Source organism: Tinamus guttatus, unplaced genomic scaffold (assembly GCF_059628265.1).
Source record: "Tinamus guttatus ecotype Peru unplaced genomic scaffold, ASM5962826v1 Tinamus_guttatus_pri_ptg000117l, whole genome shotgun sequence".
NCBI lineage: Eukaryota > Metazoa > Chordata > Aves > Tinamiformes > Tinamidae > Tinamus > Tinamus guttatus.
This window is the reverse complement of record NW_028288651.1, coordinates 1023037-1095125: the sequence shown is the minus strand read 5'-3', so window position 1 is coordinate 1095125 and position 72089 is coordinate 1023037. Positions and strand designations below refer to the sequence as shown.

The 72089-nt window shown below is 40.5% G+C and overlaps 1 protein-coding gene across 1 annotated transcript; it reads left to right on the top strand.

Moving 5' to 3' along the window:
- Positions 1–26922: 26922 nt before the first annotated feature.
- CDH20 (cadherin 20) lies at positions 26923–63838 on the top strand. The gene is made up of 11 exons (XM_010214653.2): positions 26923–27277; positions 34022–34316; positions 36002–36121; positions 39650–39817; positions 41643–41830; positions 45420–45673; positions 49370–49506; positions 52096–52217; positions 54093–54210; positions 61257–61508; positions 63278–63838. The coding sequence occupies exons 1-11, from the start codon at positions 27035–27037 to the stop codon at positions 63775–63777; spliced, it is 2397 nt and encodes a 798-aa protein (XP_010212955.1). The 5' UTR covers positions 26923–27034; the 3' UTR covers positions 63778–63838.
- Positions 63839–72089: the final 8251 nt, after the last annotated feature.

The window sequence follows — 72089 nt, the reverse complement described above, 5'->3', positions numbered from 1 at the left end:
AAACTATCTTGTAAATGCACATTAAAAAGATGGCATCCATTAGACAGTCACACAACCAACATATATTTTCAGCACATTGAAAAAGCAGATATACTTGTAGAGCACCTTGATTTTAATCCAAACACATGCATAGTCAAAGTTTCCATGAAAAATAAATCCTTCAAGTATATCACATCTTCTTCCTTTCTTTTCCACTAAAATATTTTCTCTGTTAAACAGGGTTCAAATTGGATAAATGGGTTCCAGATTTATTAGGTGAGGACTAACAGACAGAAAAGAAACTACTATACACCCATTTCTTGAGGAAATCCAGAATAAATTAAAAAAATATATATTTTCAATACTCTTGATATAAATGGTAACACTTAAAGCAATGTGACTTGCAGGTATATTTTGAGACTGCAAAGAACAAAAACTGGCAGGCTACAAATCAGTTGTCTATTGGAGCCTGCTTTCCTTCTGGCTGAGCAGGTCCTGGGCATCCCGGTGCCCCCTGAACATCTGCAGACCCTCCTAGGCAGTTTTGATAGGATGTATGTCAACAAACCTTGTATGCTCTCCTGTTGTTGAACATCAGTGGCCTGATAACACACAATCGAGTGAGTCCTGAGGCTCACAAAAGGCAACAGGAAGGACCAGTCATGGCTGTGTTGAAGAGCTCTGACGGTTTGTGAATCCAGAGGAACGTGCAAGAAAGCTAGGCTAGGAGTGATCCCTGTGCACTAAAAAATACTCCTGCTTGGAATGAGAATTCAGTGGAGGTTTGGAGAACATCAAGGACAAGATGCAGGAATGACCTGTAGTAAGATGATGGTGAGGGCCTGAGGTGATCTCAGAGGGTAACAGGTTAATATAGAGTCTACTTGGTCACAGACATTTTCCACAGGGTTAGCTCTTCAGAACAGTGACTACTTGCACAGATCAGAGTAGTCTGTGTCTAGTGTTTGCTGCATAACTTGAGAAATCTATTGTTGTTTAACCTTTCCCTACCCTTGCCATCTACTACTCCAATCCCCCACAAAAATGAAGAAGGAAAAAAAGAAGCATCTTGAAATCTTCAAATCAAATCAAGAATTATTCCCTACTAGGAATGATGTTTGTTGAATGGATTTTGCTCCTGCACCAGTTGTAGTCACAGGTGTATGATTGGTGCTGATTTAACGATGCACATCATCTTATCTTCTGACAAGACTGGAGGTCACAAGAACTGCCGGAAATGTGGCTTTTGAGAAGCTGACAGTGGCTGCATATTTCATGTACTGCTAGAGAGCATAGTCCGACTGCGTAGTGATCAAACCCCAGCAGATATACACATCTCCAATTTTCCAGTGTAACAAAACCCTGTCATCTCTTGACATAAAAGACATGAGATAACAGCTTTGTGACCCTACATAGTTCTTCCGTTTGGACAGATGAGACAAATCTAAATAATTGAACATAATCTCCTCTGATTTTCTTCATATTAATGCAATGTCTCATACAAAACATAAAATGGTTTTAAACTTATTGTACTCATCTTCTTACTGGCAACAGTCATTTTATTTTCCCTTCACTGTTGAGGAAAAGGCAGCAAAGTAAATATCTGGGTTTGCAGAGGGGCAATCTATGTAAGACTTCCAGGTTGGCTTGTAGCAGCTTCCTGCTGTGCCTTTTCTGCTGAGTCTTTTTGGGAAACTGCCACTTTATGCTTGCTAGAAACTGAGTATTTGGGAGGTTTGTGAGTTTGTTTTCTGAAGGAGACTTTGTAGCATTGAATTTGGGTTTCAGATATACCCTCTGACTTCAACTGGGGCTTGCATGTGGCTGTTTACTTCCAAAGATATAACTTAGTCCTAACATTGATTTCCTTGCTTTCCTTCCAAAATCTGTGGGTGCTTATTGTGTGTATTTCTTTTATATAATTGGGTTATGTTATACAACAGAAATATTTTTTTCTATCGATATTAGGATAGCTAATTGATGTATACATATCAATCTAGATATAAAAATGTGTGTGTATATAAGCATACACTTTTACATCCGGCAATAGGATCACAATCTATGTCCTTTCTCATCTCAACACCTTTCTCACCTGCTCAACAGCTTATAATCCATCATTTTATTTGAACCTTTGACTTTGTCAGACTTGCAAGGAAAAAATCCAGCATTAACAACCCCTTATTAACTCAAAAGTCCCTAGCTATGTCATATTTAAATCTGGGAATACTTAATCATTTCATCTGTTGTGATTACCACTGCCAAAGATTCCTTTGTACAACTTCTTTTTTTTTTTTCCTTTTAGTGGCATCTGATGGTAGAATATAGCAAAAGTGAAACAACAACAGAACTCACATCAACTCTTTCGTAAACCATATAATACCAATACTTTTTTATTGCTATTCTTATCTAGAATGACTGCAGTTTGTGTTGAGTTTACCTGGGGTTCACAACCTCATTTCTAACTTACTATCTGATTTTGAGTGCTTTTTTCTTTAAAGCTTTGTTAATGCATTTTTCTATAATTATACCATGATCACTCCTAAGTGCACAGTTTACATCGAAGAGAGCCATTAAACATTACTGCTGTATTTGATAGCTTCACACAGGCGTGCAGAAATCTTTGTATTTAGACTCAGTGCAGCTTTATAGGACAAAAATATGTTTTGCTGCAGGAATTTCCAGTCACTATTTTTGTTGACATCAGTAGTTAATCAAATTGGACAGTCTATAGGGTAATTGTGAGACGCTGCTAAGCAGTTCTATGCTCAGTAGACATTTTAGCATCCTCGTCGTCCGTGCTGTGATGTGCTTTGGTGGATGCCTTTGAACTGTGCACTGTCTATCTGATGCAAAGACTTTGTGGTGCACTATCAGCTATCAGCAAGGCCTGTTATGTGAATTCTTGTTCCTTCCTTCTCTAAACTCATCCCTAAGTGAGGAAGGGATTCTCTATCCACAAAATCCAATCTTGATCCAATCTCCTTGGTGAAATTCGTTTGAGCTTTGTGCCAAATGTAAATGAAAAATATCAGCCCTTTATCAGGTTTACTGCTTAGTGGGGTACATTAGAGTTTGAGGAAAACATTAATATGTGTAATACAACCAGTGATGAATAATTAACATATATTTATAACCCCTTTCATCTTTATGGTTTTTATATATGCAAGAATCATTTCGTTTGTCCCCGGATCACATCTGGAATAAAATAGAGCAGCAATTAAACAGGATGTGCACTTTAAAATGGTCCAGGACAGGAAGAGAACTGCTACAGACAGATGAAACAACAGAGGGAATTTAGGTAGGCAAAAGTATTAAGAGTAATCAAGCATCTAGCGATGGAGCTTTACACAGTGCTTTACATAGGTGATTAAGCAAACTGCAGCTGAAAGGACACAAAAAACTTCACCAATACTCTTGTAAAAAGGACTATTGCATCTTTTAATAGCCCCACATAACCAAGAGCTCTTTTTAATTTCTTGTTTGGAAGGCAGAATATATCACTGCAGAAGTAGTCAGACGTGCCTGTGGCAAGTGGGTCTTCCTTAGAGATTTCCCACTCACAGCATTTTCCAGCCTTTCTCTAGCTTTTAAAAGCCCTGGGAATCACAACGCAGAGTGACAGGGTGCTCAAATTCTGCCACAGTGCATAGGAAAACACCTCAAAAGAGGTCTGTTTCTATGTGAGCACCTCAGGTGCGCTGAATCAGGAGAAAAAAAATAATTGTTAAGAATGTATGAAGAGAAAACTCTAAGAGCCAAAGTGGCATTTGGAGAGCTCTGTGCTCTGAGCACAAGGTTAGCAGAGAGCAGAGCCTGTCATTTCTGCCTCGGTACCATTAACATCAAAACAGGACAACTTCGACAGGCAGGAGAGGGGAATATGTTGTCCAATTAAGAGTGAGTCAAGCCTCTTTGGCCCGCTGTTCAAAATAATTAATTTAGAACTGCAGAGGGTAGGAGGATTTTGGATTTGTGTGCAACTGAGACTGGTGCAAAGTGCTGCTAAATTAGGTAGTTGCCAGGAGGGGGTACTGGAGAGAAGCAGCAAAGCCAGAGGAGCAGGGGAGCTCCCACCCTTAGGCAACAGCCTGTGTCTCACCCAAAACTGGGGGCACTCAAACCAGTCAGCACTTGCTCTCCACTACAGCATAAATGTGCCTCCCTGTGCATTTGCCATGGCTCCCAATTTCTGAGGGGAAAGCTGTCAGAAGTCGCCTACTCCATGTTGGGGAAGAGGTAGGACTGGATGCAGCTTCCTGTGCCCCTTGTCTCCTCCTGCACAGCTGGAGGTGCTGCGCCATGCTGGGGACCCCCAAGCAGCTTCTGGCTGCCAGGGACCTCCTGTGTTCAAGGATGGGGGGCAACCATTGCCCACAGCTGCTGCTCTAACTCTGCAAGGAGACACTTGGAGCCAAAGGGACTTCAATTCTGCCAGGCAAACCTGTCACTTAAATGCTCGGGGAAGGGTTTGGCCTCTTCCCAGCCCAGAGGTCTGTTGACAAGGCATTTTGTGCCTTTTGAAGCAGTTGTTTTTGTTCCTGTATAGAGTAATCTGGCAGGCAGATTCAATGACTCAATGAGCAAAGTCAGTCCTCCACCCTGACGCCCTCAGGACAGATCTTTAGTGGTGAGATGGCGCAGTGCCAGCTCCTCCAGGTTGTGCCTGGTCATTGCTCTATATTGGCAACTGCTTTAAATGTCATTCCCAATCTCATCCTGATATGCAACTGCAAAGACACTTGTTTTTGCTGTCAAAGTTTGTTTTCTGCATGTGAATTTGTCTATTTTAAAAGAGAAAGAATTTCTTCCATAATCATATTTCTTCAGCACCATGCTAAAGCCAGTGACAATCTAGCCTATTTCATAAATATAAAGGAGTCCCCCCACTTCCTGACTCCTGCTAAGTAGGGGAGGTTTCTTGAATATATCTAATGTCAGAAATTGGTTCAAGAGCCTCATTTCTTCTAACATTTGTAGGAATATAGGTTTTATTGACTTCATTGAGTTTTCGGTATGACTGAAAAGCTGAGTTCTACTGGACTCTTAAAATACCCATCTCCAATATGAGCATTTGCCCATTGGACAGTGACTGGCCCATATCTGCCCTGATCAAAAAGAACAGCTAGAAACAAGAGTGTAGGGAGATAAAATAGCAGACAGTCTCTGAAGTGTACGCTTTTGAAAAAAAGCTGAATTCACAGGCTTATGACTGTAAAAAAGTCTTTTCAGAATGGATTTGCCATTGTGGTTTTGCTGACTGTTCACAATTTTTAGAAGAACTGAAGATCATGCTGTAAAGCTTGCACTTTGCTAATTTTTTTTCTTGAGTACTTAATGGAAAATCAACCTATTATGAATTTTGCCTAGCTTCCTCCAGAGACATTTAAAAATGATCTAAATTTATAGCATGTCTTTAGGTAATTAGTTTAGTTATGGGCTGTTTAAGAAACACAATTGCTTATTTGAAATTCAGAAGTCATGGAAGTTATTAAGGTCAGAGGACAGTTCTCAGGAGTTTGGCGTTACATTAAAAAGATGTGACTTTGCATTTCACTTTTCCAAGTCCTCTGCCTTTTTCCCAATGTTTTCATTTCCTTTACTGTATTTTTGCCTCTTTGTGGGACATTAAACACACCTATGTAAAAGATAAAAGCAAAAGTTCTAGCACTTTAGTGTTTTTGAGTAGCACTTGTCCCAAATTGTGCTTCAATATGACATGGAAATCTTTTGTAAAGAGTATAGATGGATTTGGCCTCAAGCCATTGTTGTGACTCATTCTGTACTGTAATTAGCTATAGTTATAAATGGTCTCTGAAGCCTGCAAATCCACAATAATATGGATACTTCACTTCTCTGCTCCCTTAAAAGAAAAAAAAAAGATTCACAGTAAATCTGATTTGTCTTAATAATCCCAATAAATGTGGTATGGCTCCTGAACTGACCTGCTTAGTCTCTTCTGTATATTCTACCATCTTATCCAGTTATATGTAACAGTAGGTAATTGTTTTCAAATTCTTCTGCCACTCCCTACCTTCACAAAAGAACAAACAAAACTGACTGGTGATTTTGGTACCACCATATTAGGCATACCTTTTTTTTCCCCGGAATAGATGAGGAATTCTTACCACACTATTCCTGCATTGCAAATAAGGAGTTTAGGCACAGAGGTCATTGATTTTGGATTCCCTATTCAAGGGGCTTCAGAGTTTTTGTTGGTTAATAACACTGTGTATGTCAGAATACATCTTCCATAAGCAGCAAATGCTCATCTGTTTGGAAAATGGGACAGGGAGTCATGAGCCTTAAACACAGAAAATGATGAACAATTAGAAGCTACCTGTGAAAAGGCAGGGCTAACGGGCAGTGGTATCAGAGGAACATTGCGGCCAAAATTGGATAAAAACAAATTCTGAAGGGCAGTATGCAGCTGGGTTAGGTAGTCATAAAGCTGTTCCTGCACTTCCTGTCAGCTCATCCTCCCCATCTGCAGTGGTCCCTTACAGAGCAGCATCCTCTATTCTCAGAGAAGAGCATTGCTCTGACCTGTTGCAGTCTCCCACGACAGCCCTTTCTACATTCATCCTTCAGTTCCTTTTTCTGCACCATGCCAGTCTCCAATTTGCTCCTTATTTCCTTCTTGCTTGTAGGTGTACTGTTTGCCCTTGTCCTTTCAGTTGAGGTAACTTCCTCCCTCAGATTGCTTAGGCATTAGAGGTGCAGTGATTGAGAGCCCAAAGAGAGTGTTCTCAGGATGGTAGTTTTGTAGTTCATTGTGGGACCAGTGTCCACATCCAAGTCTGAATCCCAACCAACAGCGGCCTGGAGATGCATTTTTGAGCTTATTACGTTTAGTCAGAGGTTGGAGAAGGTCTTGTGCAGGTGAATCTGTTGAGGAATTTATCTCCATCAAATATGTGCAAACACTGCTTCCTTAAAAGGCATATTGCTTGACCATATAGCTTTTGTTCATAGCACATATCCCAGACAGATGTATCATTTCTTCCCCAATATGAAGTCCTTGCTCAAAAGCAAGGAGATTTTACAAATACATGGGGAAAAAAAAAAATGCCGTGCTTCTTTAAAATGGACAAGCAGCATATTATACATAGATTTTCAAAGTGAAATTTACAGATGTACTCAACTAACAGTTTGACAAAAATGGAAACTTTTTATTTCAGATGATTCTATTTTGACATTGCCTTAAATGCATTAACCCATGTCTTATATTAGAAAAAGTGATGTTACTCATAAGGTGTTGCGTCTGTTTCCAGTTACCTGATGTTATATCCTCTGGTCTTTATCAGTGACTATCACAACCACATTCTGGATTTTCTCGTTTGTAGCAGGAACACAAGAGCTTGAGAGAAAGAGAAAAAATGCTGACAAGACTAATTACTATTGTGATATTTTTCACTATTAGTTTCTCATTGACCTGTGGCTAAGAAGAGCCTGAGTGGTTGTTGAGAAGACTGTTTACAGTGACTGATGGTTTTTTTGTCAAAGCTTGACTGACAACAGTGTGTTGAAAGGTGTTTGACATATTTTCATGTTTGATAGCATTAATGATGTTGGTCAAAGAAAATACTGATGTTTCTCATTGAGATTCAGAAGCCCCAAGAATTAAGGGTCCATTTCAAAACTAATAGTTCACGTTTCTGTCTGTCAGACACTGTCAAAGAATTAATTTCCTTTTCATTGCTTTGAGTCTATCTTTCCCTGGAGAAAGCACTTTGAACTCGCTTTATCTCATCTGCAAAATAAGTTGACAGCTCTTTCCTGTTGAAGATATATACCTGATAACTATATAATCTCTTAATTTTTCTTTTTTTCTTTCCTTTTTTATTTTTTTTAAGATCCAGACCTCCAAATACTCACCAGAGAGGCAGGGCAGAACTCATCACTGCTCTACCAAAGGTTAAAACTGTATTTCATGCTTGTCAAAGACTAGGGCACAAAATTTGCCTGTGGGGGGTGGGGAAGGTGTTTGTGGGAAAATATCAGAATCTTTTTGTACATCTTTTTCAAAATATGCCAAATCTGTTCTTTCCACACACTTCAGTCCACTCTCGTTTCTGCACCATCCAGTCCACTCAAGTGTGATCAGAAATATTCCTTTATTCATCTGTCTATCACAATCACCATTGTGACGACTGCTTATAGAACCTCCAAAGGTTCTTATAACCTCCAAAGTCACTTTTTATTCTTTGTCAGAACAGAGGATGAGCTGAGTCCATGTAGCACAACATCACTTCCCCCCTCAAAGTAATGTCCTGCCATTGCTGTCTAAAACATGACTTCCCTCAAGCTGTATCCAATCTATTTCTACACTGCATTGTCACCAGTTAAAATTGGTCTTGTTCCTCAGTTCCTTCCATTTTCAAGCTGAAAAAAGAAAGGAACAGATAAGCCCGAGTTTAATTTGTTCTGGCAATTATTGGAAATCTCCCACAGAGAGAGAAGCCATTGCCTATCGGTGTGGAATGACATACAGCCATACGGGCCCAGACAAAAGGAGACCCTGCTTTTCTACAAGTGTATTCAGGCATGTATAGACATATTGGCTGAGGTACCAGCCCATTCGCATCTTAATGGGGGAAAAAGAGAGACAAGAGCCTGGAAAAAGAAAAGAATAAAAACTATCAACTGAGAACCGACACTGAGGGCATGAAAACAAGTTGTGAACTGGTGAAGAGAGGAGGAAACTGTTTTGACTATCTAATGCAGCAGATAACTACAGTGCTGCTCTATGTGTTTTAGAACTATCAGGATAATTCTGTTGTTGCAGATAGAGGTTACTGTATGCTTGATTTGGGAATGTGAATTAGAGATAAGTGTGTTTTGGACCTAGGGTACAAGCTAAGCTTCTTTCTTTTCCCTTTCTCTCCTTCCCTTTCACTCTCTTTCTGCAAATCAGGATTCCACATTAATTCAACTCAAATAAAACTGTTAGGATAAAATATCTCTGAGAAGCATTTTAAAATATAATTTCCTGCAAAATGAGTATGTAAGTTTATTAAAAAACCAAAGTGCTAGTCAAAAGGTGAAAGAAATATATTACATGATTATGGAGGAAGAAAAAGGTTATTTAAGAAATAGCTGAAATGGCAGTTCTTTTTAAATTGTCATGTGGATGCTTTTAAAATGAAATGACAATGGCAGCTTTTCTTTAAGGCTTTTCACTTGTACTCTGGTTCTGAGCAAGTGGAAACTGTTTATGAATCAAATCACTTTAAATTCCAGGTGGAATTTTCCCTTCCTCTGGATTAATTTTCTCAATTTATCCCTTTTTACAGTACTTAATGATAATTCTTATGGCCACCTGACTTGTCTACTCTCAAAACAGCTGACAGGAAAAAAAAATCACAGTTCAGTCACTGACATCCCAGAAATGATTTCTCATTACTTTAATAACGCATGTTGCAGAAGAAAAGCTATAATGTGAACTTGGAAAATAACAACAAGAAGTTGCATTTAAAGGAAATATTGAGACTGATCCAAAGCTCATTGCATTGATTAAAAATGCTTTTGCTGGCTTTGCTGGGTTTAGAGCTGACGCATTGTTTATAGGGATTATAATCTCCCTTGTTGTCTGTAACAAAAAATTAATAATGTACAAAGCTAACAAAAATCTGCTTCCTTTGTGCTAATGATGATTTCTGTGAGGGAACATTAGGGAGAATAGTTTTTCTAAATGATCAGCGGTCTAGATATACAAGTTAAAAAGCAAAGTTTAAAAACAAAAAGAAATATGCAGACAGGTACTTAGAAAACGTACGTGGAATTCTAGTAAAATTAGTTCTTATTGCAATTAGTGGCCATTGTGTTTGAGCATTAATAGCCTGGGGCAAACATAATAAACCAGTTCCCAACTGTTGGTAATGACAGATTTCTCAGGGATTATTACTTAATTAACAATAATTTGAAAGGGTGGTTCAGCTGTGAAGAAGCATTCATTTATGGCATATCTAAACAATATCAGATCAAAAGAACATGTAGCCTGCTAACATTTTCCTTGGTCCTTCGGTTTCATTTATGTATGTGTCTGCTTGCCAACACAAAAAAATATTTTTGTATCATCTCAGCTGCTTTCTTTATCAGGCCATATAATGGAAATTGGTTACCCTTAGGGTATTTGCACTTAGTTTTAGCATCAGACAGTGTCTTCTGGATATATGATGATTTTAATTGGAAATGCTAACTTGATCAGCAAGAAAACTCCAACACCCACCCTTTCCAACCTCTCCATGCCAGAATGGGGCAACTGTTTCCCAAACACATACATTATTCATTTCTAGCCACCTCAACATGAAATGTTGGCTATTGTTCCCACCATCCACCCATATAGCATATGCTCCCTCAGCATCCTTTCTCATGAATGGCCTCTGTATACCTCACCTCATGGATTACTGGACTCATTCACAGACCAGTGCATCAGTGAGAGGGGGGGCTAGATCTTCAGACAAAGACTATTCTGATTGGTTTGAGACAATGTCATTTTCCCTAAAAGTTGCCGCATACTATGACAGAAATGAAACTTTTTCTTTAGAGCTGATTGTGTTGAAAAGAGGACAGAGCTGCTGAGGTGTCTGTTGTACATACGGCCTAGAAGGCACAAGGGAGAGGCAGTACATGCAACAAGCCACTGTAGCAAATGACAGAAGCACAGAAAAATGCAAAAATAGTAACATCTTTACAAGAAAAGAAGGGTAAGTTGTAACTCTGCTGTGTGTTTGCTTGATTTTTTCCTGTGGCATGAATGATATTTTCTATATTGCTTCTTGTTGAATACAGTGGATTGCTCAAAAACAGAGAAGATTTAGAAAGCATTGTATTTTTGTGTTTGTAAGAAGCAAATGAATCCTCTTTGTTCTCTAAGATCTGGACAAGCTGTCTGAAACAGTTCTTTAGAAATATTAAGTAGCTGTCCATTGCAGTCATCAATGTCCATATAAAAGCCTGAAGAATTATTCCACTATTTGTTCTTGAAAGCCTGTTCAATGTAGCTCTAATTTTAAACCCTTGCATTACTTAGGAGTGACAATGACATGGACATGTAATTCTTAAACAAGTTGTAAACTCTTCAAATTGAAAAGTTGATTTGTAAAATAGGCATTAAGTGCATGCGTTTCTATTTGCTTTCAAAAAAATCCTGTTCAAAGAACTAATCCGGGTGTCCTGCCTGTCTGATTGGTTGCTTATATCTGGAAGTAGATTAGAAAGTCATTTGTACAGAGCAATGACTTTTACAGCAGATCAAGATTGATTGCAATGACAGAATTTCTCTTTCATTTCTGTAGAATTTAAAGATTTCTTTAGTTCATGTAACATCAAAGGTGTCCTTCTAAACAAATATCCGTGTAGTGCTTTATCTTAGGGCATATCTTATTATGTACAGTATAATCAAATTGATATGGTATTGCATCAGGAACAGCACATGTTGTTTTGAAATGTGCCTTGTGGGAAAACGAAACAGGAGATATACAACAAAATGTGTGTTTCTTTGAAGAGAAAGAAGAGTTCCAGTAAACGAAGCTCAGTTATGCAAATTAATAGCATCGGACACACACTACAGCTATTCTTAAAATACTGAATGAATGTTGAACCAGAAATCAAAAGTTTTATTGTCCTTGACATATTTCTTTCCAGTTCACTTTTCACATATTTCTAGCATATTCAGTTCTTCATAGAAAAATGCATTAGGAACTCCTGCTACAGTGTCCACCTGCTGACATTAATGGTGTATGTAGATTATCATTAGAGGAAAACTCCCACATATTTTAGCAAAAGCTCCAGAGAGAGGTCTATTAAAAGCCTCCTGAGGTGGCTCCTGGTGAGGAAGATGCTCCACCGTGTTAATGTCAGAATGCCAACTTTTGCCAAGGGTCTCTCAGCAGGCGGTCTCAAGGGTCTCTCATCTCCATGTCAAAACGTTGGGCGAACAAGGTGACCTGAGCACCCACTGATTGCTCATGGCCTCTTGTAGGCCCTCTCAGAAACCTGTGCTCCCACGTCTTTGCGCGTTGGATAAAATAGGATAAGCTAAAGGCCATCTGCCAGCTTTGGCCCTTCGATGCTTGAGGCACTCTTGTGCAGTCTGGGACAGCCCAGCTCATCACATTTCTGTGTCACTTCTTATGTCTACAAGACTTCCTATACTGGTTTAGCAAGATGTAACCACTTCCCTTATTTCAGTCCTCCCAAAAATGCAATGTTTTGCTGGGGCTTCCTAAGTCAATCACATTCAGTGGTTTATTGTTCTGCCTTCAGTATATATCTACAAATTAGCAACAACTGTCTTTAATAAAATCTGATCATTTCCTCACTGTATCTCATACTCTTGGTGGCTTATATTCACCCTGCCTCAGAGCTACCCAAGTTTTTATGGATATGAGCTATATCTTTGGGATTTTTCCCTTATTATCAAATGATATATATTCATACATTTTATATTTCTAGACAAAATGGACTCCTTACTTTCCATATGTATCATATTATTGTATCACATGATATTGTATTATTGCATTATATTATACTGCTGTATTTCAAGTGAGTGAAATACTGATTAAGAAGCCTAAAGCTCTTATATTATGGATGTGGAGATCATTTCAACATTTAAAGAAAAGTATTTAAGCTGTATTTTGCTTATTATCCTGTGATTGGCAAGAAAAATATTTCTAGAAGGGAAGATATTTTGATGAATGGAGAAAAGCAGGTAAAAGCTTTTGACAGATAGTACCATGAGTTTATATTGCACTTCCATTCCAAAGAATGTCAAAGTAATATAAATAGTATTTGAATACGTTTTTAGCTTCTCCAGATCTATTCTTTGCCTTTAGTTATTCTTTGTTACTAATGAGTCAATTAATAGGTTAATAGGCACAAATGATATGAGATAGGCATGAATTTCTGTTATCTGAATGCCAAAGCTATATTGTACCTACAAAATGCATGGCTGGGTATCGTAATTCTTTTATGTGCCTCTATAAAATTGCAGGTCATACCTGGTTGGGTCTATTCACCTTAATCTTACTGAAGTTGGTTTGAATGAGCAAGTAAGAATTTGCTCTGTGCAAAATCTATACAAACCTAGAGAGTAGGCCAGAGGCTTTTTGAGAAATTTAGTTTTAAACTCAGAGGAACTTATTTGGCATTGAAAGATGGCACACCCAAGATTAAATGCAATAATGTAAAATATTGTTATAAAACAGCATAGGTCAAAAAAGTAAAGAGAATCAGTGTAAGCTGCAAAATGGATTTAGATGAATAGAAAAGTGACTTAATGGCAATGATAATGAGCACTTTTACTATTACAGTAAGTTGCAACACATTTTTAAACAGCGGAAATAGCATGGATCTCTTATGACTTGGCTTGTAAAGAAAAATAAGGTTAAGTCACCTGGGCTCAGTTTGTTTAACTGAAAAGGTTATGCTTATTGGAAAGGGTTATGTAATTGTTTTTACTTGGATAAATAGAGTGTGCATGTGTATCAAAGACAGGAATCAATGTGAAAGTTGGGGGAATAAACTTTACGTGCTCATATAGGAATTTGAAAGATAATAACAGATTGCTTGGGTTGGAAAGGACTTCTGGAGATCACCTAGTCCAATAACCCTGCTCAGGTAGGGCTGACTGGAGCAGGTTGCCCGGGACCATGTCCATTTGGATTTTGAGTATCTCAAAGGAGGGAGAATCCACAACCTCCCTGGGCAGCCTGGTTTTCAGCCACCATCACAGGAAGGAAGGATTTTCTTCACTTAGATTTTAGTAAAGTATCAATTAACAAATACAGAAGTAAAAGCCCCTTGTGAATCAGCACAACATTCTTTCAGAAAAGATGATCATTTTATGAAGTAAGGTGACATTTTAGTGTGGTTAGATGGATTACTGCATAATCAGCACTGCAAAAACTGTTGCACTAGGATCAAGGTAGCACCTCCTAGATGAATGGATAACCTTAAAGAAAGTATTTAAGCACAGAAGGCTCCAGACCTGATTTACCTCTTGTGAAATTTCAGCTATTATAAAAACGGGGATTGGTGGAGGTAATCAGAACCAGCTGTAGTGAGTGCACCATTCCCAGTTAGCCCCAATGTACAGCAATCAGTCAGGCACTTTTTGTTCCTTTCCCCTACCTAGAAAGACCAATCTGTTATGAAAGTTAAGCAAAGCATGAGGCTTTTTTTTTCTTTTTCTTTTTTTCCTTTTTCCTAGTTATAAGAAGCAGTGATCATCCTAGGGCTCATCTGGTATCTGCACTCATGCTAATGAATATTAACCATATCAGATGAAATTTCTCTTATCCTTCTGCTAATATCAATTGTTTATTTGAGTACTTACATAGTAGAGGCAATTCACACCACCCGTGGATTCAACGTAAAAGAAGAAGACAGCAATGGGTTGAAAGACCCAAGGAAAATATAGAGAAGACTAAACAAAGTGTGCACTCAATCTTTTTGTTTTATATTGTTATGTATGATTTTATAATTATTTGAGAGCCATAGAAATGTAGAACTTCTCTAAATTCCTTCCGTCATTTGTTCCTACTGAGACAAGATCAAAGGTCACCTAAACAATTCCTGATAGATTACTCTCTAGCTTTTTCTACAAAGCTATAAAAATGGAGATTCCACACTTTCTATCACCCATCTGTTCCAATACTTAACCACCTTATACTTAGAGGTTTGATTTCCTAGTAAAATAAATTCTTCTTGCTTCAGATTAGGCTTATTGCTTCTTCACCAGTCCCTGAGAACTAAGGGAAAAAGGAGATCATAATTGTTCTTATTATATCTGTTAGTGTATATTGCACTTTTTAAAAGTCTGCTTTTATGTCTTCCTCCAAATCTTCTTTTTCTAGACTCAGCCAACAGAATTTTTAAAATATTTTTCAAGAGTCGTGTTTTTCCACATCCCTGTTAAAACATGTTGCTGTCTTCCTGACAGCAGTTCGGGAGTTTGCCCACATCTTGTTTAAGATGTGCTGCACAGCCTTAATCACAGAGTCACAGAATGGTTGAGGTTGGAATGGTAGAGATCATCTAGTCCAACCCCCCTGCTTCAGCAGGAACACCCAGAGCACTTGGCACAGGGTGGCATCCAGGCGGGTTTTGAAGATCTCCAGAGAAGGAGACTCCACAGCCTCTCTTGGAGCCTGTTCCAGGGCTCTGTCACTCTCACAGGAAAGAAGTTCTTCCTCACATGGAGATGGAACTGCCTATGTTTCCACTTCTACCCATCACTCCTTGCCTTGTCACAGGCCATCACGGAGAAGAGTTTGGCCCCATCCTCTTCTGAGCTGAGTACACCAGTCAGGAGAAGTGTTTCGCATATGTGCCATGCACATCGTCCTCTTGATACAGCCCCAAATGACATTTCCTCCTTTGCAGCAATATCAAGGTCTTTCTTGGTTGCTATGGTCTGTGGTCATTTTCTTTCCTACAATACTGTTCCTTAAGTCGTTATTTGCTTTCTATATATGTGGGCATTTGATTTCATCTTTCTAAGATTTGTGCTTTCCACTTGTTCTTATTGAATTTTCTTGTATTGATTTCCTACCATTTCTTCAATTTATCAAGATCATTTTGAATTCTAGCCCCATCTTTCCAAGTGCTTACAACATCTCCCAGTCTGATGTCGTCCTCACATTTTATAACTGCACTGCATCATCCAAGCTGTTAGTGAAAATATTGAATAGTACTGGGCACAAAGCAAAATCCTGCAGGATGTCACTTGATGCAGACTCCCAGCTTGACAGCGAGCTATTGACAACCATTCTTTGAGTTGATTTCCAGCCTATCCTATTGCCTTTTCATCTGGACTGTCTTGCCCTTCAGAATGACTCGTGGTACTGTGTGAAATATCTTAAGAAAGTCAATATGGTTTTTATTTTGTTGTCTTGTGCCCTTTTGGTTAGTTATACTACCCCCCCCCAAAAAAAAAAAAAGAAAAAAGAAAAAAAGAAAATCAAGCTGGTTGGAAGCGATATGTTCTTTACAAACCCATGTTGGCTATTTCTTAGCACCTCATTATCCTCTAGATGCCGACAAATCGTTTGTTTGTTCCTGTAACTTTCCCAGTATTGAAGTTAGGCGGATGGCTCTATAATTCGTTGCATCCTCTTCCTCTCTTGCTTTAGGTAAAGGTAAAATGTTTTTCTTTCTCCAGTTCTCTAGGAACTCACTCATCTTCTATTAGCTCTTGAAGATAATCACTAATGGTTTGGCTGTTGCTTTAGCTGATTTCTAAAGCACCCAAGGGTGAATTCTATCTGGCCTGATTGATTTGGCAAGAGATCGCAAAATGTAGGCTAGGCAGTTTGAAAAAAAGATGGAACATAATATCTAAAATATACCATTGATTTTCACTGGGCACTAGATCAGGCTTTCATCTGAGATCGAACTGAGCTGATAGAGTAAAAATGGATCTATACTTCACACTGCTCTCAAATTTAAAAAGGAAAGATTGAGTAAATGCTTGAAAAATTTAGAAGAAGTTGAAGGTGATATTTATATACTATTAGATTTTTTAAAAAGACAGAATGATTTTTCAGTAAGAAGGAAGAAATCAAAATTCATGCTTCAGTAAATAAACTGATTGCAAGGGTCAGCAAGGAATTATTCTCACGATTTCCATCATCTCGCAACACTGTTAGTACTGTCTTCTTTTTCATTATTATTAACTGAAGATGGTGTAGCAAACAGCATCGTAATATTGACCTCAGCATTGAGCACTGGCTCCTACTGCCATTGTTCTTTATTTTCCATTTCTCCTCTCTCCCAGGGCTGAAACTTCAAACACAAAATATAGTTAATCAGATTTCTCCCACAAAGAGAAAGAAACAAAACGACTGCAAGACTGGATGTTTCAGCTTTACCCAGAAGCAAAGTTTCCCTGAGTTTCCTCTGAGGCAAATTTTGTAAGTTTGCATGCACTTATCTTTCAAGTCTCATACATTTTCTCAGCAACCCATCATTCTCAGAAAAATACCACTTTTCCCCTTTCCTAACGTCTCCTCTGATTAGGATTCCACTTGTGTGAGGGCAGAAGTCCACTCTGTGTCTACTTGGGAGGTTCTATCTTTCCAGCTTCTTGGTATAATCCTCTTAGCTGCTATTAATCACAGCTATTCTGATGCCAAGTTTCTTTTGTCAGAATTTCCTTCACTTGTGAACTATTACCTCCAAAGCATACCGAGAGAGTTTAGCTATTTAGAATATCAGTTACTGGTGGTTTCTAATGGCAATAATCTTAACATAATCTTAACATGCCTTAAAGGCATAATAGAGATATGATTTGATAGGGCAATTCTGATATCTTCAAAATATACAATACTTACACATTTGTAATAAAAATAAAACTTACAGGTAAGAATGCATGTATTTAGCAGACATAAAAGAAGACTGTTTTTGCTGCAAAGTACACCCAAGTGGACTAACAGAAAAGCTGCAATTTGTTTCCTGAAAATCTTGAAGGTACTTCTTCAATGTATTTTAGTTTTGCTTTTCTTTAAGCCCTCCTGCATTTTCTGCCTATTCTTGGGCCTCTTTTGACTACATATTTGCGATCTGAAAACTTGAAAATTAGGATAGGATTTTGAAATTATCCAGAGGGTTTAATGGAAGTGACTGCTCACTGTAGGAGATGATGGGCCCTGATGCCCCACATGGTTGCTGTCAGCAGGTCTGCAATGTGTAAGCGCTGTGGTCAAAATCATTAATTGCTCATTCGGTTGTTGATTTCCCCCTACTTAGGAAAGTGAGGAGGTATTAAAGAGACCTCAGCTGAAGTGCTAGTGACTTTCAGTAAATAACTGTGAGTGGAAGCCACATACCACTCTCAAGTCCATGCTCAAGAGTTTGCAGTATGTGCAATGCTGGACCTCTTAAAATGGCTTTCAGACGGGGTCAGACCCTAGAAACTGAAATTTAAGTGTGTAGGCCTATGCTCTCAGTTCCAGATGGCAAGGCATACAATCCAAGGCTTCAGTGTTTCAAGATAGTCAGGAATATTATCTTAGTTTATATACAAGTTATATTTTCTTCTAAAGCTATAAACGGACAAGCCAAGAGCAGTAGAACTACAAAGCCTGGTTTCCTGGGGGGTTGTATCTTTGCCCAAAAACTCCTCCTGCATGCACAATATAATTCTAGCTCCTTCCAGCTCCTCCAGCTGAAATACCAGCTTCTTCCACCTCAGAGCAGTTGCTAATCTGGAACTGCGTAAAGGATGATCACTTGGCACGAGTGATTGCATATAGAGATCCTTACCTCAATGGGGTTATTAACTTGGATTTTCCTTCCCTGCTGTACCCACAAATTTCCAGGGAACAGATAAAAATGTAAAAATCCTTGGGATCTACATCTTTCTTTCACAACTTTTTTGAAATTGGCCAGTCATTCAAAAATATTAATGTTATGACAGACAAGATGATTTCATAAGCGTTGGGAAAACAGACTAAAGCTAGAGGTAAAAGATCCTCCTTCGGGAAAACAGGACAGCAACTAATAGCTCATAATAGATAATGCAAGAAAGGCAATTTTATAATACATTTTTTTAAATGCCTCTGTTCTATAATTGTTACTACTACTGCACTGCATATTCACTATTAAGACAGATGCAGATATTCTGAAATGGGAGTGCACAGGGAAAGCTTGGAACTTGATCCAGCAATGGAGAATAAAGCAAGGAAAATAAATAATGGAATCCTGTTCTTTAGGGTTATTATTAGCACATGCCACACTTATGGAGTCCAATTAGATAATACCTTACATACGCTACCTGTGGAGGCAGTGACAATTAGGTTTGAAGACCAAAATCTAGAAGTTGGCATGCAAAACATCTGAGGTTGTTTTTCCGGCTTTAGGAACATTACTCTGACCATATTAGGACAGTTCTAGGACAAATGAGGTCAGCATGTCTTTATTCCTTATTGTTTTGTTCTTTTAGCTTGAAAAGGTCCTGTGAAGGCCAAATACTTGTATTCTGTATTCCTAGAAGCACTTTGAAGCTGGGTGATAGGAACGAGGTATTCAGCAGTTCAGAAACTGGTATAAATTCTAAGACTTCCATTTCTTTCATTGGTTTGATTTTATAGACAGCGGATTGAAGTTGACTGGAAAATGTTCATCGTGCTGGGTAGTAACATGACTTCATGCTCAGGTAAAGCAAACAGTAAAGTCAAGACAAGATACAAATATGGGTGTTGGACAATAGTGTTAGATCCAGGAATAGAGGAAATTGCCTGCAGCTATCTTGAAGCTTAGAGGTCATAATTTCCCTATGAATACAGAGATGATTTTAAGTTAAAAGAAAAGTACCAGTGACTGCATGCTTTTACTTTGATACATGGCTAGTACTGTTTGCTAGCTGGAATAATAAATTACCCTTTCTCTTCTTGGTCTTCACCACCTGCTTTTGAGTCTGGATTTTTAAGGGTCCATTTTTAATAGGTCAAAATGCTGAATGAAATACTAAGGTAACCAGGATCACATTTATAATTAAACTAGAAAGTTTTCTTCACCAATAACATTATACAGGCTCTTACCTATGATTCCTTTTGTTCTTCATACATGGAAAAAGAAACTACCTGAAATCTCTCTGTCTACTCTAGCCAGGCAGCTGCTTCTCCTATTTGTCCCCAGATAAGCTATTCTGTAAGGACAACACTGTTTCTATCTTTGTCACTTTGAGGGTAGTACTGAGCTTGCTCATCTATTTAGCAGCTGTGGAACAAGAGTCTGTTTTAGTTTGCTTTGTGGAAATCTGTCATATTCTCAGGACTACCACAACCAAAATGCAGTTGTTAGCAACTAGGGAAGATGAATTGTTACCATAACCACAGTGCATCACATTCCGGGACATCTCAGGTTCAAAATGAACTCCAGTTGTACAGCAGGGTCTGATTTTATCCCATGACTAGTGAGTGCCAGATTAATCAAGGTGTCTCCTCAGGACCTGGAAGATAAGAGGGACATGGGAAGAAGGAAGCAAATGAGAAAAAAAAAAAAAAAAAAAAGAGAGAGAGAGAGAGAGAGAAAGAGAGAGAGAGGAAATGGAGGTAGTAAATTTTTCCAAAAGGCAAATGTAACAGTTGCAAGTAGGTCCTGTTCTGTGCAGAAGTACTTCACTTGTTAGGGTCCCACACTTTATCCCTGGGCTAAATCCTGGCTGCCCTCTGTGATTATTGAATTCAAGTGGGCACTGCAGTTTTCACTAAGCAATGGCAGTCTCACCCAGCATTGCCTTCTTTTTCATTCACTTCACAGAAACCCTGGCTCTCTAAAAAGCACCAACTCTTCAACCCACATCTGACGCTTTTTTTCCTTCTTCTTTTTTGATAGTGTAGGAAATTCCACCATTCTCACCCAGACCTTTCATTCTTTGACAGGAAACACCAGTTTTACCTAAATTGCTTGGAAGCCCTAGAGCAGGTCTGAGCTATAGTTCCTGTTTCAGGTGCATGACCTAGAAGTCACGTTCTGGGTGGAACAAGAGGAGTGTTTAAAAAAAAATAAAGCCTGCCTGAAAGGCTGGCAAAGTTTACATAAACAATTTAGAGTCACTTGTGGACGTTTCTTTTGACAGGGTGGCAAAAATAGCCCGGACTGTGGGAACTAAAAGCATTTTTTCCCTCATAGTAAAACTTTAATTAGTAGGAGTTTCATATATGTTACATAGTTTAGCACATCTTTGATTGCTTAGAAGTTGTTTAATTTTGCATTTATTTGGATTTTCCATTGTATTTGCAGTGCTTAACTTGGTTCCTATTGAGACTGACTTCAGTAGAGTTGGTTAGACCAGCACAGAGTTTTGAAACCCTTTCATCCATTTCTCCTGCTTTTTCACTATCATCTTTACATTACCTCATACTGAGTAAAAGCTAGAGATCAGGTCGTCTACTGATGTAAGCTATCAGCATGATTATATCTGGGAATGTTTACTTTGTGATTGTATGTATGTTTCATTCTTTTTGATCTGTTTATGGGCCTATAACTGCTGTGCTGGGATTTATACGATGGGACTCCCTCTGTCATTCTGTGGGACTTTTTGCTCTGCAGGCACTCCATAGCTTTGAAGGACTTCAGATCTCGAGTAAAATGAGTTCAGTGATGTGTCTCAAGAGAGATTGTTGACTGGTCTGTGAATGTAATTTTATGACAATGGATTGTATTGTGAGTTAATGTTTATGCACCATATGGTATGTTGTCAAGTTTCATTGTATTTATGAAGAGCTCAATAAAAAAGAAAAAGTAAAAATAAAAATACATGCTCAGGCCCAGTCTGTTTTCAAGAACAATAACAAATGCCTCCAGAATATTATTTTTAATTTAAACTTGCCCTGTAACTATAATAGTAGGCAATAATAACCCACAACAAGGGGACCAGCCTGGGCCAGAGGATGAAAAAACACACTTCTGAAAGCAGCACAGACAATTAGGACCATAATGGGGCAGCCTACTTGAAGGTACCGGTACCTAGCTTACGTACAGCAAACTGATACTCAGCTTCCATAAATTGCCAGGAGATTTTAGATCCTGACCCAGTGGAGAATAAAGGGCTCAGGAGTTTGTGCTAGGCACCTTTGCAGGTGGCCTGCCTAGTACAGGATACAGCCCATTGTTTATTACAAGCTTCTGCTCCTCCTTGGTTGATGTAGGAGCTTTTCAGAACAGAGCTGTGAACAGCTAAGAATCCGTGAAGCCTAAGAAATAATTTATGAAAATAGAAAAGAATAATCCATTTAATGAGGGGAGAAAGGAAGAAAGCAGAAGTTACACCCCCACCTTCCATTTAAAATACCGCAAGAAATTCGAGGAACAAAGTAAATAGCTCACTTGGAAATTCTTCTCCCTCAACTTTAATTTCTTCCCACTGTGTTCATTACTGAGTTGTTTGGTTTCTTTCAGCAAAATAATGGGGAAAGGTAAAGAGGTCATGAAACGCAGAAATCTTTTTCCATTAAAGGATTCTTAGTGCGGTGTATATGCTGCTAAGAAACATCTACTTACATACTTAAAATATATTTAAAATATCCTGTATAATTGTGTATTTACTTACGGAAACAGAGGAGAAGAGAATTTAAAACTAACTGTCCCCCTTTTTCAGTGTGATGTGTTTCCTGTGAATGAATAACCTCAGGTCAGCTGATGTGCCTTCAGGAAAGCCAATAAAGTCTGCAGCATTACGCATGAGTGCTGGGATCCCTATAGATCCCAAGATCTATTGGGAAGACCAGACCTAAAAGTTTTAAGAATATAATTAGTTTTATAAATGCAAATTGTGCAGTGATTTTCATAGGGACAAATTCATCCTCTGCAATGCAACATGAAAAACACAATAAGCATGTGCATGAACGTTTTCAAGTTTGAGCTTTTGGACTATAAACCCTGCATATACAAGATAGTATGTATTTAGTGCAATACATTCAATCCCAGCAGAGCACTACAGATGCCTATATGGTCATCCAGGCTATTAGTATTTTTATATTTGTTTTGGAAGTGATGTGTTCTTCAAGATTAACATGTGGGTCATGACATGGGTCAATGTAAAAAGTGCTGCAAGTTGGTTCTGGCAGTTTTTCTTTTTCATCTTTTTCACAGAATTAGCTATTCAATAAAATAAATGTCTAATTATAGTGCAAATGTGAGATTGGTGAGCAGGTCTTTCAAAATGGAGCATTAACATTAGCTTACATTTACATGTCTATTTAATTTCAAAATATAGAATAAAAGGCCAAATTGTATTTGAAATGCTGGAAAGTGCATTATTGTGACTCTTTTGTGTAGAACAATTAGAAAGTTCCTTTGTTTTGTGTGTAGACCACCAGTTACCAAGAGTCAAAAGCCATATTTGTAAGTGTTGAGAAATAAGAAGCGAAAGTGCTTTCAGCAAAGTCTAGAAGGCAAGAGTAGGAAAAGAAAATAACTTAAACAACTGAACTGGCAATCAAATATTCATCAGAAAAGCTGGGGCAAAAAAAAAGAAGTTCAATTTGGGTCAGAGATCTAAACTGCACAGATGCGGCTAAAAGTATTACAATGGAATAGTCAACTCTGGGTAAAAAAAAATGGATTTTGAAATATATGTTTAAATTGTTCTTGAAAAATGATATATCCTCTGCAAAAATCCCACTCATTGTGGCCACGCAAACAGTCACTTTGGAGTTAACTGGCCATTTGTGTGAGCAAGAGAAATGATTTATCTCCCTTTTCTGCTTTCAAATCCTTGGCACATCCCCATGCTGAGCAATGAAACACAATTTTCTGTACTGTATTTCATATGACAAGCAGAGGCTCTTCGATTTCATCTCTGCAGATGTCCAAGGCTCTTAAGAACTTGCTTTGGAGAGACTGAAGAAACAACTTGCATTAAGAGAACATCAAAGGTTGAGTTCTGCCTCACTCAGTCATGCCTGCAAGTGCCTTCATCTACAACTTGTCTCCCTGATCTCCCTGCAAGGAGCTAGCCAGTCTGAGGCAGGATGACAGACTCTGCCTTTAAGTCGGCATCATCCATCTAAGGCAGATAAAGCACCGAGGTCTGCTTAAGTCTAAAGACTCCACTAGGCTAGCACACTCAAGCCATACAGCTATCACCCTGGCCAAATTTTATGTCCTCAGTGTAAGTGACCTCATACTCATTCATCACACTCCACTGATGAAGTAACTATCTGGCCAAGTCCTCTGAAAGACCTTTTCAGCAATGACCCTAACTGCACCTTAGCTGTCACTTGCGCTACTGCACAACTCAAACCCTGCATATACAAGATAGCCTTTTACACTGCTGAGCAATGCCTTACTTGACAGATAGCTCTCTTGCAGCTCCAGAGGCTGGTAAATACACCTGAGGTTGGAGAACCAGGTGGAAAGAAGTCCCACACAGATGAACAGCACCACAGCTCAGAAGACAGCAGGGCACTTTTAGTTCTTTCAATACCAACTTCAGGACCAGAGAAAGGAAAAGAAAAATTCCTGTTCTCCTTCAGCCTCAGAGGTGGTGGAGCTATTCTTGATTAAATGCTGAATTTAATAGTAATAAGCTGCCTATAAGCAAGAAGCAAATTTTTACAGTTTTCAGTATGCTTGCTCATAGTTTTGGAAAGGTATAAGACACCAGAAGCTCTGGTATTAGCATTAAAAAGTACCTTCTCAGCATTAGTGCTTTCTACTGTGGCTACAAAAATATATGATACTGTCATTGACATTAAATGGAGAAACATACTATTGTTACTCAGGGAAGGAGTCAGACTTTATTCAATGGCAAGTTTCCTAATGATTTCAGAGTCACCACTTTAAAAAGAGATTTCACTGAGGAAAGGAAATGCTCTGAAGAATGTTCCTCTTGTTGCACACTCTGTTTTCAAGAAAAGTTCCTCAGGGAACCACAGTATGATGCAGAGTGACATTCAAATGACAAAAGCTATTATCAGAGAGAGCCTGAAGCATATATGCCCCTACTCTTGACCTTCTTCTACATTCATTGTTTTCTGCTGATATAATGACACATGCAGAGGAAAAGGATTCTGACGATCAGACTGCTTTTGCTATTTTCTTATTAGAGGCACAATGTTAATTCTACAAGGTTATTTAACCTTACTTTGGTATTACTTTGGTGGAGAGCAATTCACCCATGTGGCTGAACTTAATTGCAGGAGGCAATCAGCATCACTAGTCCTTGTCTTGGGGAGTTCACTTACAAAAACAATGCTCGCTGCCACATGAATTGGTTGTTAATGTTTTGGCACTTCTTTTTCATATGGACAAAAATGTAACTTATAGTATTACAATATAGTAATATAGTCAGAAGAATTTCTTGAAGAAAAAACTTCAGACAGGACTTTGGTGCTGGCTTCCTCTTGATTCTCTCTACGCTGCAGGATGGAGAAGGTGACAGGTTCCAACAAACCACAGAGCAAAGTGTAGGTTGAGAATAATGTTCCTCTAACTTCAATGAGAATAACTTACTGTTGACAATATACAAGTATCTAGGCAGATGTATCTGTGATGTGAAGTAGACTTCATCTACCTTTCCCAAGCATATATGTGTATTGGCTGTTGAGAACTCTCCAGGGCAGAGACAAGCAGGCGGTATGCATGCTGCTGTTGAACTTGTAGGTCCTCCTGCAAGCTGAGCTACGCCTCTCATGCAGAGCTCTCACGCCTCTCTTGCAGAGCTACCAGCTTCTTCACTGAGTGACAGATACATATACAGAGATTATTGTGGTCCTTTTGGGCTTGTATACTGACATGAATCCTTGTTCTTTGGCTTCTCAGACAGTGAAGCAAAGCACATTAAGTTGCCAATGTCCAAAGAAACAGCAATTCTGCAAATTGCTCTGGTTAGAAAAGATTTACAGTGTTCCGTGCTTACAGTTGTCCTTTCTTTGTTGTACCTATTGAACTTCAGGTTGTAAACTTTTCAGTCCAGTTATTTGTTTTCTACACTTCACCACTATATAGACTAATAGCACAGTGGAATCGTATTTCTTATGGGCTTTATACCTGGGATGTTTATTTTGTGTAGTACTGAGTCTAAAATCATATTTTTGGTTAATTCTCCTTATGGAAATTTATTCCAGGTTTAAGCTGCCTCTTTGAGATCTCAGCCAACTTTTGAGTTTAATTCCAAATTACTTTTTTGGTGGAATTTTGAGTGTACACAGGTCTCAAGTTATAGCAGTTTAGATGGTGGGGGATATTCAAACACTCTCTTCTTTGCTGTTGAAAATATTTTATCATCTCAGTTCTCACTTCAAAACACTGCCTTGCAACTATGCAAAATATGCTTTATGATTTTGAAATCTTTGCAGGCTTTCAGTTAGGAATATTTGAGAGATATCTCCTTCTCCCTTTTATTTCTACAAGATAAAACAATTAAGTAAGCCTAAAGACACATAGAACAGTAAAATGAAGTTTGTACTACTTGCTTGAACCTCAGAGTCCAGTGTGCTTTTGCTAGTTCCCAAAAAGAACAGTAAAAATATTAGGCCCTCAGCTGATGTATGGGGTGTTTTGACAGGGCAACTTGAGTGCAGCACCACCCCATTAAACCTAGAGAGACATTCAGAGAAAAGGTTGCTACAATCCATAGCCTCGAGTGAGGTCACCAGCTCTTGACAACAAAAGATCCTAGACTGATGAGAAAGTGTCCTCTGATAGAGGTCAGCATTCCTTGGCCTAAGCAGGTCTTTAATGCTTGTGGAGGAAAAATATGTTAGCTTGACTTGCTTGGACACATCCCACAATAGCACGTTACTATCAGCATTTTGTAACCTTTTGTGCATTATATAATGATTAACTGACCATTCAAACTCTAGAAATGTCACATCTGCAATAGCAATCAGCTCCTCAGAAATGATGCAGCAGCATGTGAAACCTGAATTCAAGCCACGGGGTGGGGATTGAAAGAATAATTAAAAAGAGATTTCTTGCTTCTGCTAGAAATGAAAATTAAGGTTTGAGAGATAGAAATAATATTATCTCTATGTAGACCTGTGTGCATGCACGTATGTGTAATGGCAATAGCATGGTTTCCAAACAGAAAGAGAAAAACACTTGCCAAGAAGTTAAAAGTTATTACAGCTCTCCAAGGTGAACTGTTATTTAATGTTCTCCAAGGACTTCTGGTCATAAATATTTCTAAACTGTATGCACTTAACTCATGCCAATCAATACCATAAAGCAACTTTACAGCTAAGTTAGCAAAGTAGAGAACTCTTGTTTATTGACTAAACCTTGATGGTGCTTATATCTAAGGCTTCAATTTTGCAGTTTATAAAGTAATAGTATTCCTAGTTCCGGGCCATACACCTCCTGTTATTGTATTTTTATACAGATGATTAAATAGTTTATAGCATATTTACTTGTTGAGAAAACTCTTTTACCTTGAAAAAAAAAAGAACTTTTATTATGGATTTCTTTTAACTTTACAGGAGACTGTCAATCTCAAAGCAAGGATTGCTATCGGACATTTCAAAGGACTGCTTACTGGACCTTCTTTCTTCTCGAAGGACGCAAGATACTGTATTTTGACTTTTGAGTCAGCCCTTGTATACGGATGTGGACTGCAGGTAGAATGAGCAATGCAAAGAACTTGCTTGGACTTGGTATGTCCTTGTATTTTTGGGGACTAATGGACCTTACTACAAGTATGCTGTCGGGGAGTGCTGGGCCCCTCTCTGAAAGGCGAGAAGATCACCTGTCAGACAAGCAGCACCAACGTATGAAGAGGAGCTGGGTATGGAACCAGTTTTTTGTCCTGGAGGAATATACTGGGACCGATCCGCTATACGTCGGCAAGGTAAGAACTGCAGGAGGAGAGGAGAGAAGAGGAGAGGAGAGGAGAGGAGAGGAGAGGAGAGGAGAGGAGAGGAGAGGAGAGGAGAGGAGAGGAGAGGAGAGGAGAGGAGAGGAGAGGAGAGGAGAGGAGAGGAGAGGAGAGGAGAGGAGAGGAGGAGAGCGTATGTGTCTGTGTACCTACAGACCGTGGCAAAACACAGGAAGCATCTCTAAGCGCCTTTTCTCTACCTTCTTTCTGACAGGGAATCTATCCACATTTATTTCACTTCAGCTCCCAAGAGCTTTTGACCAGTGTCACCTTGAGTTGGGAAGAATTTCTATTTCAAGGGGCTGTCAATATATTTTCCTGTTTCAAAGAGATCTGCTGTTACAATCATCAGCTGTAATTGGGATAGCGTTAGAAAATCTGCAGTGATCTTTCCAGGGACTCCTACAATGTCAAGGCGAAGCAAGGTTATATTGATATACGAGGATTAAGAAAGAAAGGCAGAGTTTGTGCTCATACTTCCATCTGTGATCAAGTCAGCTGAAAGTTGAAGTTCACAATCAAATGAAATAACCACTATCTTTTGAAAACTGGCATTTCATTTTTTGTTTTCTGTAAATCTCAAGGGTCAGAATTTCTTCTCACCACAGTTTGAACCCAGTTTAATTCTGTGGACTGTGGAGAAATTGCTCCAAATCTAGAAGGCTAGAAGGATGGCTCATTAAATTCAGCATGCAGAGTCCTATTCTCAGATCCCTTACACCCAAAGAACAAACACCAGTACAAATAAGTGTAAAATGAATTGCTAAGCTTACCCCATCTACCTGATACAATTTCCATTCACAGTTCTGTATCTTCCTGAGGAACAAGCTGATAGGAAGACAGATTGGTGGTGTCTGCCACCCCAGTCTACATTTTATCCCTCAGTAAGCATCCTTTATATGATGACTTTTCAGAGTCTTTAATAAAAATGGAAAAATAATGGTACTTTATTATAGACTCTGGAACATATTGGCACTGTTAGTCAAAGGCCTGTGAGCAGCATTAGGTTTGCTTCTAGTCTACACCAATTGCAAATGTAATTAAACAGTCCACCAAGGGGATGAATAGGGGAGTGGCAGTGTGTTTAGGTGCTTGCAGGATACAGTTAAAGGTTTACTCATCTAGATGACCAGACACCAAAATTATGAGTACTGATTAAGCAGAGATAAATTAAGAAAGGATGTCAGAAAAAAAAAAAAAAACAGATTTGATTTATTTAGTTGAGACTACCTTTTTACATGGTCAAGTTAGAAATGCTCTTTTTAGGGACATATTAAAAACTGTGCCTCTCTGACTTACTCTTTCCTTTCAAACTATCCATTTGCAGACAAGAAGAATCACAAATACAAAAGGCCCTTTTGGACTTTTATTTATCACTCTACTCCATACAGCTAAACTGAGCCCTTAGTCACACCAGTATAAATCAAAATGCATGTATTGACTTCAAAGGACTTCTTCCTGATTTATCCCTGTGTTATTGACAGCAAGATGTGCACTCTCTCCTTCCTCCCACAGAAGTGGCATTACTAGAGATTGCCATCAAATGAGACCTCATTAGTCTTGATTCATCTCTACACCTAGCACTTCAGCTCTTTATATCTCTATTGATTAAAGAAATTAGTATTTATTTTCATGCAATTCCCAGCTTTGGCACAAGGGCCAGACATATTATTACATGTACACAATTTTGCCTGAAATGATGCCAGCCTTGCACTGTGAGCTGAATTTTAGCTAAAGCAAGTACTGCAAGAAACAAGCTTATCTTTGGCTTGCACTTTGCTGTGTCATTGGGAGCACAAAAACTTGGACTGGTCAACAGCACTCTTCTGCTCACTCAGCTCAGCTGAAAGGTGAAAAGCAGAGATGCTCTGTGTTCGTGTTCACAATACCATGGCCCAAGCTGCTGAGATCTCTCAGTTTGTGCTGGGAGAGCTATGTCCCACATGGGAGACCACATGTGTTATGGCTGTGTCAGCACAGGGATATGCAAGGGCTAATTAGCTCTCACTGTTAACAGCGCCAATTAGTCCCACACGCTGCTGAGCTGACATGGCTAGTTTGCACTGAGGACTTGCTAACTCTGCGCTACTCTATGTGCACCAGACACTGGGGAAATCTTCTGACAAAGTGTGTCTTTGAAGGTCAAAGAGTGCATCTTCTCCCATTCCCAAATGGGGTGCAGAGCAGCCATCCAAGCAGGGTGATAAAAGCACTGGCAACTACCATGTGAGAACAGGGCTTCCCACCTTCTCCTGCGTTCAGAAAAAGTAGCAGTTAACCGCAATTTCTTCATCCAAGCTGCGTTCGTGCTGTCTCTGTCTTAGGGATCCTTAGGAAAGGGGTCAGCTGGGAATAGGTTGTGGGCTGAATTAATTGTTCTGGCAGGCCAGAAATTTTTAAACCCAAATCACCTCAGGCTTACTCAGAAATAGCACTGGAACCTCCTGCGCAGACCTACATGGAAATGCAGCCTCTGAGCCTTCTGCACCAGCCCTGGGTCCCACGTCTGGGTAGAGCTTCTCTGATTGACACCATCCCCAACACCCTGAACTATCCTGCTGTCCAGGCCTTATTTTTATTCATCTGCTTGCTTGAATTCTGTTTCAGAAGGAAGAAGAGCACCTAGTATTGATCCTGTTGTAGTTATATTATACTTCCCATAAGAAAAGGGACTTTGCAGCTGTTTTAGGACAGATGTATACTACTGGAACAACCCCCCAAAAAACTTTGCCTTGAACCATGCATCCAGGCTTGCATAGTAGTATTTTCAAGGCTGCTATGAAACATAAAATGTATTTTTCTACATAACCTTAGAGCATAACCTTTCTGCACAGGGAAGGAAAAGGAGATGAAATCACTACAGTTTCTGTTTTTATACAGTGTTCATGATTCTAACTTAGAGGACCTTAGCTTCAGAGGGTTCCCTGGTGCTGGAAATGCTGGGCTTCAGCCGTCTTAGAATTAGCCATTATTGGCTGAGAGGATATGCTAGGGAAATCAAAGCTCCCACATTTGCTGCAGCAGGTGTTTCCCATATCCATGCCATGGCCAAAACTGCTTCAGTGTTTGAACTGGCGACACTTCCCCACTTTGCAGTGTCCAAGACTCCCTAATCCTGCTTCAAAGGACAGGGGCATTTTAACCACAGCAGCTGAATGAGTGAATAAATTGCAGCCTTTCTACAAACTATCACTGCAGATCAACCAAACAGACTCATGCGGCCTCAGAAAATCCCCTGCAGGTCCAAACTCCCTGGAGAGAGGGGAGAGCAAGGGGAAGATGGAGTCACAGCCCAGCTAGTGAAGCTGCATGATTCCTTCAGTGAGCTGCCTGCTGGCAGTATCACTCTCTTCCAAGAGCCTCTTTCCATGAAATGTGTCATTCAAATGCAGATATAGCCTTCTTAATCTTTCATCCTATCATCACTGAAAGAAGCAACCCAGACTGGCGTAATTAATTTCTATGGGGTTATCTGCTTCAGTCCTCCCATAGTCCATCCCTTACTAGGAAAAGGAAAGTACAAGAAAATTCCTCCTACTTCTGAGTAAGCCACAAAGAAGCACAATTTATTGCCTCATCCACAAAACAAAGCCAGCTTGAATTTGGATTTGTTTTCCAGTACAGCAGAAACCTTTGCAGTGAATCCTATGTATACCCCAACCTGCAGCATCCTTATACTGGGTTCGTCATTGCAGTGTTGTGAGCTTTAGTCTCTCTGGATACTGAATTCTTTCAAATTTATTACGGTTCAGAATTATAAAATCTTTAGTGCTCTTTTTTGTTTTGGCTAGAAAGAGACCCTACAAGAGTGCTGTTAGCATTTCTTACTACCTCAGCTTGGTTGAGGTCCAGTGCTTTTAACACATCACAGTGAGACAGAGATCCTTTTGTACGCCAGAATTCCTGTTAGTGTGCCATGTTCATTCCCTGTTTACTCTCTGCACAACTGCATTCATTCCAAATAGGGCTGTGGACAGAGGTGTAATTTAACCCCTGAGTTTGATTTAGTATCTTCCTCTAAGTCTTTTGAATTTTCTAGAACACTTTGTGCTGCTTTAAAATATGCTATCTTTACTCTTTCCTTTTCTTCCTGTTTTTCTTTTTCCTCTTTTATCTTTTTTTCTTTTTCATTTCTTTGCCTTTGCCTTTGTCTTTCTTTTCCTTTCTTTTTTTTTCCCTATGTAATGAAGACTTGTTGCTGTACGTTTTTTCCCTTCAGGCCCAGCTCTTAATTCCCCAGTCAGGTCCAACATCTGTATCCATCTCAGCAGCTGCATTCTCTCACTGACGCACTGATGCATTAAAACAAATGCCCAAGATGTAGCTCAGTGGTTCTGAATCAATTTGCAATGCCATAATAGTGTCCTCCTTCTGGAATCATCCTGTTTACTAGCTCCTGCAATGATAATCTCTGAGTTATGGGTGCTTAGGGCAAATGATGACAACCAGTGCCCTTTTGTGAATTAATCACAAGATGCTGTTTCCTGAAGATACGCCAGTGTGGAGTCCTGGTGCCTTTGTGTGAAGTAATACACATGGCAATCATTTAAATTTAACTGTTTGCCACTGCCAAATTAATCCGGGTCTGTTCTTCCCCCATTTAGCTGATATCACCTGAGAGCTGCCAGCATTGCTCTGAAGAACCAGTGTTTCCAAGACTCAGGAGCCACTGCAAAGTCCATTAGCCAAGAGGAGAAATGAAATACAAGTTATCTGACAAGTTAATTGTCACAATCTGTACCTTTTAGCTCCTACAGCCATTTTGTGATGTAAATGCAATAGCTGGTTACATGCCTTCAGCACTCTTTTGTCTCATTGGTCTTTGCAACTGAAGGGTCACCTGGGTGCAGTCTGTCATGAGGGAGGTCAGTGTCACTTCTCCACATGCAACCACAGAAATCTTGTCATGGAAAACAATATAACGCACAACTTAGCCGAAATCAGTCCAAATCTAAAATCAGGAGTAGACTCAAGTTTTGTATAGGTCATGTGCTCTATTCTGACAGTCTAAGTAAGGGAAACGACCTCCAAGAAACGAGTCACTGACAGCCAGTTCCCACACTGAAGGAAATGGACTTTCAACTTCAGTGGGACCATTTGCACCAGCTGAGGATCTGTCCACTAGCATTAGAAATGTTTATGTCAGACAGGACAATTTAACCATACCACTAAAATCATTTTGCTATATGATGAATTTGTTATATAGTTTTCTATGTATTTTTAAATAACCCCAAAATAGATTTCTTTTTTTTCTTCCTTGAGAGAATGTCCCATAATATAATGCATCACGTTTGACTTCTGATTTTCCAGATAAATTATCTGCTTCTTATTCAAATATCACCAATCCTGTGCTCATATATATCCATTTTCCTATTCTAAAGCTTTTTCATCTAGTATGAATATTTAGCTATGGTTTGGCCCCCTCTTTCACAGTTTTCCCATATGTCCCATGAACTCATCGAAGTATTAAACACACACATAAATCTGAATATATCTTTTAACATAATTGCTCATATATATTTTTAAAATGTGCTGAATCTGGACCATTTTGTACACTGCTTTTTTTTCATTCAATACTTATTCATCCCCCAGAATCATAATCACACTGAAAAATAGAATGAGCGTGTGAACCATTCTTTACAATCCCATTTTAATTATATCACCCCAAGTCTATTACTTTCCTGTTCTGTAAGACTAAATCAGTACACGCACTGCCTTTCTCTTGATATCGGTAAGGTCATTAAGCTCTGTTCCTTAAAAGTGTGACAGTATGAGTACATTGTTAAGCATCTGGGTAGTCTAAGTGAAATTAAGTGATTTGTTTGTCTTTTGATAGTCATTCCAATATTTCACAGGAACCAGGTGTTTAACAGAATGGTAGTCCCTAGGATGATTTGTTCCTCTGTTTTAGATGATAATTAGCACTGCATTTACTTTTCTTCTATGTTCTATTTCCAGCTATCTGTGGTTTCTCAGAACTAATTAGCAGTCATGCAGTAAATCCATTTCCTAATTCCCTAGGAAATCCTGGGACATCTCTCATCTGCATAGCCTGCCATGGACAAAATCAAATATTACGTATTGCTTGCCTCACCTCCTACTGGCAATTTTTTTCCTGATGAAGTAATGGCCCAGCCTAATTTTTCTTGCTAAAATTTCATGCAGAAATTTTTAAAAGATTTCTAAATCATAAAGCTACTGAGAAGCTCTTCCATTCTCCCTTCCCCTTGATCATAGACAGTTTCACTTCACGTACTCTAGTACTGTGCTACCCTTTAATTATCTAATTCTAAATATCTAATTCATCTTAAACCACATGAGCAAGCACAGTTGTCATACACTTTTCCTTACTTCACCTTACCCCAAGCCTGATGGTGAGTCCTTCTCAATGGCTGTTGCAACCCGTCACAAAATTATTCTTGTCATCATAGAGATCTGAAAAAGTCATAGACCCTGCTCTTGTTTGGGTGTCGCTGCCTTTCTGTGTCTGGCACATCTGTGAGTGCAGAAATGGGAAGGCTGGAGAGTTTTTAATTGCACCTCTTTCATACTTCAGACTTTAATGAATATTTGCCTGTTTCAGTAAAATAAGTTCATTAAAACCATTTGTGAATCCCAACACTGAGACCAAAATGCTCAGAACACTGAAGGGCTTCGTGTCTCTCACCAGCTGTTTACCCAGGTCTTGGTCTAATTGAATCCTGTTCCATTTTACAGCTCCATTCTGACATGGATAGAGGAGATGGTTCAATCAAATACATCCTGTCGGGAGAAGGAGCTGGCATTGTATTCACTATTGATGATACCACGGGGGACATTCATGCCATCCAGAGGCTGGACCGAGAAGAAAGATCCCAGTACACCCTGAGGGCACAGGCTCTAGACAGGCGAACAGGCAGACCAATGGAACCAGAGTCGGAGTTCATCATTAAGATACAAGACATCAATGACAATGAACCCAAGTTCCTGGATGGGCCTTATGTAGCCTCCGTTCCAGAAATGTCACCTGTGGGTAAGGCAGATTCTGCAAAGTCTTTTGCCCCTCAGCAGATTACAGATGACCTCAAAAACATAAATTTCCTGACTCTTTGGACTCAGCTTTTCCCGTTGTGCTCCAAGAGTAATTTGGTAGGATAGGAGAGCTTCCCTAGGGTGTGCCTGGCTGCTGCAGAAGGATAGTAGACCTAGATAGTAAGTGGCTGGCTTCCTCCAAAAAAAGAGCATATCAAAGGAGAGAGAGAAAGATGAGAAAAGGTGTCATTTGAACATGCCATCCTTAGACGGCTTGCAATAATGTAGCTCCCCTTCTCCTCTACCCTCTTATGGTAGTGGTGGTAATTATAATCAGACAACCATTACGAGCCAGAAAAGGTTAAAACTGTCCCAGGAACCTATTCTGGTTCATGCTGAGAACTGAAATTCTGTCCAGGACCCCTCAAAATCATGGAAATGTGGCTTTTTTAGCAAATTGAGTCCTTCTAATCCCTTTAACTCTGCACTGAGCACGGTGCACCTGATCCCAAAGATCTGGTTCCATTTGTTCTGCACTTTTAGAAAGTGGGATCATGTCAAAAATAATTCTGTTCTTGCAGTGCAGCCAGAAAGCAAATAGCTGCCCTCTTCCACAAGACAGAAGAAACCATTTCCACCTAAAATTTCCAGTAACCACACAAAATGCTATATTAAGGTGTTAGGGGGGAGGGGGTGGTTTTCTTTTGGAGATGCCGATTGCCTTTTGGCTCTGCAGCATCATTACAGATACAATGCCAGGTTAATCACATCTCCTGAATTTGCAGATTTGCTTCAATTTCTCAGTCTTCAGCATAATGTTGTTGTAAATCTAGAGACAAACATCAGATTAAAAAGTTCCACTGAGAAAAAATGTTTCATAATGGTAATGGGTAACTTGAACTTTATTTTCCAGTAAATATTTATGAACAGAGGATTTGTTTCTGAGCACAAAAGGTTATGTAGAAAGCTAGATGCATTCATAAAGACATAGTCTAACATTTTAAGAAGTCAAAACTCACATACATTTCAGATGGTTATGTCTTACCTTCTCCTTGTTCTCGATAAACTGCATGATCTACAAGCCATAATTAGCCTCACAAGTGGTCCTTGAAAACTAACTGAGGAAAAGAAATGTGCAACTACTAAAAAGCATTTCAGCAGGCTTTAATCTCGAGGCCATGCAATCTAAACTGTGATGTCATGGAGAGATTATCTCATAGATACCTCCATTCCTGCTCATAGTCTGTGTACAGGTTCCATCCCTTAGTCATCATTTAGCATCCACGGGCCTGCTGCACCAATTCCTGATTTACATCTGCGTATTTGTAGGTGTTATTTTAGCTGCCTTTAAGTAACATTTAAGAGCAAGAAATGTGGAAAAGAAACCAGCAACATATAAATGCCACCATGAATATAGTGTTAGATTGGCAATTCTGTAGCCATGGTCCATAGAATACTTGCTGTTTTATGTCTTCTTACAGAGGCATGATGAATTTATGCCTATTAGTTCCTTTAGTGCTAAGGAGATACAAGTAGGAGCAATAAGTACAAGCATTACCAGCATGAAATGGAGAAGTCCAGGGTGATAAAGTTCTTGTTAGGCATTTCAGTTTGTTTTGAACTGTGTATTTTCCTCCCAGCTCTTAATCCCGTCAGGTCTTACCTGATATCTCTTTTTTTTGTCAGGCACTTCTGTTATCCAGGTGACAGCTACTGATGCTGATGACCCAACTTATGGGAATAGTGCAAGAGTAGTCTACAGCATTCTCCAAGGACAACCATATTTCTCTGTGGACTCTCGGACAGGTATGTTACTTCAGGGATCAGCCAGTGCGAACACCGAAAGAAACAATTCCAAACAGAAAGAAAAGGTAGTGTGTCCCAGCCATGTTCATAGAAACATGCTTCTGTGTCTAAGAGGCAACACAGAGCAACACTACGTGAGGGATAAAGCAATACTCGAGTAATGCATTCCAGAGAAAGGAAGTGCCTTCAGCAGTAATATATACATTTGAATGACCGAATTCTGCAGATAGGGAGCTAGGCTTATTTGGTGCTGTAAATATTCTTGTTGGCATATATCATATCAGTGATGTCTTCAGGAGGTATAACTGGTCACAAGGCTTAGTGGGAAAAAATATACACACATACATATATACACACACACATGCATATAAATAAACATGAACCAACCAGGCTTGGAAAGTTCAAGTAAAAGGATGTAGTCCCTAGGGGCGTACTTGTTAATAACCTTAAGTTTCTCTACAGGACACCCTCTCTGTTTTGCCTTCTCTCTCTCTTTGCATATATTCAATGCATATTTCCAAAAGAGGAACCTGACAGGTTTTGACAGTTTCTAAAGGGCATCTGTAGTGCTAAGGTCAGAAACTCATGAGAGGATAGTTACTGCTGGACCCTAGGGGGGCAAAATAGAATCAAAAGCTGCATAATCCTCTTCTGCAAGTTACCAGTTTATGGAATAAGTGCATTACCCAAGTACAAACCTGGGTGCAGGTTACTTCCTCAAATCTACATGATATAAGTGGAACAGGTCTGTTAATTTTGTAATAAATTTATCAACCACACACTAATTAAGGGCATAAAGTTTTGCTAATGCTTTCTGAGACAACAAGGAGCCAAAATTCCTAGCCAGATTCAGCACAGATTTAACCACTAAAATACAATTTAGGGGCCTCCATATAGGCCCCTAAGTCCAAACTGATGATCCTGTACTTGTGTGCTGTGTAACCCAGAACCATTCTTTCTCCGCAAGAAGTTTTCCCATTACTTGTTATAGCATCCTTGGATGTGTCCAGAGCAGCATCAAACTTCACAATGGTCAATGGGGCACCCAGTTAGAATAAGTGTAGTTGTGATCTGGAAACTGTTTCTCCATCACAATTCCAGGGCTCTAACTAGCTTTCTCAGCCCGAACAGACCTGCAGGATTTGGTAATACACAAGATGCAGTTGCAGCTGTCACATTCTTTAAGACAAAGCCAGAGCATGACTGCTTACCACCTCCTTTAAAACAGTGGCTGTTGATTAAAGCATCCAATAGTGGGCAATCCGTTTCAGAATTCTCTTCTGCTAGATGATTTTTACCTCCCAAAATAACATCTTAGGTACAAAATCATGTTGCTGATCTGTTCTCTTTTGCCTCACAAATCCTAAATTAATGTGTACATGAAGGAACTACTGCTCTTCCCTTTCCCCAGCATACTTTTACAACCTGATTTTATTCTTGTAGAAGATAAAGAAATGTGTATTTAAATACCCTCAGAAGAATAAGAAATACCCTCCGAATCTTCCACTTCCTCAGAAACCATCTAGCTGTTTTGGAAAAGAACAAGCATCACCTCCGGTCTTTGTTTTTTGAAAGAGAGTGAGCCTCATTCAACCTGGTAAAAGAAATAGCACCAGCATCATAAGATAAGAGATAACAGAAGATAAAAAGCCCTAGGGAGGCTTTTAAGGCTGCTGTTCTCGGCATTTCTTTGCTGACCTGTTGTGTGCACCAACATAGGAGGCTCGGTGCTCAAAGTGGCAGCTACTCTGGGACCATTCACTGGCCCTCCTTTAGGGACTAAAGGCCCCAAATGCAAGCATGGCAGAGCCTGGCTATTAGGCACTGATGTCACTTGTTTGATCGAGCTCATGCCGTATTAAGGACAAGCCAAGAGGGGAAATTCCCTACAAAATGTTCATATGGAGAAAATTACTCAAAATCCTAAGTCCTCATATCTTATTTATATAGATGGGAGTTTGGGGAGCTATGGAACTCTATGTGTTCTAAGGATGGAACTCTTAAGGACTGCAGGTAGCAAGAATAAAATAGTGTGCTGTGCATAGTTCAGTGCTGGTCGCTATTTCTTTCCTTTTGCATACAGTGATAATTGCAAATGCAGTGCCTTTTTACTGCTCATTTATTAAACCCATACATTGTGCGTCTGCTAAAAATAGAGACTAAATATGAATTGCACAAGTCTGTAGAGTGCCAGTGTGCAAGTATTGTCTGTTCAACCTTGTGACTGGAAGCGGGCCCCTAGTGCCTGGCCATCACAGAAGAAATTGTCCCTTCAGAGCACATCCCCTTGACTACATCACTACACCGCTGTTCTTCCCTGCTCAGAGGAAGCCTCTTGAGCAACTGTGCATGGATCAGGAAAGAAGCAGAGACCCTGTGTTGCAAAGCCACAAGTTTTCTGAATGCAGCAGGCAAGGATGCAAGGACCAAAAAATGAATTGCACTCAGAGCTCTTGATTTCTGACAGCTCTGTGAACATAAGCCTGCGTCCCTCCATCCCAGCAGCCAAACACGAGTAGGCTTCAGGAGGGTACCTGGGTGTGAAGGAGCAGAAATTAGTGCATTAGTCAATAGACCGACTGCCAAAGAAAAAGAAAGCATCCAAGTTGCATGTTCTGAGACAGGCACACAAAAGGTTTGGGAAAGGAGAGGTCAGCAACCCAGCCAGGACCTCAGAGTCTGCGGTGTAAAGAAAGAGGAGGGAGGACCAGCAGGGAGTCGGGAAGTTTCAGCTCTCTGAATTTGTGCTTCTAACCCAAAGCAAGAGCCAGCTTTTGTGAGTCAGCAAAGCAGTGCACACCTTGGCCAGCGCTTGGCAGCCCCGATAAGAGAAGTGCTGCTGCCACCTCATGTCCTCATGCAGTAGTGTAAGCCCGAAAGGAAGGGACGTCCACGCGGGCTGGAAGGTGGCAGCGCTAGCCAGGTAGCATCCTCACCACCACCTCTCCCCGCTGTCTTTCCTGGCTTGCAGGAACAGTCTGCACAACCTACCTGTCTTTCTCAGCTCGCCCCAAATTCTGCTCTCGCTGACTCCAGCAAACATCCGCAAGGACCCAACAGAGCCCTAGGCTTTGTTCAGGTTGTCTCCGGGACCACGTGTGTGGGGTCACTCTGGAAAACTCATCAGGATTTATTTTTGGACTAGTCACATTTCACCCAGCTTTTGCACAGATATTTATAGCCCGGGAAGTGGCGGGGTGGGGGAGGGGGCACTTTGTTTAGTTTAGGAACACTCTGTTCCTGAAGTACTTTTCCATCTCCCTTGGAAGACAGCGTTTTGATTTTGAACAGAACAGCCTGCCCCACAGCTGAGGCGTTCTAACTGGGCTCCTTTAAAATTCATGCCTTCTGTTAATCCAGTTTGAGCCTGGGTGAGTTTCTCTACGCCAGCAAAGGTGGGACTGAATGCAGAGGCCGAGCTCTGCACAGGGAGTACGAGGCAGTAGCAAGAGAGCTTTGCATTTTGTGTGCTTTTTAAACGCCCCTTCTCTTTTTTCTGAGTCCCCTTTTCTCCTCGCAATGTCACAGGCTTAATCAGGACAGCACTAATGAACATGGACAGAGAAGCAAAAGAATATTATGAAGTGATTATCCAGGCCAAGGATATGGGTGGACAGCTGGGAGGATTAGCTGGAACAACCACAGTCAACATCACCCTGTCTGATGTCAACGACAACCCACCCAGATTTCCACAGAGTGAGTAATTGCTGCTGCATCAGGGCATCCCTGGATGGGCAAAAAGGGGCGGCCTGGTTGCACAACTGCTGTTTGCTCTAATTACAGCCCTTTTCCAACCGATTCTAGTGACGACTAGAGACAGGAAATATTCTGAATCGAAGAAGGGCACTTTTCTTCAAAAATGTCAAAATGGGACATTCAACAGCATGTCATTCAGAAAAGGTTTCTGAGCATCAAAGTCATCAAAAGCAAAGCCTTTTTAAAGCTTTGGGGTGAAATTAATTTACAGAAAAAAAAAAAAAGGAAGGCATGAGTTGCTTTGTGTTCTTAGGCAGCTTATGGCCCTGCCTTTGACTGCTAATTGCTGCCCTATTTCTCTTTTCATCCTATCACCAAAAGGATGTCTGTCAAATAAGGGACATGTGGCAGTGCTGGAAGATGACAGTAATTCAGCCAATGCTGCAGCCAGGCTGCTGCAGGGAAGCATCTGGCAGTTGTGCCATCAGAGTAGAGTACCTTGTCATACAGACTCCCCTCCAGTAAAGGTTTATCTAAACTTTGGCAATATACCATTAAAAACTAAGATACATGACATTCTTGGTTAACACAATATCAAAACAAGAATCTCCACTGGTATCAGAAAAATTACCTTGCATGTACAGAAGTGTATCTCAAAACAAAATATGCAGTGTTTTGCCTTTTATTTTACCATGCTACTATGTTTATCTCTACTTTGATGGAACTATATCTTTCAAGGCTCTACTTTTTCAAAAAAAGAAAAAAAAAAAAGAAGAAAGCTAATCTCTACCGGTACAGATCGATCTCCAGAAATTTTTGTTTTGCCATTTTTTCACCTGGCAGAGAACTGAAAACTTCAATTCTTTCTGCTGCTATTATTCTTCTCCATCTGTTTCTATGTGCTGTACTGCTAAGTCAAAGCACTCCACTAAAATCAGCAAGAAACAGCCATTTTTCTCCTTTCAAAGCAACTTGTTGAATGTATCATTGCCAATCCTGTTTTTAAAGTTACATGAATTGCTACTGTTTGATATCAATCTCTGGATTAGGAAAAAACGATGATAGATCAAACCTTATCCTTGATGTTCTTCTGCCATGTGAAGCTAAATTAACACAGTAATTGCACCAAGGAGGATTTGAACATAAAGCATAATGGCAGAAAGTATTATAGCTATAGTATGCATATTTTAAAAATATATTTATTTTTTAAATAGCATCTCTCTCTTTTCCTCAGGCTTCCCACTCAGCAAATTAGTGGTGGACCAATTGTGCTCAGGATAAGTAGGGAGAGGCAGCACATTCTAGTAGAAAAACTGGTAAATTTGGAAGAAGCAGGCAAGCTTCTGAGCTCCCAAGGCTTTGTTCTAGCCTGAAAAAGAAGCTTGTTCAGACCCAAAGAAGGATTTGCAGTGCTTCAAAACTCTCATGTTTGTTCCACCCATACAAGCTAATCTATGGAAAGATGCCTACCCTGCTAAGTCTGCTTCGTATACTAGCTTGCATCAGGGCCACAACAACCCTAGTGCTAATTGCCCTCTTTTTCCAGGGAAAGTTACCATTTTAAGGTGTATTGCTGTTTAGAAGAGAAACCTGTTCATACAACAGACACTTAAATAGAACTTTCCCGGGCAATTCAGTGTGGGCCTTCGCTTTTAAATGGAAATAAATGGAAATAAGCCTGCTGTTTCCACTTCAGGAAAAGTCCCGTAGCCTATGCAATATTATTTATCGCCTGCCCTGACTGACTCTCTGATTATTGGGCAGTTTGGGGTTCCTTTTCACCGCTTGTTTTTACTCCCTTTTCCCTCTATGCTACCTGTCCCAGAACATTATCAGATGAGTGTGCTGGAGTCTGCTCCCGTCAGCTCTACCGTGGGCCGTGTGGTCGCCAAAGACCTGGATGAAGGCATTAACGCAGAGATGAAATACAGCCTTGTGGATGGAGATGGCCTGGACGTCTTTGATATTAACACTGATCCTAATTACCAAGTTGGCATCATAACTGTGAGAAAGGTAGTAATGTTTCCTTTTTATAGTAATTTATATGGCTAATCATCCTGCTTATGTTTTATATGTGCAATATTCCCTCATGGCTACAGTAACTTGGTTCCCATCGTGTGACAGTAGCCCCTTTCCTGCTATAAAACACAAATTATTTAACATTCACTGCTGAAATATAAAAACAGATTGTGTTCTTAGGAGCAGCCTTAAAAAGTGGGGACAGCATTATCATAAACATGTCTTTCCCACCAGAGGAATGTCCTGATTCACTATTTATCTATTTAAATATTCTCTGTAGCTTCATTATCCTACAATGGAAGAAATTAGATCAATATTTGCATTTGAACTGTACACAGTTCACTCCATACACTTTTTCATTCCTATGTCCCACAAACAATACTAAAGCAAGCCTTAGAATTATTTATAAACCAATAAAACCCAGGCAGTTTTTTTTCCTTTTAATTGCTGCTTGAAGCTCCATAGATGCTAATTAGGCTAGAAGAAGCTGTCTCTAAAATAGCAGCTGTGAAACTTCTAGTACTTTGTACCACAGGCAGTGCAGAAAGGAATAGAGTATTTTGCCTAGACTGCCTGCTATAAGATATTTATTCTACAGTCTTACATAAATGCTAGAAATTGGAATCTCTTTCTAGGTTTTGAAGCTGTAATCGTATTTCTGCTTAGGTGTATCTAGTGTACTCATACAGAAATATATTCTTCATTTAAACAGACCCAGGACAAAATTAACTACTAAGATGGAATGAACATGGGATAGATTTGACCCTGCAAGTCTCTATGCCCTACAACAAAGCATTTAAGCATGTATTTATGATCACCTCTCTCCAATCCTTGTTTACAGGCACTACTCCCTAAAGTAAAGCGTGTACTTAGGTGCCTTGGTAGAGTGAAACTGATGTCAAATGAAAACTTTAATGTCATTTTTCACTCATTTATTGAGGAAAATAAATCATTTCTTTGCAGCAAAAAGGCAATAAGCTTACCTTTGCTTCCTGTAAATATGGCTTTAGTAGATGTTGATGTAGGTCAGGAGGAGGAGATAAAAAAACATCTGGCATCAATCATAAGAGAGATTTACTGCTATCAAGTACGCACAGGTCAATCCAGCTACTGCATATAAATGTTTGTAAAATTCTCTATATGACTGTGACTTATTGTAGAGTTATTATTATCAATAGCCAAACACGGGGAAAATTATCTTTAGATCCAGATTTCAGATCCACTAAGCTAAAAAAAAGTTTAATTAGTATTGATATAAAAGCATATGAAAATGATTAAAATGCAAAAATGCAAATATGAGTGTATATGAATTTCTAAAACCATACTGAAATCTTTGAGAGAAAAGCTTGTGTTGAAAAGACATTTGAACACCCTATCAGAGGAGAAATCAGATAAGCACGAAAGCGGTGTTGAGGCATGGCATATGAAAGGATTAGGAAGTAAAGCAAGCAATAGAGCCATGCTTAAAGGCGAAGAAATCCAGGCAAACTGAGGATGCCTGAGCCCATGAGCATCGAAAGTGTGGAGGTCTATATCACACTTGTTTGATTTTCTCCTTTTTTTCTGACTTAAGTATTTTAAGTGATTAAGTCATTTCCTAATGCAGTTGGTTCTGCATTCTATTAAGTGTTTCTCTGATATAATTGCTCTTTTATAACATAGATTTCAGTATATATGCAGTGTTCCAGAAGATATAATGGTCCTTTTTCTTCCTATATGTTTGAGCAGCTGTATATTGCACAGTCTTTACCATATGGACAATAACTGCTTGGTCTTGTGAATACATTTTATTGCTATTTTTTACAATGCACAAATATGCAACCATAGACCATAATGATTTTGTACTAATGTGTAATATATTTGTAGAGCTAGTTAAATCCTTACTGACAAGTACTGTGCATGCAATAGTCACTGATTTACCAGGTGGAACAAAGCGGAGAAAGAGCAACCTTCAGATCCTTTGAATGTGCTGCCGTATTTTGCACAGTCGATGCTGTAGCACTGCAGAGACACTTCAGTCATATTGGACTTGCATGAGCCACAACGTACACACAAACCCACAGGCATACACACAAACACACACACACACACAAAAAAAAAATTCAGTTCCAATTCCAGTTTTTGTTTTTCACTCTTGTGTATTAAACACTGAAAGAGTTTTTGTTCCAGTCTTTAGTCAGGCCTTCACATGAAGAGTATCCTGGTAATTCTACTGAGAAAATATGAGCCTTTGGATGCCACTGACATGTTTCCACTTCTGAAGAAAGAAACCGTTGTGGCAGGAGAAAAGAACTGAAGTCTATACCACATTCAGGGGATTTTTTGAGACCCGTATTCCTGCAATGCCTGAGCACATAAAACTTGCTTTGTTTATCAAACCAATGTACAACTAATGAGTGCAAAAGTGCCCAACTGCATTGTTGCTCAGAGACTTGAAGAAATGGGTTATGACTGGTCAAGGAGGACTTCACTGCTGCAATAATTAGCTTTGCACTCATTTCCCAATTGCTTTGCCACTCTCCCTCTTCTCCATCCTCCTGACCATTTCCTGTCCCTAAAAGTAAGTCTTTAAAAATAAATACCTGAATAGGAGTAACAGAGCTGTAGGATGGGAACAACAGTTGCTGTACAGGAGTGTGTACACAGCGGTTGCACACAGCGTGCTCTAATCTGTATATACATATAAATCCACATGTCTTAAAAGCCATTCAGCCAAAAGCCAAAGAAATTTCTCTCTACTTATCCATTAGCAGAGTTATAAACAGAGCCACGCTGCTTCCTTCCCCAAATAATATTTAATTCATACAAAGTAGAAGAACTTCAACAGGAAGAGGTCAGGGATATCTCATAACACTTTGAGTTAAAATATTATCTAGGCAGACACTTCTGGATTTTGAACCTGTGTTTAAGACACTTCCTGAGGAAGTGAAAGGTCCCACTTCCTAGGAAGGATAATTTACTGGAGCAGCATCCATTGAGAGAGGTTGGCCATGTCCCCTTACACCCACTCCAGCCATTGAGTGGCTGGGCAGGCAGGACATCCTTGAGATACGCACTCTGATCTCATCAGGAGAAACAGAGATCATAATTGGGATGTGCCATGTATGCATGCCCTTGTCGCTGGCCTACCAATACTACCACGGCCAGTTTTGAGGAACCAGCTCTTTATATCTTCACCACCTTTTGAGGTCCTCCCAAAGTGAAGAGTGAAATGCTTTTTTTTTTTTCCTCCATTTCTTTTTTTTTTCTTTCCCTCAGGGTGGAGTAAAACATGCTGTACAAATCTCAACACAATGATGATATGTCCGCTTTTATTTTCATTTCACTATGAAAGATGAAAGAATATGTATTTTGGTGTGATCTGCAAATATATCTCCCTGTTTTTTCAGTTCAAATGTATTTTTTTTAAAAAAAAATGAAATTAGACAGTGTCAGCTGCAGCTCTGTGCTTTGTTTCCATCTGCAAATGTTTGTTATGATAAATAAATACCTTTCTGCTTAAAAATCACAATAGAGATTTGTTTTTAAAAAAGAAGAAACAGTTTATAGTGCCTGATGCTAGATGTACTTTTGTTCTCCTCAGCCTTTAAGTTTTGAGAGCAAGAAAAGCTATACTTTGAAAGTAGAGGGTGCCAATTCCCACCTGGAGATGCGGTTCCTGAACCTGGGTCCCTTCCGAGATACCACCACTGTGCACATCAGCGTGGAAGATGTGGACGAACCTCCCGTGTTTGAGCCCAGCTTTTATTTTGTGGAAGTGCCTGAGGATGTGGAGATTGGGACGACCATACAGATGATTTCTGCCAAGGATCCGGATTTAACCAACAACTCGATCAGGTCTGTCCTGCCTCAGTGTGGCCCTCCAGAGTGTTTCTGGTATGTGCAGTAGGTGGTCCAGAGAAGTGACCTAGGCGCCTTGGCTGCCACAGTCCAAAAGTGCTGCCAGCTTTGCTGAGAACCAGCTATAGTACCAAGAGGAAAGCAATCAGCTTGCTTCTCGTATCTCCACTTTCTCCTTTAAAGACACTGTTTTGTGTGACCTATCTTTGTAAACGGCTCAGAGTCACAACTATGTTTGGAGGAGACTGAGGGCATGCTAATATATATGCATGAACCACTAAATTATACAGTGTCTGGCCAAAGCTGCAGAGCTAGATATTCCCATAAGGAGTTAAGAAAGGTAAGAGGTCCATTTACAGTCACGGGAGCTTCATGCCTACAACTCAGCCAGGAGCCAAAGGAGCATATTTGTGTGATCATTTCCACAGTGGCTGCCAAGTCAGCCCAGTTTACCAGAGAGTTGTTTTTCTCTGAAGCCATCCCACAGACTAATTTTCACAACTTCCAGAAGCTCTGGGTAACTGTAAGGTCAGCTGATAAAAAGTTTCTGCCTCCTTGTTGAGCTTCTGTTTTCCTGAACTTGCATCAGTCTGGCTTCTGAATTGTCTGGATTCAGGACCAGTACTGAGACATACGAGAAGAATCAAAACACTAAGTATTGCAGTTTTGAGGAAAGGGAAATCTATACGAGCAGCTCTGTGGGCTTCATCTAGGAGGTCTGAGCATACATAATGCCTTGTTTTGGAAGAACATACATAATGTTCTTGTTTTTGAAGTTCTGGGTAACTGCCTTGTTTTTTCTGTTTTGTTTTGTTTTTGTTTTTGTTGGTCCCTCCTACCCTAATATATCTACCTTTTCCACCTACATTATAATGTTATACTCACTATCTAAAATGATTCAATCAACTGAAGACACAAATGCTGTGTCTGCATCACAGTTTCATTATGCTTAAGTTTTTTCCAGCAGCATCTTCTTTTTCTGGTTGCTGTCCAGCATTATCCAAATGCAGCAGTGCAAACTGCTTTGTGTTAATCTGCTTAAAATAGTATGAAAAAGTCCTGTGGACTATCAGAGGGTAGAATTGTTCATTGTTATTTATAATTAGGTCTTTTTTAGTTTTCTTCAGAGCTTTCCAACAACTACACCTGATGAAACAGCACTCTAGAAACATGAAATGTATCACCAGAGTTATATTTTAATAAGGAAGCAGTTGTTACAAATATGAAGAGATTTCTTTATAATTTTGCTCCATCCCCCCTTCCCATTTTTCCCATTGTCCTTCCCTCTGTCCCATTGTCCTTCCTTCCCCCATTTCTTCCTTTATTCCTTCTCTCCCATCTCTTCCTGAGCCTTGTATAGACATACTACACATGATTAGGGTAAAAGGAAAAAAAGATAGAAGAATAAATACTATTTGCAATACTCCCTAAAATGCAAATGTTAAGAATTGTTTTTTCCTACTCTGACACCTACATGGTCATCTTCATCCATGCCAACCCTGCGCAGCATCAGTCTGGCCCTGTTTTACATTTGCTTTGCATTAATGTTGCACAGGGTGAGGCAAGGTAAGCAGAATGAAATCCCACATATTTTGCTATCCAAGGTGAAGTCCATCTGAAATTAAAACTGTAGAAAAAAAAAAAAGTCAAAAGGCAGGATAAGACCACTGTTTTTTTTTTTTTCAAGTACGGAAAGTCAGAACACACTTCAAAAGGACTCACTAAACACAGGGGAGCTCTCAAATCCTCATTTTCCCAGCTCCAGGTGTAAGGCCCTCTACACTGTAAAATTCTGATTTCTGGAAATATACCAGGATTACTGCTAAGTGACTGAGGAAAACGAGTACAGAGGAAATGAGTGTAAAGGAACAGATATTAACAGGAGAAAGAATGTGGAGAATCCAGAGGAAGACTCCACCTGCGCCTCTTGACACCAGTGATTAATACTGCAACACTAATCACAAGGCCATATTCAGTTTCAGATACTCATTGGCCTTAAACTGTCAGAGAGAAATTCTTTTTACAGCCCTCATACAAGAATAATTATCATAGCAAAATATAGTAACACTCATTTCCTAAATAAATCAAATGCCTCAGAAATCTGTTTATTTATGAAGAGATGGGAGGGACTGGGAAGAGAAGGGAAGCCAATCTGCCTTTCCATCCTCTTTCATGTCTCTTAAAAAATGTGTAAAAGAATGCTGTTTGTTTCCCCGTGACATAGCTCAATAGTATTTTATATTTCCCATTTAACATGTCCCCATATAAAGATCAGTCTGGCATGCTTGTTCCAGTGAGTGCTTTTGTGCTGAAAAGGGAAAATTCAGAACAATATGCCTTGTTCAGCATCTGTTGTGACTCATGCCCTGAATTCCCATCAACGCTGAGGAAAGAACCAACAAAAAATGGGAATAAGTCCAAGCTCTAGCTGTGGTATTTACTTTAGCCTGTGTGGCTTTTGCCACAGGATCTCTGCCCATTCTAAGGTGACTAGCTAGGAAGGGAATTTGTGCAAATTGCTGTTAAGAGCGAGGTGATGCATATGAAGGTACTCCTTGTAAAAAACACATATGCCACCGATTTAGTCAACTGCTGAGGGAAAAAGTGAATGAACATGGTTTGTGCATGTTGTTGATTGATATGAAACCTGAGAGCAGTTATGACATATCAGATGTGAGAAATACATCCACATACCCCAGTGGCAAACACAGCATATACAGAATGACTGAAATTCTCTTCTGTGGGACGCCACTGCTGAAAGTAGGACCTGCCGCTGCCCAGAGCAGCCCTCCGGGCAATAGCAGGACATCTCCTGGCTCACAGGGCAGCAGCAGCAGCAGAAAGGCCAGCTGTGTTGCTGGCAGGCAGAGTTTGGATGCTCGGCTAGCGCATACAGCTCAATTTGCTTCTCTCCTTTGGGAAAAAAGCAGGGGCAAAGCTGACAGCAGTCGCTTTTCTCCTTGCCACTGCCCAGCAGGACCCTCTGTCCGAGGAGCGCAGCGCTGACAGACACTGCCCGCCCGGCTGCAGGTGGCACCACGCTCCCCTGCTCACGGGGACAAGCTCACTACCAGCGTTAACCGGGCAAAGTATTGGCCTGGCAGGTTCGGTAATTAAGATGAATTGGCCGTGGAAAGTGTTTTTTCTGGCTGGATGATGAGAGAGTTGTGGCTTAGCCTGTTGCATGAGCATTTCTCTCTCAGTGGAGTGGTCCAGGAGGCAGGTGGAGTTTCCTCCTGTAAAAGAAGAGGAAATGCAAAAGTACAAGGAAGGAATCAGTTCCTCCTCATCAGCCTAAGCGCCCAGAGCATGAGCTGATGTAAAGTCATTTTCATAGTGTCTGAATTGTGCCCAAGGAAAGGGTATAATTATTTTGCCTAGAAAAAGAAATTGCATTCCTCACTGACAGACTTTCTTCTATAAAGCAGATGTTCCTGTGCTGAGCTCTGCTTTGCTTGGAGGCTTCTTCCTTTAAATCAGCCAGCCCCGGCTACTGTTCACAGCCATGTGAGCGGCCTGATTTTCAAGACCTTTATTCTATACCTATAGAAGTGAGTGGAGCACACAGCCGGATTTTGTGCGTAAACATGCATCTGCTGTATACAACAGTATTCCCATTGCCAGGGTACTCTGTTGGCTATAACACACTGTTTTCACAAGGGTTGCATAATATTTTAATATGTGCTTTTGCAGATACTCGATTGACAGGAGCAGTGATCCAGGGCGGTTCTTTTATGTCGACATTACATCAGGAGCACTGATGACTGCAAGACCTCTTGACCGGGAGGACATTTCTTGGCACAATATCACTGTGCTGGCCATGGAGCTGAGTAAGGAGAACGCAGACTGTACTTAGATTAAAGAGATAAAACAGACAAAGCAGACCGAGAGACTTCAATGCAGCAATTCACATGTTCTTATGTATTCATTGGGAAGTCATATTAACAAATTAGTCTTCCGATGTGAACAAGCAAATACTGCATTTTATTTATTTTTACACTCCTGTTTGCAGGGTAGTGGGAGGAGTAGTAGCTGGCAATTCAATACAGAGTGCTGCTTTTTTCACTTCATTAGTATTCCAGGCATTTATTTAAAACTCTCCCAGAAATATGTTTCAGCAAGAGCTCTACCTCTCCAAAAGAACTAAGCAACAAAAGCAGACGCTGCAAAATCTGTTCAGCTGCTGAGGTAGCCAGCAATATCTTGAGAGGGGTACATGGCTCAGGGAATGGCAGGCAGCAAGGAGCCTTTCCCTCCTAGGTCTCTGGTTTAAATCTAGTCTGCATCAGTAATGAATTAATGTCATCACCATCTGCTTGCTGCAGAAATGATTCGGGCCAGGGTGCCTTGAGACCCTCTTGTATGAAAAGCCCAAAGCAAGAGAAAATTGTTAAGGTCTCAGGTTTCACTGCAGCTCCAGTTCATCCATGCCAGTTATTTACCAAGGCTATGAGACCAGAGAGATGCTGATCGTTTCATGGAAGCTATGAAAAATTTATCCAAGTTTGAAATAGTAACAAACATGAGCTTCATAAAGGAGCTCAGAATATGCGAGCAAATAAAACAAAATGTTTACCCAAGCTCCACCTGAAATCTCCTGGCTGAGGGAGAGCGACCTTTTAGGAGCCTGCTTTCAATAGCTGAGCAATCCTTCCCATCGGAGGGAGGTTGCTAGACACACAGAGATATGGGGCAGTTAGTTAGTTTGAAGAAGCTTTGTACCCAATATTAGAAGTTCTACAGAAGAACTTTATACGCAGCGTTGCTTCTCCTCTCTGCAGCAGTGAAAATCTGCAGGATTCAACTCTGGAACTTGTACTTTCGAGGGCAAAGATTTTTAGGATGCTTGCCTGAAACCTGGCCAACCAACATGAAGTTGGCAATGGGAATATATCACAAACGTGTGGGTGATCTACCACTCATGTAGGCCATTGCAGCATGAAGGGTATTCCTGACCCCTTTTAAGGAATGAGAGGTTTTCATGACATGGTAGGATCTAACCCCATCTGCTGATGCAGTTTTACTTTCAGCCATGGGAAGTCATTGCAACTGTGAGTATCTTCACAAATACTGAGTGCATAAAATCTATCCCTGTAGCTGCACTCAAGAGCGAGAGCAATATGAAGGCATACATTCATACATGCCATTCCTTCACTAATCCTCCATCAGGCCTCTGTCAGTTTTGTTTTGGACATGTACAGTACGGTATTTTAATTCAGAGAATCTTTTTTAAAATGACATAGTTGCTTAGTGCATTCTTGAATAAAGCTTTTAGTTTCCAAAGTTAGACCAATAAGAGTATAAATGTAGGCATTCATATGCCACAGTGATGAGCCTTAGCAAGATATGTGTGCGCATGCACATGCAGGAAAATGAAGGATTGAATTGTTAGTAGGTGAGAAGCAATAAAACTTAAGCATAAGTCTCTCAGTGACACAGGCTTTGGTACAGGGAAATCCACACTGTAATAACCTTTTTTATTGTTCACATGAACAGATCATTTCATGCTATAAAGGGAGATTTATCTGGTATTTTTAAAGAGAGGAGGAAAAGACTGATTTTTAAAATTTTTCTGGATCTCCAGTACTTTTCAGACCTCCTCATCATGATTTTTTTTTCTTTTGTACTTAGAACTTTTGTGCTTTCTTTTTCTTTTCTTTTGTGCTTAGAACTTTATTTTATCATTTATGATGGAAAAAGGAGTTCTGTAGCAGATAAACACAGAAAGAAAAAAAATACATTTATTCACTGAATGCTAAGATTAGAAATTGTGAAGATATGTGAAATGACGTCTGGTTTTACTGGAAAAGAGAGCTAATGATAAATCAGTAAGACAGAAATATCACAAATGATGTCATGCAGAATGTAAAATTTTCATTGCAATTTTAAGCTTCAGCGAAAGCTTTTCTGAGCAATTTCATGTGTTCTTATGTTTTAACTCCCTGTATAAAGCATTAAAAACTGGAAAGAATATTTTTGTCTTCGTGGTATATAAAATATGAGGAAAAATATATCTGAATTAGACAATTAAAATTTTCAACAAGCTCTAGATAACAAATCTATCTTTAGGAGTCTGTTCCTAACCCCTGCCATCAATACAAAGGCTCCAGAAACAATATTTCATAATCAAGCTGTAACTGCAGGGCATTGTCTAAAACTTTTGTTACAGAAATAAACCCATTGGACTAAAACAAGCTGAAGACATTCATACCCGAAGGAATTTGTTTTGAAACGATGATAAGCAAGGGTAGAGAGGAGTGCATTTGGACCGTATTTCTCAGTCATATTTATCTGCAAAGGTCCAGATCAACGAGTGCCATTTAGTGCCAGTAGCGAAAAAGCCAGTAGCGAAAAAGCTGCTTTAGTCCTCAGTAGAGGAGGGAAATTCCCTTGCTTTACTCTGCTCTCCCTTCTTCTAGACAACCCCTCGCAGGTGGGCAGCGTCTCGGTGACGGTCAAAGTCCTAGACGTGAACGACAACGCGCCCGAGTTCGCGAGGTTCTACGAAGCTTTTGTCTGTGAAAACGCGAAAGCCGGCCAGGTGAGACATGCTGGCGATGCCCACGGGACGGGTGGATGTCATCTCATGTGCAGACTGCTTTGGAAAGGGCGTTTAAAACTGAACTTGGCTAACCAAATATTTCAGATGAGCACTGCTCAGCAGCTGCCTGCAAATGCCCCTGCTGGGGCCCGTGCTGTTTTGCAGGGGCAAGCACATCACACCAGTACTAACATCACATATAGCACCTTTTTTTTTCTCCCATAACAGCTTCCAAATTCACTGCACAGTACAAATCATTGCTTTGGGTATATGCCAGCAGGCAAACACCCAGTAAGTTCTGTAGCAGCTACAAAGAGAAGAAACACGTCTCAAGAAGTGCCGTGGATTAAGTTGGGCCCATATGCGGCAGACAAGGTTTACTTTAAAAAGAACTTACTTATAAGTGCTTTAAACAGCCCTGATTTATGGGAGCTGGACATAATATACTAGAGCAGCTACAAAGCAGGGGAGAGCTGAATCTCTTCTGCCAGGATGTGAACCAAGGATTACGGAGTCATAGATAACGCAGGACTTCCAGCTTCACATACTGTAAATCAATGCCTCTGAGCAAGCTGCAGTGCCCTTGTACCCCTCTCTCTTCCAAAACCCCAGAAAAGCCCTCTAACGAGGTCTGCCCTTGCCACAGGTGGACGTGAGCTCTGCCTCGCTGGAGTCAGTGGGAGCTCTACCACCCATCGCTTGCAGAGGACGCACCTTGGCCTGGCCCTTCACCACCACAGCGCGGACTTGGTCTCCACATGCACAGTTGGCAAAGGCCTCTTAAAAAAGCAGGTGCATGGCTCATGATTTGTGGAGAAAAAATTATACTAGCAATATCACAGCCTATCTCCTCACTTCACTGAAGCTTCTCCGGGCTTGCTGTGAAGCAGAATGTAATAGTGGTTCACTGCTGGGACAAACTGCCCTGAGACCAAGTATATACAGGATAATTTCATCCCACTAATTTAAGGAGTCTCGTAACAGTACAGGGAAAACAAATCATTGTCTGCTTATTTTTCATGTTTTGAAGGGAACGTGTTCTAAGTAGTAAGCTTTTCAAGAAATGCACACTAATTTGAACCGCTTCTTTCACTGAAGAAAGCCAATACTGCTGCCACATTTTGAAAAGTTCTGGTCAGTTTTAATTTGCCAAATCAGACTTTATGGGTCTATTGCTACTCTACACAAAAATAGCTTTGAATGAAAAAAAACAGGTGAAGATTTATTCCATGTATAAAAATATATCAATGTTTACTCGGGGAGATCTATAGCTTGCTGTGCTGAAGTCATTAGGCTACTTTGCTAAACCTCTGTAGTGAGGGTGACAGATCTCTTTCTTAGTATTGTCTTACTTTCTTTCCACGGTGTTATTTGTTGCATATAAAGAGTGTTTGCTTGGTTGTGTTTTCTTTCTTTGATTCCACTGACCACTTAGGAATAGCTTAATTGGTTTAAAATTAAAAGAGTGATAAAAAAAATCAGTCTAACGTCCTTTTCTACCTACAAAATGAAGCTGAAAATAAGTATGGTCTTTCTTACAAGCTCTCCAGTGCACAGTTTCTTTTCTGAACACCCTGGGGCCTCAAAAGGAAAGAAAAATACGTGAGAGGATATAGGGACACACGGGAGAGAAGTGCTGTTATTTTAATGAATCTACCTCCTGCTTTGTTTAGAAATGATTCACATGGTCACAGAAAAATAAAATTAAGCCCATGAGTTTTTGAGCCTGTTCTGGAGTCATCTCTTGTCCCTCTGTAAAAAAAATCTGTTAAAACGTGGGTGCTGCTTACATATATACCTATATGTAAAGTTGAATTCTTGGGCAGCGTTGGGGTTGCTACTCATGTGCTTCTGCTTTATTCTTGCATTCTGCAGCTGATCCAGACAGTGAGCGCCATCGACCGCGATGACCCACAAGAGGGTCAGCATTTCTACTACAGCCTGGCTCCCGAGGCAGCCAACAACCCCAACTTTACTCTAAGGGACAATCAAGGTAATGCAAGTGGACACAGACAGTTAGCTACTCTAATTTCTAGTGCCTCAGTTGGTCTTGAGAGGCTCTGACTTACAGCATGTGATAAGACTGCCATTTCAAATAACACCAAGTGACACCTGCTCCTTAAAGGCAGTGATAAAATGACATATTACTTAATACACTTGAAGGTTATATGATATTTGCTTCGCTATAAATATTTTCTAGAAATCAGCCCCTTTTTCTTCTTCGAGGAAATGTGCCAGTGCTTTGTGCAAATGCATTTCTTGTGGTCATGCTGCAGGCCCTCAGATTACCAGAGTGGAAATAGCATTTGTTCAAAAGGAGATGCTTGCTTAAAGGTAGGATAGAAACTGGAAGTCAGAGACCGATCTGAGGGGAATTACATTGCTCTTTTATGTACCCTTCATGTTTCCTTCCAGGCACAGAAGGGAAGATTCCTGTATTGTTCCAGTATTTTTCTCAAAGCTCTTTTCTTCTTCATTTTTACACATCCTCATTTATTGCCTAGGAAAGGGAGGGAGATAAGGAGAAGATGCCGGGTTTGGTTTATAGAGCCTTAGGGAGCAACACCATGTACAGCTAAAAGTCCATGTAAAATGCGCTAAGTAGAACCTGAAACACCAGTGAGGAGACTTGCAGCAAAGGCTTGGCCTTTGAGTATCCTAACCTGTGTAATTTACTTCTTTTGGGGAATCTTTAGTGATTTTACCTCTATATTGAAAGACCCTCATATGATGGCTGCTAATAAAGGGCCATTGTGGACAGACAACGGTGCTCAGGTCAGATCTGCAACAGCCTTCAGTGAGAAAGAGGGAGGGTCTTTTACCGAACTGCTACAATTTTTAAAGTCAATATAGAGGAGTAGGATTTCAGTAGGATTTTCTTCCAGAATGTGGATTAAACAGGAAGAAATCCACCTGCAGCATCTGTGGCCAGTCTGCAAGTGGAGTGCCTACCCATGGTCCCAAATAAATACACGTGCCTGCCCATTACACCTACTGCCATGATTCCCATCCATGTCTCTGCACCTATATGCAAGAACAGCACATACAGAATAGATAGTGTATATCTAGTGTAAACAGTGTAAATATAGTGCATAATATGGAAGACCCTATCTTCACTAACCAAGTGTCTTAAAAGATGCCACTTGAAGAGCCCAGGGCCTCTTCCATAGCATGCTATTGCTTAATCATCTCAAAGCATTTTTTGCATAGGATTTCTGAAGTCTCCCTACACTATTTCTTATGATTTTCTGTCTCTCACATCCTCATTCTCTTTCTTGTACATATATATATACATATAGCCTAAATACCTAAACAAGTAAAATGCAACCATTGCTAAAACATTTGGCAAACTGGGCTCATTTCATCCTCGAGGCATTGCACTAAAAAAGCAGCTCACAAAATTCCCAGCATTGGATGCACTTTTTCTGTCTAAGGCCATACTTACTATAATTTATAGTGACAGCAGTGACTGAATGACTGTGCCTCCTGCTCTCTCTAAAATACCAGTTTTCCAGAGAAATATATCACAAGAAGCTTAGGGTACTGTTGGTTACAAATCTGAACAGAAATGTTAAGTATCAAACCACTGGCTATTTGAAATATACACATTAAGGATTATTTTACTGTCTTAGCAATTTGGAGCACCGTAGTCAGTTCAGTAAAAATAATTTATGCTTCTATTTTCATCTAGGGTGTACTAGGTACTATATAAATTACAAGACTAGTCACAGAGGGGATAAAATGTCACAGGATAGAATGCCAGGGAACAGGACCCACCTTGCTAGTCACAGCTTGTGCATCTAAATATGAGAAGGCAACGCTGCTCAAATTGTGGGAAGGCACTGTTAAGGTTAGCAATCGTGCCCGTTACTTGGTTACCCACTACAGCAGTACGAGAAACTGCAAGACATGCAGCCTTCCTGGCAGCAATTAAAACCTTGATTTATACTAAGCAACAGATAGGTCACTGTTTGCATTCTGATGAGCTGTTTTACATATTTATTTGGCCCTTGTTATTATAGTCTCTGAGAACTTCTTTAGTCTATTCATTCTCCCCATATCTGTGGCAGACAGAGAAATCCTATTGTCTCCACCTTATAGATGGGAATAAGGAAAAAGGGCGAATGCAGAAATTAAGCTACTTTTAGATCCCTGATTCCTTCTGAGATCAGTAAAATCAGTAGGAGATAAAAATGCAAGTAGCTGCAAAGATCTGGAACTAAATGACTTCTCAAGGTCATACAGGATGTGAGCTGGAGTCACCCAGCTCTAGGGTTACTCATCATCTTCTCCCCCTTCTAAATCTGTGTGAGATTATGTTGGGAAAGAATTGGCACAACAATTTTGCTATGAGAATGGAATGAACAACAAAATAAACTTATGACATTTCCAAATTAAATTCTGGGCTGATCTTCTCCTGACCCATAAGATGCTGGCATCCATCTTTGGGGAAAAAGGAATTAATGGAAAGTGTAGCCATACTAATGGGTGCAAATGTCAGTGTCATATCACTGTCAGGCATGTCATTGCAAATCCCTGGCAGTCTTTCCCATTGCATTTAAATTTGTCCTACAAAAATTGCTAGTTATTTCTTCCCTTCCTTTAAACTGAGGTCTGCCTCTGACTTTGGCAAGACAGAGAGCAAAAATAACGAGCTGAAAATCCCTAAGAAAAAAATAAAATCCTTTCCTCAAGCTGGCAGCGTCTGGGATGTCTGATTCCCTGTACCCTTTCTCCCACTCGTGGTAAAATATTGCCTCTGTTAATCATAATTATTACTATTGCTTTTAAAAAGCTAACAGAAGCTGTAGGAAGTATCATCACCAATTTTGGTATAGACTCATGCAAAAAAAATAAAGCCTTCCCCACGGCAGGAGCAAAAACTAGCTCTTTTCTCTCCATTTCAGTATATGCAGTGATTGCCTCTCCAGAGAGGCAATTCACTTGCAAGAGAGGCAAAATTGATAGGAAGGAGATGCTCCGTAGCTTGCTGTCCTAAGCACGTGAACCCCCCAGGATGCACACGAAGAGGGAGTCTGGCTTTCACGCTCCTCCTGAGCACAGGAGTGTGGGACTGGCCACCACGGGTTCCTCAGTGTCTCCGCTTAGCCCTGCAGCTGAAGGCTACTGTCTCCTGCTCTGTAAGCCTCAGATGATGCATGGAAATCTGTGATGCAAAAATAGTGTATTCCTATGTTTGTTTGGGTTTTTTTTTTTTTTACTTTTATATAAAATGGAGCTTTTGTGTGCTCACAAGCCCTCCTCTTTTGATGCTGCGGCTTAGCAGATAGCAAGATATGAATCTGGAAGAAAATTGTGTGTTCCAGTTTCTGCCATGCCTCATCACATTCCAACATCTCCGCCCTCACTACATCAAACTGCACTGGCTTTTGACGAGTCACACAACAATATTTGGCACCAACATATTGCAGTTGCAGAGTAACAGGTAGAGTCATTGTTTCGGGATCATTTGGATGCCTGCCTAGGACAAAGCAAAATGAAAACAAAGCAGTGGAAATGTAATGCTGAGTTACCAAAGGGAGTTATATCAGCAAGAACAGTTAAGATTTGGGTGATACTGTAAATCCATCACAGAAAAATAAATTATTATAGAAACTTCAGTCTGAAGAAGAAATAAGATTAAAAACTCTTGAGATCTTCCCCTGATTTTGCACAATTCCAGACAGATTCACTGCCTGTGCCATCTTTTGCAAGCAAAGTATGACCAGCTCAGAATAATGAAGACTTCTTCAGTGAAGGTTTTCTGACACCTCAATGGAATTTGTGACTTTTATTATAAAACAGTTTATAGAGAGGGGTTTTTGTTTGTTTGTTTGTTTGTTTACTCAGGAAAGAGGAATGCAACCAAACTGGTTCCATTGGTGCACATTTTTGCCAAGGTGATTCAGATACAGCATAATTCCAGCCACTTTGCTATTCTGCTTTTCTGACCTTTTGGCCATTTTTTCATGTGCTACAGCAGGCCCAGCACTGAAAAGATGTGATTTTAATCGCTGGGAAGCACACGCTAAACAGCTGCAGGCGAGAAGGGACTTATGGGTGCAGAGAAGAGAGGAGAGGACAGTTTGCAGAAGGCAAGGACTTTCCATTTGCAGCACAATCAGGACTCATGGGGAGCCCAACATTGCTGTTCTACAGTTGGGGTTGAGACCTGTTCATGAAAATCACCTCCTTCTGTCTATAGCTGCTGCAAATTTTCAGAGCTGCATGATATATCAAAGGATATATCAGTAAAAACTGACAATTAATCATTTTTAATCAACCTTGGGGATCTCATCCTGCATGGGCATCATGGTGGACAAGTTGACCATGAGGCAGCAGTGGGCCCTCGTGGCCAAGAAGGCCAATGGGATCCTGGGGTGCATTAAGAAGAGCGTCTCCAGCAGGTCGAGGGAGGTGATCCTGCCCCTCTACTCAGCCCTGGTGAGGTCACGTCTGGAGTATTGTGTCCAGTTCTGGGCTCCACAGTACAAGAGGGGTGTGGAGCTGCTGGAGAGTCCAGCACAGGACCACAAGGATGATCACGGGCCTGGAACATCTGCCCTATGAGGAGAGGCTGAGGGAGCTGGGCCTGTTCAGCCTGGAGAAGAGAAGGCTGAGAGGGGACCTGATCAGTGTATATAAGTACCTCAAGGGAGGCAGTGAGGAGGATGGTGCTGGCCTCTTTCCAGTGGTGGCCACCGACAGAACTAGAGGAAACGGCCACAAACTGAAGCATCGAAATTCCACAGGAACTTAAGGAAAAAATTCTTAACAGTGAGGGTGACAGAGCACTGGAACAGGCTGCCCAGAGAGGTTGTGGAGTCTCCTTCTCTGGAAATCTTCAAAACCCGCTTGTATGCAGTCCTGTGCCACGTGCTCTAGGTGACCCTGTGTGTGCAGGGGGGATGGACTAGACGACCTCTAAAGGTCCCTTCCAACCTTAAGCATTCTATGATTCTATGATCTGGTGCTATCTGGTTTTCCTCAAAGTCCTAGCTTCTGGGATCACACAACTTAAAAGAGATGCTGCAGTATCATTCTATATTTTCATACAGACACATGCACTCACTTCAGAATTTTTGCTTTTGGAGTAAAAGCTTAAAAACTCATCTAAGTGCAAGAAAGAAAAGAACCTGAGATTGCTTTAAAAAACATCATGTCATCAATTCAAACCAATCCCATGAATTGTATAGATTGATATCGCAATACTTACGTATGCCAGTACTGTCTGATGCCATAAGGTTTGCAGCAAGAAGTGTGGAATTTGCAGCATAATTTAAGTCTAGCAGACAAGTCTAACAAGTCTAGCTGGTCTTTGCATATATACTGTAGCTGGCCATATATAACATTCCTGACCACTCCACTCTTAAAGGACATCAAATATTTTCTGATGTTTGGACTACAGCAAATAATAAATCTGCATTCGACCTGAGTCTCTTCACTGAAGATACTCACTTATGTCCTAAATTTTAGCAGTGAACTGACATGGAAACATTTTAGAAAATGGAATGATTTCTTCCAATTACTTTTTTTCATGATCTGCTTCCCATTTCCAGGTAACAGCTTGATTGTGCCAAGCCATCAGGAGCAGCTGATGGCTTCCTGCATTCCTAAGCATAGTAAATACATGTCCTTAAGAACCTGAAGATGCAGATGACCAGACTGTGACCTTTTTTGAACCAAGGAAACAAGAAATAAAATCAAGTACCATGAGGTCCAATGCACTAAAATCCCAGAGCTTCACTGCAGAGTTTGTAGGTCTGACGAAGAGATGTCCTGAGACCTTCAAAAATGTTTGCGTGGAATGCCAGCTTTTATGCACATTCCTTAAGGCTCCTTATTATCACTAGTGATACATAGGACACATTCAGCCCTTGTTTCTATTTTGACTTTGCACCTTCTAAAAGTCTCTGAGGCCACCAAGCTTGAAAGACAGCACTGGTAAAATCATCAGTGATCTCCAGAGGATTTTTCCTGGTATTTGTGAGTTTAAATCTGAGGAGAACAAATTATTAAATTCATCTTTTTTTATATATAATTGTGAAACCCAGTGCTTAGTCTGCACTGACTCTGAGCAAGTAGGTAGACAAGAATACAAGTGCCACTAAAGAATTATAGCATTTTAAAAAAAGTGCTGATCATGGTGGAAAAGTTTTGAGGGTAGGAATTTCTTTCCAAATGAAATTTCAAAGTTATTTGTTGTCTGGTTACTCTTTTAATACTTTGCTTCAACAACACTCTTTTGAATCATTTTGTTTCACGTTCTTATGTAAAACGGACGGTCACAGTAAATGAAGTGGAATGGTCAAATCCAGCAGAGTAATTCTGACAATGATGAGATGAAACATTCTGACTTTTTCAGTGGCAAAATGGCTAGTGAAATTGCATGTGTTTGACTGAAAAAAAAAGGTTTAGTTGCAAATTTTCAACTGGCTGCTGTTTTAAGATAACAACCTGATTGTTTCTTTGTCTTCTTGTTGCCTCAAGCAGATAGGCTCAGAACGATAGACATGGTCAGCCTGCCTGAGAAGTCTTTCAGAAAGAGGGCAAAAACAAGCCAGGCATCAAAAAATGTAAAGAGAACTTCAACATGTCCCCAAGGGTTATACACAAACACCTCCAAAATAGTGGCAGCATTTAAGAGTGAAGCCTAGAAAAGCTGCTGAGCAGGAACAAACAGAGACAAGAAGTTGCCTCTAATTGCTAATTTCTGTCTTGCCTTCTGAAAGCTATTTTAGTTAAATCGGAAGGCTGTGAGTTTGCTCTGGGCACTTCATGTCACAAAGGGTAAAGGCAACCCATAAGGTGTGTATGCCTTGCAGGTCTCACAGCTATTGCCTGAGAAGATATTGGAAGAGGGGAGGCAGAGGCAAACTCCTAATTAGTGACAAAATGATGTAAAGCAAGGGAAAAAAAAAAAGAGAGAGAGAGGACAAATCAGCGTAGGTCTAGGTCTGAGTTTTTTGACCTTCCTTTTCTGCTGAATATATTCAACCTTAAATAAGCTCTTCTATTTTCTTTCTTTTCCACTCTTAGACAATACAGCATGGATTCTAACCAGGCGATCTGGCTTCAGACAACATGAGCAGAACACGTTTTACCTCCCCATCCTGATTAGTGACAACGGCCGCCCCATGCTGAGCAGTACGGGCACGCTGACTGTGCACGTGTGCAGCTGCGATGAGGATGGCATGGTGATGTCCTGCACCGCTGAAGCCTACGTCCTCCCTGTCAGCCTGAGCAGAGGGGCACTCATTGCAATCCTTGCCTGTATCTTTGTGCTGTTAGGTAAATCCTTGGTTTCTTCCCAAGTGGGGCAATCTCTCTCTCTTTTTCTGATCCTCAGAAGACAAAGGCTGTGCATAGGCAATTGTATGTATATATATGTGTGTGTGTGTATGTAGAAATATATATAAACACACGCACACAAATATGCATAATTTTATGGATATAAAGACATGCAAATACACAATGGACCAGACCAAGGAACAGAGGATGTAGTCATTCTATGACTTCAGACTGTGGGACATGGGAATTGGTGACAAATAGGATTTGCAAATATCTACTCCGGAGCCCTGAAGTGCAGAGCCACTTGGTGCAGCAGCCCTGACTGGGAAGGTCAGGGGAGGTAATTGAGAACTATTGCTGGGGATACATTGCCCTCTCACCTGCATCAGTTTCTGATCCTACCCTCTCACAGGGAACGGGAATAGTAAATCCTGTTAGGCCTCGTGCCTCCTTTTGGCAAGAAATATACACTCCCTCCAGTCTTTTTTTCCTGAGAAAACACATTTAGATTAAACCTTTGCTGTTATGATGTCCTCTCCATTCATGGGAGGATGAGGTTGAAGATGTTTTGTAGGAAATCACCAGTCAGAGATAAAGGCAAACCTCTTTGAGGCTACATTACATATATACTTTTCTTTATTGAATCCTGCATTTTCCCTGACTTTCTTTAAAGGAGGAAGAGGGAAACTTTGTATTGTGGCACACAAGAGGGCTTTCTATTGGTTGGGTTTTGGACAAAAGCACAAATTGGAGCAATGCTCTTCAAAATTCAGTGGCTCTGGGCTTAACTGAGAAGTTCCCTTATGGGTGTCATTGAACTCCCCAATTTCTTTGTTTTATTCAAACCTAGTTCATTATATGGTCCCATCTCCATAATATATCATCATTCTTACTTCAAAAATAGCAAAGGAGCAGAGCATCTTGAAGGTGTTCCATCTCCACAAATATATCTCATCCTTTCCTTGCCCATGAAGTCTATTTTCTCTGATAGCTGCCAGTATCGAGAGAACCTCAGCTCCTTTGTTCATGTACTTGATTCACGAGATATTATTTCAAAAGGCCCTTAATTTTCAGAGGATCCAGTTTGAGGAGCAGAGGAGAACAAATGCTTTAAAAGTACCTTAATCCTGGCTCCATGAAGAAGTTTAGGTATCTCAGTCCACAATTTAATCACTTTAATCATTAAAGACAAACAAGAACTGCTCTGGAGCAATTAAAAAAGCTAGCTTTGCATTTTTCAGTGTAGACAGACCTACCACTGTGATGTCTATGTGCCATTCACCACCAGCTCAGCATTCATCCACCTATGTCAGGTGCAGAGGCCTGTGCAAGTACAGTACATGCTCCCAAAGCAGGGTGCAAAATCCAGCTGTGAGGCAGGAATGTAATGACCTCTGTAGAGCTGTGTGCCTCTGATCAGGCTGAAATCATCCTGGTCTGGCTTGTTTAAAGTTCAAGTATCTCCACAGTGCAAAGCATGCAATCCTGGATAGACATGTCCTAAGTGTCAAGAATTTAAGAATGTCAGGGAGAAAAGGAGAGATTAGCAGGACTTTGAGGTACTAATTTTGACTTGGAGGTGTCTAGATTTCTACATCCCTTCCTCTGCAAACATCACGGCTCTTCAATTTGAAGTATCTTGCCAGGGGAAAACAGAGCAGTGAACAGTTTAAACCCATTGCCCAAGTGCCATCTGGTAGCCCCCTCCACCGAGCAGAGCAAGATCTGCCCTCTCACTAATGACCTCGTGTCTGGGTTGCCTCCCACAGTGCTGGTGCTCCTCATCCTTTCCATGAGGCGACACCGGAAGCAGCCGTACGTCATTGACGAGGAAGAGAACATCCATGAGAACATCGTCCGGTATGACGACGAAGGTGGCGGGGAGGAGGACACAGAGGCCTTTGATATCGCCGCCATGTGGAACCCACGTGAGGCCCAGCTCGTGACGAAAAACAGGCAGGACATGCTCCCTGAAATAGAGAGCCTCTCCAGGTACGTGCCTCAGACGTGCATGATGGACAACAGTGTCCACAGCTACGTGCTCGCCAAGCTGTACGAAGCTGACATGGACCTCTGGGCTCCTCCCTTCGACTCCCTCCAGACGTACATGTTTGAAGGGAACGGCTCCGTGGCGGAGTCGCTCAGCTCCCTACAGTCGGTCACAACAGACTCGGACCAGAGCTACGACTACCTGACGGACTGGGGGCCGCGCTTTAAGAAGCTGGCGGAGATGTACGGCGCCACAGACAGCAGCGGGGCACTGTGGTAACGAACAAGGGATTGCAGAGGGGTTTCTGTGCAAAACGACGCCCGGTTAGGTCCATTCTCATCAGATGCTTCCATGGACATTGGCGAGGCCTCCTAAAATAGCAATACGGTGCTTGAATGAGAATGGGAGGAAGGGTGTGAAAGAAGGTCTCTGTGGATCAGCTTTACTCAGTTAAATTAAGTCACATTTTGAAACAAGGAGAAACAAAAGGAAGAACATTTTTTTCCTGTTCTTTTTTTTTTCTGTGGGGAAATTTGAAGGCACTCCAGGAATATAACGCATTGCTCTCTCTCTCCATCTTTTCTCTCTCTCTGTCTCTCTCTCTCTGTTTTTATACATGGCAGCTTACTCAGATCTATACATCTGGGTACAAACATCTGTGAAGTCCAATGGTAATCTCCAAATCACTAAGAAATTGCCACCAAAAAAAAAAAAATCAGTTTCCGACTGGCTACTTTTGCCCAGTTAAAAAGAGGGAAAAACAATTAACAATAAAACAGAAAAAAAATGAAGCAGAAAATTGAAACTGGATATGAGAGGGCTCTTTGTAAACTAAACCTTCTTTCTCTGTTGCTAACAGAGTCCTTTTTTATCCTCTAGAAACAAGGCTGAGTTCTTTTTCCACCTGGCTGAGAGGGCTGGGGAAGAGGCTTTGAATTTCTGCTCTAGTTTAATGGCTGATCTATGTCATTGACGTTAATACTAATCCATCTCCTATTGATTTAATGCAAATTTATTCTCCTCTCAGCTCTTTAAAACTATGACACTGCTAAACTGCTCAGAACAAAACCAGAAAATCTGCCTCTTTTGCACTGTAGAAGTCTCTTCCACGTGCCAAATGTGAAGATTAATTTCTACCAATGAAAGCCAAATAAAATTAAAAAAAAAGAAAAGAAAAAGTTATATTTGGTAACTACATGGGTTAGATGGGCTTTCCTAATCTGTGTGAGGTCAATCCAAGGGATGTTTACATACTGTAGATAACCTACTTGAACAAATGCAGTATTATAGACCAATAAATGGATGTAAGAAAATTACATGTAAAAGTTTTGTATATTTGTTAATTTTGGTAATAAATATGATGTACTGCATACAGTACAGTACCTTAGCACCTCTTTTAATAAAAGTTAAATGGAAGGGAATGTCTGATGACAATTTATTGACCACAATGCACAGAAGAGTTAGTGCTCATCTGTGGCTTTATTGCCACAGGCCTTGGGCATCAGAAGAAGTGGTTGATCAGCACTATGCCAAGGAGACAAGCCTTTAGTCTGCTGCTTTAATCTGTGCTCATTTGGACACTATCCTTAGCAGTGAATCAGTGCATACATATCCTATCAGAATAAAGTTACTTCTGTGTTCCAAAAATGTTGAAGTCAAAAGAAAGTTTTGATCAATCTTCGAAACATTGCAGCTGAGACATTCAGAAGTTTGGAAACCGGTTACATACCACTTGCAGAATCTTGTGTCTTCAAAAAGATGATAGCATATAAGATGCAATGTCCATTTGTGGTCAGTTCTACACTTCAAGCAATGTTTTGAGTCATGTCTCATTTGCATGTGCAAAATGAGGAGGTGCCAAGGAAATTACATTAACACAAGCTTCACTGAAGAGTAGGAAATATTGCTGAAAACTAGCTGCAATGCAGATTTCCTTCTAGCTAAAGACTCCAACTAAAATTGCCCAGAAACAGACATGCAGGCATAAGCACCCAGATATCACACTTCTTCCATGTGCCTATTCTTCCATGTGTTCAGTTTCTGTGGCAAATAGGCACACACCTCTGCCTATACTTTGCCTAATTTCAGACTGTAGCAACTGAAGATAAAAGCCTGGTTTCCAGTGACTCATGCGAAGTCAGGTAATTCTGCAGAGGCAGGTAGCCAGCAAGGAAAAAAGTTTCGGTGACTTCTCAAAGATTTGCTCATCAGCTGTGATGCAAATCTGAACTTTAACAAATGTACATGCTCATGCTATGGATTCTGCTTATTACTTGAGCTGGAACTCTACACCACTGGAAAAGGACTGCTGAAAAAATACATGATGCAAAAAAAGTGCATTATGGCAATTTTTCTGTAAGTTTCTTTCCTTGGTAATGGGGAGAATCACTCACTGGGGGAAAGCACAGCCCTGGTGCAAAGTGGGTGGAGGGGGCTCCCAGGCTGCTTTCCCCACACAAGCTCGTACACCAGAAGCCAACAGTGTAGCAGCAGAAAGCAACAGCCTCTTTTCTAGGCTTCCTCCTGGCACTGGGCAGTGAACCTGGGCAAAGCAGGTCTGCTAAATTGGCCATATGGGGTTCAGGGGCCAGCGTGCTGGACTGGAACTACATGGCTGGCCAGGGATGCTCTGCTGAAGCTGGAGGCAGGGGCTACTGGGTAAAATAAAGCCCTAGTATCCCTCCTTTCCTTACCCCTGAGTCTGCTTGCATAAAACTGATTTAACAACATATGTCAGCATGTTTACCTTGCAGAGGGATAATTCAGAATCTGGAGCAGCTTCAAATACACCGATGGATTCAGGAATTCAGATACTTTAAAATCTTTAAGGGAATGTTGTTGTTCTTGCCTGCCTTTGCATATTTGAATAGTGGTAAATAAAGTTCCCAGGCAAGACTCTCCCTCATGGCTATAATGCTTGGCCTCCCCTGCTCTTGCTTGAGAATTAGGACAAACTCTGCTGTGGATATTAAGTTTCCATGGGTTCAAAAAGTGACTAGAAAAGTTTATGGATGGGAAATCCATCAGGAGCTATTAAACTCCTCAGGGTCTCACGGTGTCTCTGAGCTGAAATTCCTGGAAGCTGGGAGAGTAATAAGAAATATCACTATAAGTTTGCCTCAGTCCTTATATTCTTTCGTAAGCATCTCCTACCCTGTATGGCTTCAGGTACTGAGTATGCAAGGAGTTTTAGGGAGATCTGTTCACATGATAAGGTAATGATTTTGCTACTATAAATGCATACAGTGTATTCACTTTAATTGGGAAATTTGTGACAGAGAAATGAGGTGGAGAGATCTTTGGTCCAAGCGGTAACATGCATCCTAATGAAGCATTCAGTCCCAACCTGCATCCCTGAAGGGACAAGATATTCCTGATAAGGAACAATATGCATTAGGGGGATTAGCAGAATGTGTCTATATAGACATGTGTTTATGAACACTATGAAGAGACTTGCGATCTTCTTCATCTCTTGACAGCACAGGAATCACAGAATATTCTCTCTCCTTGCCATACAAGCCCACAATGCATACAGATGTTTCTCTCCCTCTCTAGAGCTACATTCAGTTATTTGCAGGCCGTCACTGACTCTCTTTTCAGTCACATTTTACAGTAACAACAAGTCTGTGGATAATTCTTCATTTGCTGATACCAGAATGGTTTACTTCTCCCATTGGAAGGAGGAAGGTGAATGGGGATGCAATCCAGCATCATGTATGTCTTGCAGAAGACATTTACTAGATGTGCTGAGGAGAAGTGGTAGGAATAGCTGCTCAAAAGACTGGTTTTGCTCCACAGAAGTGTGCTGAGGCTGGAGAGGCTGAGGAATGACTGAGACCATCTTCCTAGGTTGTATGTCACACCATGGGGAAGCGCTAATGGCACTTGTGTTACATGCTTGGTCTCACACATAAGGAGCCTACAGGGACACTGGGCTCTGAACCTGACTTCCTAAGATGCATGTCAGTTAGGCTGCATCATTATCCCTTTGTTTTTGCCTAAACTTGTGACTACAGTCAATACTTCCACAGCTTGTTGCTGTGACACTTACCAGATGGTGTTTTGTAGACATTTGGCAGCCTGATTTTTTTTCTCTTCTATGAAACAGGTGACATAGTGCACTGTTTGCAGAGTGTGAAATCTCTATGTATACAATCAAAGTTTGCATCTCATCTGCCCACCAACAAATCTAAAGGCCTCTACGCATTTACTGGTGAGTTATAGAAAGGATTCATTTATGGATCAGGGATCACTGGGCCTGGCCTCTGGGCTGAGGGTTTTCTCCATTCTTTTACTGTGAGCCAGTCCTGCATGGGGGCTGCACTCTACCTGCTGCTCTGGTGCCAGAGGGCCAGGACAGGATCGATCTCCCATAACCAGCACCGCAGCCTCCTCCTGCTTGAAGATAGGCCCAAGTGCATAAAGCTTATATCATTCTTGGTTTAATTTTGTTTCTTTAATGTTAATGACTTTTTTTTTCCACACCTGGAGGAAAAAAAAAAAAAGAAAAGAAGAAGAAAAAAGAAATTAGTGTCCAGGATCCCCTAGTCTCAGCTGTGGCTGAAAACAAATCATTAAAGGGAATAAATAACAGAAGGTGTGAGCCATTTTCCTAATTCTAGCCACCTAAAAGTTGAGCATATGGCCTGAGCGATCTATCTAAGCTTTCTTTCTAACCAGCAGAGTTAGACAAAGAATGATTCATTCTCCCCATCTTGAACATCCTTACAAAGCAATGGCATGCCCTCAGAAGACATTTTTTTCTCAGTAAATGGTCTGTCATGTGGAGATTTATACTTGCAGTTCAGAATGTGGCACCAGGCATGGCATTTTTAAGCCCTCTACTCTCCATTTGGCTTGACAAGTTACCATGGATCAACACTTCATCTGATGTTTTCCTTTTTTTTTTTCATCCTCCCAGTCATCTCTGCCTTTTCTATGTGGATTTCATTACTTTCCATCTCTTCTGATGCATTGATCCTCACATCTAAGCACTGAGCAGAAGCTTTCTTTAAGCTGTCTTCAAGATCCCAGATCTTTTCCAAGAAAATTCAGAACTCGGGGATGCATACAAAGAGTTTATTAAACCCACAAGGTACAGACCACAGAGGTCTGTCAACCATATGCACCACATTATACCTGAGGTGGCTGTGGAAAAAAAAGGAAAAGAAGCAGTTAAGGGAGGTACAAGTAATGTCCAAGAGATTTCAGGTAAGTGCCAACCTGAACAAATTTAAAGTTGAGGAGATTCAGTTGTTATGGCTTCGTGCTGCCAGAAATTTATTGCTGAAATGCTGTTAGACTTTATCATTTTGGTTTCTGCTAGCTTTACTACCAGCTATCCCAAACCCAGGAGCTATTCCAAACCCAGGAGCTATTCCAAACCCAGGAGCTACCCCAAACCTTGGTTGCTGCTCTCCAAGAGAGATGGTTGGATCAGCAATGAGCAAGGATAACATGTGAGGTACTCTGTAGTGCTGTCAACTAAATACATTGCTGCTCTCTTCCCGCCCTGGTCCATCAGGAGATGGGGCAGTCCACTGCACACTGCTGAAAAAAAGAGCCCTTCATGCATTCATTCATTCCACTTGCAGCTGGGAGCAGGTCTGTCCAAGACTTCCTAATTTATGCCTGCTGAGACTTGCAATACTTAGAAGAGGAGGAGCCTTTCATTCTGTAGAGCTCAGTCTCCTGCAGGGCAATGCATATGCCACTGGAGTCCTTCATCCAAGAGAGCCCCTGCTACCAAACATCTGTATCACCTAAGGGATTCATTCTCATGCACACAGGTCAGGCGTGAATTGCCTTTCATTTGGACTGCAATACAGTAATCATCTGGACCAATGCATTCTCTATAAACACACGAAGGAAAATTAAGCAGGACAACAATGAATCTGGAGTGCAGTCTGAGCTATGGATCAAGGAAAGCAATAAAAATTGGAGAGTTTCCCTGCTGAACCAAGACTTTAGGTGCAAATTCTCACTTTTGTTTTCGTATATCAACCCTCTGAAGAGCCTACCCTCAGTGAAATGCAATACATTATACTTTTTAACTCAGTCATGGCAGCATCAGGCCACCTGCATGCACTTTTCTGAGCAAGAAAAGCAGTGTGATGCTTGTACTCTTTTTCCCAAGAGTCACTAAATGAATATGGTGGAGGATGTGGAAAAGAGTCACTTTACAATGACTTAGTTTAAAAAAAAACATGTTTTGTTTTTTTTTTCAAGAGCTAGTGCAGAAGCAAGTACATTGTCAGAATGCCATTTGCAGACTTCCTTTGTCATTAGGCCCACCATTAAGAAATGGGCCTCTCGGGGAATATGAATTTTCAAAATAGATTCTTAATAGCTATAGGCCAGTCTCATAATGACTGATCATATAATTTTTTCTGAAAGGTGCATAAGCTAAAACATTTAATAGTAGAGGCAGAAGTGCTTGCCATGCCATATAAAAAAATAATAATATTAATAACAATGTCTGCCTCTAGTGAGGTTCAACTTTTGTTCCAGTTTTGTGGTAAGGGTGAGAGTTGACTATGTTGCATATTGTGATTTAGGAACAACCAACCAGAGGAAGATCATACTCTATTTTACTTGGCAGGATGTGAGCGCAGAAATTTTAAGCCTTTAGCTAGGACTTCAGCTTCCTGAAGTCCCATGAGGAGTGTAAGACAGGAGAGTTCACCAAGTCCAGGAAAAAAAAAAAAAAAAAGAAAGAAAATATCATTCAGATGCATACTATGCTGCTTGGAGAGTGCGGAGAGCCTGGAACAGTGTGCACAGTGCAATGATACCATCGAGGCGTAGCACTCTGGGGCTCCACTGGCAGCAGATGAAGAGCCCGTCTTAGGGGGGAAAGTGTTTCAGAAGAGAGAGATGAAAGCCTGTCTCCCTTGAAACCAGTAATGAAGACACTCGATGGCCAAAGAAATGTGTCCTCCCTCTTGCTCACACTCTGCTGCCACTTTTACAGGTACAGAAGACCTCTTTTCCTGTCTTGCTTTGCCTTTATGATGGAAAGAGAATTCACTGCCATGATCACCTCAAACAGTGTCAGAGATATTTCTGGTCCATGATGCTTTAATGGCCCCAGATTGTCCTAATTTGGTTCTTGCCCCAACTAGTTATGAGGGAGCTAAAGGAGGGTATCATCAATCTCCTTCCTTACATTTTGTGGGCACATGCCCTGGGCAGTCTGGGGTACAATTCACAAAAGGAGAATTTTTACAGCCTCATAACCTTCATGTCGACTTCCTGACAGATAGTCATGCACCTACAGCAAAAGCGTTTCAGAACCTGGAAGAGAAAAGTTGTTTTTCTCCCAGACAGTTGTGCTAACACAGGATGGGGTGGGGTTTTTTATTTTTATTTTTTTTATTTTTGGGGGTGGTGTTTTGTTTGCACTCAGAGAGAGACAATTGGCAGCCATGTTCCATATCCATCCTCCCAACAGTGCTCTTTCTGAAGGACTTCATGCTATTGTATAAAGCCTTAAGAGGCACAGATGGGAAAGGTAGAAAGAAAGAGGTTCCAAGCCATAAAGTAACTTTCAAGTATCAACAGCCACAGTCACAGCCTGCATACAAGTCCTTGCAACCAGAGCATCTCTTAGAAAACTCTTGCTTACTTCAATTCAGAGCCAAGTTCTCAGGATGAGAACTCTTGAACTGAAGCATCTGATTACTCTTAACAGACTTGGTCTTGTGCTCTTTGACCATGGAGAACGCTCAGCAGAAGTGAATAAGGAAAACTGCTCAAATGTTGCATTTAGATTGCATGTTCTTGTCCTGGGATTGCAATGAGAAATATAATCTTATGTCAGAAAATTAATTCTGCTGTTGATCCCAGGAAACTTCTTTTCAGTGATTCCTGTATATCTGAATCTCTTAAATAGCATTCAGCCAGCTGTCCAACAACTAAAGAAATCAAAAGTCAGTGTTGCATTTATAACCCCAAACAGATGAGTCAGATAAAAATGTGTGACAGCTCTTATTAAATCTTATCATCCAGAGTTAATTGTGAAATGTTTTCCTAAACTGATGGAGTGGTGAACAACCACAACATAAATTATGGGCAATTTTGAGAAATTAGAGTTGATGTTAGCCTTTTAGAAACATCACTCATAGTGAGAGCTCCAAAATGACTGATATATAAGACACTGAGCCTCCTTCATCTTCCGTTAAAAAATTTCAGCCATCTCATGGATTTGTTCTATAAATGTGTGTGAACAGCACATTCAAAGATATAGTAAACTATTGACTTTGCTTAGAATAAGACCAAGTGAAACAAGCATTTTTTTCTGTCAGCGTTTTCCAAAGCCAGCTCCTAGTCAGCCTTGACTTAATTTGCAGGTTGGCACAGAAAAACTAATGTCAGCGAGGAAAAGGTCTCCATGCCACAGAGCAAGTTGGATTGCATAAACCAGCAAAGCAGCCACCCCAATAATCTGGCTGTATGGAGCTCTGAGAAGAAAAGCCTAGAAACCTTCCATGCAGACTCTTGTACCATAGTTTTATTTATGAGCTCCTTGAAAGCAAGGTGTCTCCCACCTGCAGGCTGGCAAACAGCCACAATCCCTATATCAGCCACAT

What these genes read in the sequence shown, in the direction of transcription:
- CDH20 (XM_010214653.2), top strand. Translation starts at nt 27,035, where the DNA reads ATGTGGACTGCAGGTAGAATGAGCAATGCAAAGAACTTGCTTGGACTT. An exon ending in CTCTGTGGACTCTCGGACAG is followed by an intron (nt 36,122 to 39,649) that starts GTATGTTACTTC and finishes GCAATGTCACAG; the next exon opens with GCTTAATCAGGACAGCACTA. An exon ending in TGTGCTGGCCATGGAGCTGA is followed by an intron (nt 49,507 to 52,095) that starts GTAAGGAGAACG and finishes CCCTTCTTCTAG; the next exon opens with ACAACCCCTCGCAGGTGGGC.